Source organism: Humulus lupulus, chromosome 1, assembly GCF_963169125.1.
Source record: "Humulus lupulus chromosome 1, drHumLupu1.1, whole genome shotgun sequence".
Classification (NCBI taxonomy): Eukaryota; Viridiplantae; Streptophyta; class Magnoliopsida; order Rosales; family Cannabaceae; genus Humulus; species Humulus lupulus.
The window spans coordinates 309890531-309962619 of record NC_084793.1 but is presented as its reverse complement, the minus strand read 5'-3'; the positions used below and the strand labels follow the sequence as shown (position 1 = coordinate 309962619).

The window sequence follows — 72089 nt, the reverse complement described above, 5'->3', positions numbered from 1 at the left end:
ATTCTATAGAGTGTTTGAGCATTTGATTGTGGTTTGTTTAAGACTCTAAATCTTAATTTCTAGTATTATGTTATGATTTATTAGTTTTAATTATTAGTGCTTGATATTTTAAAGCAATTTAGAAATTCTGTCATAATAGAACATTCGAGGCTTACGCCTTGACTTACCATAACAAAACACATTGTTAATTAAAATCTCGACATTGTTGACAACATTGCAAACAAAAATAAAATCAAATGACTATTTAATAAGCATTTTGGATGGAAATGATCCGTCTATTTTTCTATATCCTACAATTCAATCTATGTTGATTATATTACCTTAACAAAAAAAAAACTATTTAATCTTGTTAGACAACCAAATGCCATCTCTCCATCATGCAACACAATCCTATGGAACATTGGCCTCTAACATCCTTTAAACATTCTACCTCAATCCTATGATCATTAGCCTATCTCCCTTTAAATCCTAACTCCACTATAAAATCTACAATAATAAGAATGTCAACCAACACTCTCCATGAACCACACAACACATCTACTCTTATCCAAAAAATAAATCAAAACCACATCAACAATCAATGTAAAGGAACCTTTGCCACTCCCTACTGTTTTTATCTCCTTGTCTCATAATGTCGTACAACATACTTTGTTTTATGTTCCAATGATGCAAAGACTCATATAAATCAATAGTGGTGTGATTGTAATTATAGAAATCAAAATGCAAACAAATGTATATTTTGTTCTCTTTTATATCCTCAAATTGGCCACGTAGATTTTAAGCCACAATATTCATAAGGCCAACTTTGGAGGATCCAACATCCAAAGATCAATCCATATCACAGTTGTGGTTCTAGGTGCAAAAGACTCAACCTTGTGACAATATTGATAGACTAAACATAAGAGAGAATATTTCTCAAGCCAGAGCAACATGCAAATTATATCACACATTTTCAGATAGCATTTAAATGCAAAGATCATATCATTATCAACAAACCAAAGCAAAAACATGACTCCAATCTCTTCGAAAACATAAGAGACCAATATGACTGAATAAAGCTAGAGATGGTACATACAAATAAGCAAGTATGAGAAAGAAAAAAAAATCTTACTTGTTCTGGAGTATGAAATATTTCAATGAATGGATACTCTGTTTTCTGCCGTGAAATGCAGAAACCGGGATATTTTGGACATTCAACCTGAAAATGTGTTGAAATGATCATAAAAATAAATTTCACAATCAAAACTTTTACTCCGCCTTTTGACAATGTGTAAAACATACATCACACAATTACAACTTACACGTATAAATTTTACATGGGGATAGAACTCAGATGCAGCTTCCTCCAGTACCTTGTCCAAATGTCTAGTAAGATTACATCTACAATATCCAGAAGTAATTTGATATTGAGAAACAATTAAATTGAAAATGGGAGAAACACATCAAAACCAAATCCAAATGACCTGATGGTAAAAGCAGCAACCACTGGATAACCTTCATGAAGAAGATGAACAAAATCTCGTTCTGAAGTAAAATCAATAACTCGTGATGGCCCAAGATCCTTTGGATAACCAGTATAATACCTTTAATCACAGACAATTTTGTAAAGAGTTGTGAGAGAAACACACATCAACTTGATTTAAAGAACAATAAGGAAACTATCTGTCTACATCTGCATCCCATCATATCTATCCATATGTTAAATCTGAAATCTGAGTCGGCACAAAATACAGTAAAACAGATTATTTTTATGCATGTTAGTCAGAGAGATCTTCATAGCATTTCCACTGTATCAAAACTTGATTCAAGTGCATTTACAAAAGAAATATAGCATCCTCAATTTGTTTTTTTGTTTTTTTTTTCTTTTGTTGACAAATGGACGGCAGATTTGAACTCTGGAGGTTTTGTGAAGAGAAAAAAAAAAAAGCCTCAGCAGTGGAGGTAGGTAAGCTTGGGAATGCAACAGTGTCCTAACTTAACTTCTGAATAGAAAAGAAGCTAAATTCTTTGTAAGACATATTTTAGGTGTACTCAAACAAAAGCTATATATTATTGGCAGAAATAATGGTTCCTTATTATGAAGGATGATACACATACTTGGATGTTGCACGGAGATGATTGATCATTCGCTCATAAAACAACGGTTCCCCCATTTCATATAGCTATGCAACAAACTCAGTTTTCAGAATCCTGCGCAAAAAACCCACATGTTATAAATCATTGAACCCCACGTTAGTAGGCATGTAGTGCTAATTCCAAAAGTAGGAAAAACACACACACATACATATTACACCAATCTTTAATCTTAGACAAACATCTTTCTCTCAAGCTAGGGATGTAAATGGGGCACAAACAACCCACCCTGACTTGCGAAGGCTTTGCCCATCCCGTCCCGCCCCGAAAAGCTTTAGGAGTGGGGTGGATCGATTTTCCAAAATACAGTTCTAGCTTCTAGAGAACCTTTTGCTTCTCATGTAACAGCTCAGGATTATGTTTCACTAAGAAAAAAGTTGATTTTATCGCTTTCTAAAATGTCCAGGGTGTTGGAAAGGTGGTTCAGCAAACTTCCCAATGGGAAATTTCAAGGTATATGCTTAATAGAATACCCTATTTCATTTATATAATAAATTTAAAAGACATCTTAAATATATGTTATTTTGTATAATTTTGACAATAATGCCCATTTCATTAAACTTCCCTCTCTCTATCTCTCTTAAACAATATCTTTCTCATATAATTTAAGCCTCAAAAGTTGCAGATAGTGCTAATCATGAGGTAATGATATTAGAGTGTGTAATGCTAAGATGGACAATTCTTTAAAACCAGAAACATTGAAACAAAGTTGGGTCATGTAACTCATAAGAAAAGAATCACTAAAATTGAACATGTATAGCATAAGAAAGACAAGAAGACCAAATTCAAACCATAGGCCAATATGTGACTGCAAATGGCTAGGGCCATGTGGTCTAAAACTTGGAAAACAAGAAGAATATGTATACAGATTATACTTTCGTATACCAACACATGAGGAATGAGGAATAATGTTATGATGTTATCCCTCAAACAGGGAAGAGAAACTTCTCATTGTGGCATTCATCTCTATCATTTATTGCTTGTTCTAATATATGTTTTTCTATTCTATGATATTTAACATAAACTATATATATGTCATATTGTAGTACAATCGATCTTGAGTTTACTTAGTTTTGATCCAAAAAAAAACAAAAAACAAAAGAGAGGGAGGTCAATATAGAGTTATTTAAATGTAACTGTTCTAGCATGTGATTTACACATTCAATCTCTATTTATCTTTCCAATTCTCATTTTCTCTCATAAAAAATAGTCTTAAGTTCTATAACAGATACAGAAAAAAGGAACAATACCTAATAAATGTGATGAATCTTACAAACTCAGTAGCGTACACATCAACTGCCAGTTCTAAGACGGCAACCTTTCCCCTCTTTCTGCCCAATTTAAAACAGAGATGCATTAGGTAAACCCACCAGAAAATCAATGAACAAAAAAGTTATCATTGCCTCACAGAAGCAAAGTGCAATAAAAATCAATCAGTATTGAAAGTTTCAGAAAAATGCAGGTTCTCACTGCCTCATACGGACAAATTTGGACAATGGTGAATTGTGGAACTTTATTAGGTTCCATTCAAGCTTAAAAAAACTTTATAAGCAGAAAAATACAGAGATGATCTATCTCTATATATATATTTCAGCGAAATGGCCTCAAGAAATGTTCTTGATCTATCTGCATATACAACATTATTGTTCTTGAAACTCCTTACCAGAAAATTGCTACACAGAGAATTAAATAAATCCTAACAACTAGCAAATCACATCACAAGTTATCATTTACCATAGAAAAGAAGAGCTGATGATATTCCGCAACTATATATGTATATATATATATATAGAGCATGAGAGGAAAACGAATTGCTTCACATATATGTATATATGTATATATATATATAATATAACTTAACACTCACCAAGAGAGCTTGAGAGACGGCAGACACAGAGGGGAGGAGTGCAGCATGATTTTGTCTGGACTGGAATGGAAGAGATGAACTTTGAAGATTGAACAGAGAGAGAGAGAGACAGTGAGTGTGAAATGAAATGAATTAATTTAGGGTGATACACGGTTAGGCTGGGCTGGGCTGGGCTGGGCTGGGTTGGCCCAAAGAAGTTGAAGCCCGTGGCTTTTCTTAAGGAGTTACCTCTCTCAAGTCAGCAGGGACAAATTGCCTGATATAGGTTCTGAATATGAAGGGTAAGGAAATTTACAAAAATATTCTAATATGAATTATGAGAAGAATTTCTTAATAAAAAATTTGTAATTAGTGCCACTTCAGGCTAGCTCATGTGTGAGTGGTGTATGTAGGGTTCAAGTTTCTGTAAATGTATCTTATCATACACAAAATAAAAATTTGTAATATAGGTGACAAAAGGCTTCCTTGTATATGTAACCAAATCTCTATCAAAATTGAGTGAGAATGTTGAACATTCTATGTTCACATTTTTTATTTAGGGAAACTGTATTTGGCATTGAGGTGAATTATTTTATCTTGAATGTGCAGTTGGTTAGGCAATTGCAAGGCCAGGAGGAAAACCCTTTTGGAGATGACACAGCAACTTCACCAAAGAAAATATTTCAGCTTTTAAATCAGGTACATATTTGTAAAATGGGAAAACAGTATGTCAATATCATTTAGTAATTTTTGTATTGCTTTACGAGATGGGGGTGGATACCTTTACTTTCTCATGTATCTGTATGATGTTGGTAAAGTCTTTACAGTTTGGCAATGTTTTAAAGTTTCTGTATTTATTATATACAAATTCGATATCCATCTGTTTCAGACCATTGAGGCTCTATCAATCATTCCAGCACCAGAACTGGCTTTAAGGTTGTACTTGCAATCTGCTGAGGTAAATGGAAACGTTTAGTCTAATTTACATTTGAATTCCTAGCTGATAGTATTAGTTTAACCTCCCATATTTCGTTAATTAGGCTGCAAATGACTGTGAGCTAGAACCTGTTGTGTATGAATTTTTCACCCAAGCGTATATTTTGTAGGGGTGAGCATCGGTCGGTTTGGGCGGTCTTTTCACAACAAAAAATTCAGAATTCGGTTTTCGGTTCGGATTGGTGCAATCCAAAAACCAACAGAACCAAACCAGTTTAAAAAAAAACCGACCATTTTGGACCGCGGTTTGGTCGGTTAAACCGACCAAACCGAATTGATTATTTTTTTTTTTTTTGTGAAAGTTTTAGTTAAAAAATTAAAATTTTTGGATTGTTAGAATCCATTTTTGTGTGTTTTTAAAACATAAATATATAGAATATAATTACATTTACAAGTACCCTAAGTTTTTTTTTTATTATTTTTATTAAAAAATTTAATAATTAATAATTATATAATATTATATTATTATTTTATTATGTTCGGTCGATTTTGGTTTTATTGGTCGGTTCACCCAAAATTTCCAAACTGACCGAACAGTGGCGGTTTGCACCGTCGGCGGTTTTTTCAGTTTTCGATTTAAATGATTTTAGTTTTTTCGGTGTTCGGTAGGTCGGTGCACACGGTTTTTTCGGTTTTTTAGATTTTATGCTCAGCCCTAATATTTTGTATGAAGAGGAAATCTCGGTAAAGTGTTTTTGCAACCCAGAAATCTACTTCCATTTCCTTTTGTTTGTTGTACGGAAGGTTTTATTTTTTTATTTTTTTATTTATTATTATTATTATTTTGCATTTGTGCTGTTTGGTAATTATTAAAAAAAGTTTTTTATTTAATTAATTAAAAATTTGAGAATTAATTTTAAAATAGTATTTGGTAACTCTATTTTTATTTTTTATTTTTTAAAATTTTAAACAAAATTTATTAAATTTTGAAAATAGAAAATTTTCACTTTCAAATTTTTTTAAAATTATTTTCAACTTTTAGTTTTTTTTTCTTTGTCTTCTTCAAATCACCACCTTATTTTATATTGCTAAACAAAACATAAAAATAAAAATTATCAAGCGCATTTATTATTTTTTATTTTTAAAAACAAAAATAGTTATCAAACATATTTTTATTTGTTAAAAATAAAAAACAAAAATAAAAATAATATTTTTATGTTTAAAAAATTCAAAAACACGAATAACCGCATTACATTTAATAATCGGGACCCTTCAAAGGATGCACGTCTTTGGTGTTGAGAACAGGGATACTTCAACACACAAGGCTACAGGGGTAACTACTGAGATTTATAGAACATGAAAAGAATTGTTTGGGAAACTACAAGAAAAGAAAAGGAAATTACCAAAAACAAAAGGGCATTATTCTGTTTGGAAAGCAGATTTTCCTTCTCACAGCTTATTTGCTTGTTTTGTTTAATGAAATTTTCTTTCAAAAAAAAAAAAGAACAAAAAAAACTACGTGAAAAGGAAATTACTAAAATTCGTATTTACCAAAAATAAATCAAATAACCGAATATAAACCATAGTTAATTACCATTTAATAATTATAATTATAATATTCTATAAAAGCAACCATATTCAATCTGACCAATTAATTATGGTTTAATACTAACTGAATTAAAAATTTTAACAAATAATATTAAATATCCATTAGAAATATCTTAGTTTATACGATTTTAAATTAAATGTTATTGAATTGTATATGGAAAACGGAAAATTCAGTTACTAATATATATATTTACTTGATGGTCTTTTAAACATGTATATTTTTCAATAGTTTTAATTTAATTTTGTCATTGTTTTACCCAAATTTAAATTTAAAGTTTTCATCTTACGATTAAGCTTTGCAAGCTTTATTGTTGTTCTTGTTATCACAACCACAGTAATACGAAAACTCCAACAAAAAGATTACATGATGTATAATTTGGAGACCATTCTATATTCTCTTGAGGTATCAAATTCCATATTCTATTACTTTTTTTTCTTTCAGATATTCGAATATATATATTTATATTGAAGTGAAAAAACCTACTGAATTGCTTATCAATCCCAGGAATTCGATACCTATAATTGGGAGGAACTCGATAAATGGGAGGTATAATTTTTTAAGTTTTCTTATTTATACTGGGTTATATATATGTGTGTGATTTAATGGTTGGTTTTGAATGATTAATAATAGGGTTTTCATGTTGTTGATGATTTGGATATTGTCCCAAATGAGAATGGTACGATCAGACCAGGATATGAAACTACATCACTGGCAAAAGATGCAGCAATGTTTGCAATGGAAGAACACAACAAAGATAGGCTTGAGATTGAGGCCATTGAGCTCAAGAAAATTGTGAAAGCCAATGGGATCATGTTGGTGCAAGGATTTTGGATTTTTCTAACATTGGAAGCAACAGATGGGACTTTTTATGAAGCCAAAGTTTATCTAAGTCCTCCCAACCACCATGTTAGAATGTGGAAAGTGATGCATGGTAAGAAGTATGAGGTTCCATCTCAAAACCAATTGGTAATGAGTGGAGTAACTCATACTCTTATAAATGGTATGATGATCCCACATACTTTCTATGTGGGATTCTATTCTCTAACATCCCCCCTCAAGATGGTGGCTATTTTTGCTCACCAATCTTGGACGGCTCGATCGCAAGTGGCTCGTTGGCTCTTTTGGCTCTTTTTGGCTTACTATCCCCGAATCACAAAGGGCTCTTTTTTTGGCTCTCTTTTTTTTTTTTGGACCGGTTTTTGGATTTGGATCGGACATACTCGTTAGAGTTTTCTTTGGCTCTGATACCATGTTAGAATGTGGAAAGTGATGCATGGTAAGAAGTATGAGGTTCCATCTCAAAACCAATTGGTAATGAGTGGAGTAACTCATACTCTTATAAATGGTATGATGATCCCACATACTTTCTATGTGGGATTCTATTCTCTAACACACCAAACTCTTTCCAATAAATTGGATTTTTTGAGGCTTGCTAAGCACTATCCTATGTCAAGTGAGGACTGAATTTTATTGATTATGCTTTCAACATTTTAATTTCTAACCATTTACTCGTTGTTTTACAATCTAGCTAAGTCACCTCAAAAGTGTCCAGAACATGACATATTGCCATTGGTGCAAATCCCACGTAAAGTGTTGGAGCACCCTCGGGTGCTCTTTAGCATTTATCTTTGTGATAGAAACTAGGGTGTTGGATCCCACATAAGGTGTTGGAGCGCCCTCGGGTGCTCTTTAGCATTTCTCTTTACGATCATAACTCGGAAACTAATCATAATTGATCTATTCTCCGTCGTTCTATGCAGGCAAAAACACCATAGATCCCATTGGGGCAATAACCAAGTTTCCTTGGGAACTGGTTGATCAAATACTTTGCAGACTGCCCGGGAAGGATTTGCTGCGTTGCAGGTCGGTATGCAAGGAGTTGTGCTCTCGAATCGACAGCCTTAATATCATGCACAATCACCTCAACTCTAACGTAGGCCTCTTTTTCATCATGGACGACGCTAATGGTTCAAACTCCTCCTTATACTCACACAGATTCCAGTGGCTCCCCCTTCCAACTTCAAACTTGTTGCCTCTATTTGAAGACGCAAAGACCATGTTTCGAGGCTATTCTGCTATTGCTACCTGTAATGGCTTGCTTGTTATGAAGAAGATGCTTGTCTACAAATTAGTAGTTATTTGGAACCCCTCCATTCCAAGCTCTTACCTCAAAGTTTCCTATACTTTTGACTATAACCGTACCACAACTGTAATTGGATTTGGGCACGACCCTGTTAATGACGACTATAAGTTGTTAACATCCACTGAGTGGGCGGCCAGAATTAAAAGTCCACCTAAATATCTTTGTGGTTTTGCATATTGTCATGTGTACCGTTTCCACATTTTCAGTGTAAAAACCAAGACTTGGAGAGAACTTGGAACAGGCTTTCAAGACAATTTTGGTTATTATCGGTTTGGTCATGCACTTGTTTGCAATGCTTTGTATTGGGTTGTGACCCCAATACTCGAAGAAAAGTGTTCGAGCAAGAAGGCAGATCAGTTTATCTTATTCAAGTTTGATCTTGTGACTGAACAACACCATAAGATTTTGTTGCCAAGTTCGGAACAGAGACCTTCACACCACACACCGGTGGATTTAGGAGGGTGTCTTTGCCTGGTTTCCTGGTACACAGTTACAGACATTTGCTATAAAAACAATTATTATGCTTATACTTATCACATATGGAAAATGACTAGTGGTACTAGTTGGGTGAAGTTGTTCTCAGTGGTACCACCTAATGGGATCGATTATTACAGTTTGGTTCCTCTGACATATTATAAGACTAGCGATCAGGTTCTCTTATTTGTAAACAAAGAGAAACTTGTTCTGTATGACATGAAAACAAAGATTCTAAAAGATTTGACCATTTCGGGTATCCCAGAAGAATTCAAAAAATGCTTGTGTGTCAACAGAAGCATTGTTCGAGTTGATTGATGATGCCATTAGTACAAACGAAATATGATTATAGGTCATTTATTATTTAGGATTTTTACTTCATATCTGAATTTTTTTATGTAAGATTAATGAATATCACTTCAGATGGTCTCGTAGCCTAACTTTCTTATCTATATATAATTTTTTTGTCTCTTAGTCTCTAATGAGTTGTTTGAATTGTGGAGCTAAATGAATTTGTTATTAGTTTGGTACATGTAGATGTAACATGATCAGTGTGATTTTTTTGCTTTTTAATTGAACTTGTCTTGAGTGAGCTTGAGGAGCGTAGGCCAGTTGACATGTTGTTTTGTTCATTTTTGTATTCTGTTAAATTCAATTTTGAATCTCAGATTTTTTAACAGACCCATTATCAGATTTTGTGAGCCACTTGGTCACCCCAAACACTAGCCCCACAAACTGACCATCATTTGAACAAGAATAAACAAATGACTAAAACTAACAACTCTGCTGCCTGCATGCCAAAATGGCTTGAAAAATGAAGAAGTTGACCAAGTTCCAATTCTTGTAATGATTTTTAGGACTTTTAATTAATTGTGCTCACAATAATAAAAAAAGAAAACCAAAAAAGGTGACTTACAGTAGCTGTAGTGATAGGAATGACTGTGTTCAAGAGAGTTAATTTCTAATACTATAAGATCAAGATGGTCATAACGATGATGATGATGATGATGATGATGATCAAGAAGGTGGTCTCTAAAGTTGTATAGCCAATCAAGTAGATTAGATAGGTGGTTTGGTTGATACCTGAGGAGCAAGTGGCTACGATGAGGCCTTTAAGATGAGGTTTGGGCATTATAATCTTCACTACCATCCATCCAAGTATACAAGAACAAGAGAACAACATTAATAATAAGCCATACAATTCAATAGACCATGACTCCATGATGAGCAAGTGGCTATGATGAGGCCTTTGAGATGAGGTTTGGGGCTTATAATCTTCACCAAGATGCCTCCCACTATAAAGGTAAGGAATTAATATATAGAGGGACATAAATCACCTGCAACCAACAATCTCAATCTCAACTCAATCAAAAAATAATAATTACGAGTTTCTCTATTATATGTATTGAGATCGATTATTATTCAAGACTAACATGCATAGTACTACGAAATAAGATCCTCAATTGTAAGGGTCTGAAGTCAACTAGACTGAACAGATTGATTATAACTTTGTTTTGGTTAATACAAATGAAAAAACAGAGATGGTATTCAATTAAATGGATCCCTAGCTATTTGAATCAACCTACCATTCTTAATGTGGTGAGATTTCCTTTTCATGTTCATGGTGAGTACTTTTATGTGAGCTTTTAAATTGTTTATCAAAGGAGAACCGAAGGGTGCATGAGAATAATGTTTACTGCATGAAGACATGGATATTTACTGAGTTTTGGCTTACCTGCCTAAACAATAATATTTTATAATAGGTAGTATAATAATTTTACATTTAAACTTTATATTCATTCTTATCATTTTTCCTCTCAAGATGAAAATTATTTTCCTCTCCATCCTTTTTATACTCTCCCGATCGCCATCTTTCTAAGTCTCCTTCCTTTTCTTCCATACGTAGCCTTAATTTGCTTCAATTTCAAACGACTTGCCGTTTAACATTACCTAGACGAATGTTTGCCTACAGCTACGATAAAACATTATATATATATATAAATAGATATACGTCTGTTTATGTACACACATACTTACATGTACCACTAAACTACTTGATCTCCATGATAAATTGCTTAAAAAGTGAGTTATTTCAGATCGACCAATTTACACAAGTAAAAGTGCCTACATTTTACCAATCTTCTATTTCATCCTCAGAAACTACACTTTCTTGATCATCCAAACTCATCATATCAATTCTCTGGTCTAGACTTTCATGTGTATCACTCCCAAGCCATTTGAACACAGGTGTGTATTCTGTGGCTATAACCGAAAAATCCGATGAACTCATTCCGCAACAAGTATCATATCTCCGTTTTACCATCTCTTTCTGCAATAATAAAGAAAGAATGAATCAACATAAACAAAAGTCATTAGTTACAGCTGACCTAAGCATACCACAAAGCAATATAGGCAAATTAAAACTAAAGCATACCTTGTTGGACAATGATAATTGCTCAACCTGCCAGAGCTTTGGCCGCCGAATAGCATGCCACCTGCAGACTCGCAAAAGTGCGTGATTAAACTCGGTTTTATTAGTTTCGTCTGCAATGCAGTACTCGATCAACTGTAAAAAAAATAGTACCTGGAAGGCACTGGATGATGATTTCCAAATAGGACCCCACGAACAGCAACTGAAGCTGCAGCTGATTGCAGAACATTCTCCGCCTCATTGCGTCTGGCAAGCATTCCACGAAAAGTACCTAGAAGCAAATCAACATCTCCTAAATACGAAGCCACGGTCCATGCATCATCAATTGCATCATCGCTCAGGAAATCTAGAACTGCATACAGAAATTGCATGCAAAAATTGAGTCACCATAGTTTGACATGACAAGAGACTAAAACTACCACAAGACACACCAATTTATTCCATCATGTGTGTAAATATTTATGTGCCCATATGAGTGTAAGAAGCCGTGGTAAAAACTATTCTAGAACTAGAAGCAACAGTGTAAGTGTTGAATCACCATTTTCATTAAGAAAGTCGGCAATAGGCCTAGCTTGCCCGTGAGCTTGACAGAGAATCTTTTCTGGAGCATCCAATTTTAGTGGTAATCTAGCCAATCTCTCTTGTACAGAAAACTCATCTCCAACTACAAAACAAGAAGATGGTTTAGAAATTGATTACAAGCCCGGAAGACAGGAATTACATAGCCATAACATACCCAATTCCACGACATTTTCAGTTTCTCTTTTGTTATGCAGAAACTTTCCCAATGCATGAAATAGAGAAAGTGTCTCATCTCTGCCAAATTCTAGAGAAAATCCCTCATCCATGATATTTATCTCATTAAGTTTTTCTCTCGAGCTTGTAGGATGGTTTGGTGAAGATAATGGACGCATTAGACTTGGTTTCACACAGAAAAACTGTAAAGAAGTAATTGCATGTCTGATGTCGCCTCCACTTGCTTTTGCTATGAGATCAATCTGGTCCACAGACACTTTACACTGCTCTAGTCTGCATATTCTCGAAAGAATCTTCTTGGTTGAATTATGTGTAATAGGATTGAAAGCAACCTTCAGATTTCCAAAATAGTTCGTGTAAGCACTCAGTAAGAATCAATAAATAATGGTGCTGTACGAAAAAGAAAATGATATTGTGGAAGGAAGTAACCTTACAAGCCCCAGCATTTTCAAGAGATAATTGAAGTTCTTCCAGGTATTGTGTTGTGTGGTCTCCTGAATCAGCTTCGCCATAATTGGTGACTAATATGGCAGTAGGTATCTGAATTGAACGCACAAGAAGATAGAGACTGTTTCTAAGTCTTCCAAAAGCTACTTTACCATTTGTGACAGGAAGATCATCGATTAAGAGAATGACTGATTCTTTTGACTCCATATTATCAGTTGGAGGTATCAATCCATACTTCCTTACTCTCTCCACAAAGTATTCAAACTCATCCAATTTTGACATGTAACGCAACCCTGGCAGTTGTCCAAATTAAAAAATATCCAGAAATTTGTATAAGCATCAACTTCCTACATATTTCATGTGAAGTTTCCTATTCAAGTTGTCAGTTAAATAAACTTTCTTTAAATACCTGTACTGGAGTTATGTAGATGTTCTTGCCAAATTATTGGTGTAGGCGTGTTCCACTCACACAATCTGGCTCCAAAGTGACATGCTATCGCATGAACAGTTGCCTATAATATGAGAAAAAAAACAGGGCAGGACTGAGCATCAACAGAGCGAGTACAAGTTTGGCTTTAGTACATAATGTAACCGGACCTTCACAACGAGTCTAGCCAAGCCTTCTACAGCCAAAAACTTCATATTTCATAATTTTAAGCATAGTACAAGTACTTTACCAAGACAAAGTTGCTTATCAATTTGATAAGCAAAATTCAAATGTTACCTAAGTAACTTTGTCATAACAAAAAACAGAGCAACCACGAATCAAGATGTGAAAACATATATCTAATAAAAAATTTGACAAGAACCAAAATTTACTTTAAAGTGTCACCGCTTAATTGCAATAAACATGAATATTGAAAATGAAACATGTTCACTTGCCGATTTTCCTACTCCAGCTTGTCCAGTGATGACAATAACCTTACTATTGTTTTCATCCTGTGAATAATGAAGAAAAAACTCAGAAAATAGGTGACTTTCGTACAAAAAGTATTAAAAAAAGGTTCCAAACTGGAGCTAATACAAGCTAGTCTTCTACACAATGCCAAACTGAATTAAGAAAGTCATAACCTTCAAAATAATAATGAGAACAAAGTTACTTCTAAAAAGGTTATGTTTGATATAAGTACCTTTGAAGAACCTAATCTTTCTTCAAACCACAATTTTACTTCTTCAATCTGCAATTACAATGACAAAAATTAGCTGATCAATATGCAGGTACAACTCTTTAAGGAATAAGCCAATTAAGCCCACCTTCCTTTTATGAACAGCTAACTCTTCAAGGGAATGAGGTTTGTATTTATCTACCCATAACTCTTTCTGGTTGCTTTCTCCAGAACCTGTGTCAAAATTTCCATTTTCATTCGGCTATAAGAAAAATAAAAGATGAACGAGACAGAAGCTTAAACAGTAACCAAATATTAAACCAAAATATAACAGTTATAATTCAAGCCCGAAGTCAGAGTTGTAGAAACCTGCAGCCCCCGGGCAAATAATAGCAAAATAGAACATTGTCCACTTTAACGACCGAAAAAACTTAAATGAAAAAAGTCAGCACAAAAAGCAGAGAAATTCCAAACAAAAGCATACCATCAGATACCTTGAACCCAGTAGGAGTGTCATCAAAATCTTCACAAAACCCTTTGATCTGCAATACGTGAGTGAGATAAACTTATTAGATTTTCCCCACCAAAATGACTATTAGACGGAAAAAAGAAAATGAGATTCAAATAAGACCCATGTTATCTCCCTATTGACGACGATCATAAATGTACAGTAACTTATCTAATGAAGACATAGTAAAGACGACATCACAACTCATAGTAAGAAATGAATTTCACCACTGTTTGCATAGAACATATACAACAACAACATCAAGAATCAACCATTTCGCTTGTATATTCATTTATCAAAAACCAAAATGAGCATTTGCACATACATATACCACAATGCACCCAAAATCAAAATACCTCAGCCCAATTACTAGTATCTTTAAACAGGAAAGCGCTAGAATCCGAAAGACGAGGCTTCTTCGATCGTGCAGGGTTTGCACGAGGAACCGTGGAGCTCAATTTGGAGTTGGACCTGGTACGCGGCGGACGACTCGAGCTCGTTGAACGATCACGTTCGTCATCCGATGACAGAACCACAACCGTGTTCCTCTTCTTCCCCATGCCTGTAATAATCGGACAAACCCTAATTCCTGTATGGTCAGGTACGGAGGGAGGAAGCTAAAGAGCTCGGAAGTCCGGCATGGTTGTGGATTCGGAAGAAACCTAAAGGTGGGAAGTTAAAGGCGTTGAGATGGAAGAAGCTTTTGAAAATCAAATGGAAACCCTAAAAAATGAGGAGATTCGATTCAGAATGTGAGAGATTGAGAAGCAAAAATGGTGGGTTTGGGAGGTTGCAGAGGTTTAGAGAGAGAAGGATTTGGCGGGGTTTTGTTTTGGGGCTTACGGGAGAAGCCATTCAGAGTATTGATTGTGTGTATACGCAGCACACCGTAATTCTGTGTACCTACAAACAATTACAACGGTTTGCTTGCTTCCTCTCCTCTCCTATCCTCTTATTTAAATTCTTTATTTATTTATTTATTAAAAACTGGCATTTGCATTGATATTACCCAATTTTTTTTTTCAAAATTTATACTTTAATATCCAAATTTTTTTTGCGGTAACGATACATAAATTTATAATTTCGATGCATCCGTTAATACTCACCGTTAAGTACTCACGTAACACATTTTTATTAGTCTAATTGGTGGCAATAATACCCAAATCTTTTCAAAAATTACACTTTAATACTTTTTTTTTGCTATATACCTAAATCTATAATTTGTGTGTAACGTTAGTACTCACCGTTATTAATTGCCGGATAAGTAACTACGTGGGACATATGGATTTTGAAATAATTTTAGACTAAATTATTTAAAATTTTTAAATATTATAAAAATTATTTTAAATTTTAAAAAATATAAAAGATTATTAAAAACTAATTAATAATATGGATTTTGGACTTTGAGATGATCTTGAATTTCAATTTTAATTTGGATTGTTTCAAATTTGTAAATTTTAGTATTTTATTAATTAGTTTCTAATATTAATCTTTTAGATTCTTTAACATTTGAAATGATTTTTATAATATTTAAAGAATTTAGAGATATTGGCGGCTATAATACTTAAATTATTTATAAAGTTACACTTTAATACCTAAATTTACGTGTATATAAATGTGTCACGTGGATACTTAACGTGCAATTAATAGTGAGTACTAACAGTTGCACAAAAAATGTAGATTTATGTATTATTACTGTCAAAAAAAAATTATGGTATTAAAGTGTAACTTTTGAAAAATTTTAGGTATTATCGCCGCCAATATCCCTTACTTTAATACCCAAATTTTGAGCAGTCTATTTTTTAAAATACATCATTAAAATCTTACTCTCACTATTTTACATTAAAATTTTATAATATACTATATATTTCATCATTTAAATATTATATCCTTAAATATTTTTATTAATTAAAATAATAAAAATCTAATAAATTTGGAAAGAGAAGGAAAATAGAGTGAATTAAAAAAATAGAAAAAAAAATGTTTAAAGGAGCTCTTAAGAATCAACAAATCTAGAGAAGAAAATAAAAAATATAAAGAAACTTTATTTTAGAGAATTGGTTTAAAAGGAGCTATTGGAGGGTAATTGTAACATTTAGGTACCAAAAGTTAATTTTCTATTAGTTAGATCCCAACATTTTTAAATCGTATTATTTAAGTCCATAAATACTATTTTTTTTTAAATACATAAAAAAATACAAAATAAATGGTGAATCATTCTTAAAATATTTAGACTTTTAATTTATAACAATAACAAATATGTGAGAAAAACATATTTTCATGACATTTTAAAAATATTTAATAATTTTATAAATTAAATTAATGTTTCATTAAAAAAAATATTCTAACTTACATTATTGTTTTACAATTAATATTAATAATTATATTATCTCGATTATCTTGATATTATCAAATTTTTATTATGTTTATTTCATACATTTAAAAAAAATTAATAGTGTATATAAAGTTATTTATGTATATATATATATATATGATTAGTTAGAAGTTGCATTATAGAATAAATTTACAAAATAAAAATAATATGTACATGATAAATATTGATAATCTCGTGATAGTTCAGTTATTAATATTAAAAAAGATAGTTAATGACTTTTTTGATAAAAAAATAATTTAATTTGTAAAACTATTAAATATTTTTCAAAATGTCATGAAAATATATTTTTTCCATGTCATGTTTGCTATTGTCATAAATTAAGTGGTCTAATTTATTAAGATTGATTTACCATTTTTTATATTTTATTTATGTATTCTTGAAAGAAAAATATCACCTGGAATCTAAACGATACGATTTGAAAATTTTTGGAACCTAACTGATACAAAATCAATTTTCGGTACCTAAATATTACAAAGTATAAAAAATAAGGGTTGAAGCTGAAAAAAAAAACACTTTCTTTGTAATTTTTTCCTTTTAGAATAGCTATTGGGATGCTCTAAGACCAATTTAAACTTTAAAAAACTAATGAAACAGTAACTTAAGAAATCTTGGCACTCACACGCCACTTTCTTTAAAGGAGCTGCTTTTTTTTTAAATTTGAAGAATTGTAACAAAATAGTCATACATTAGCTCTTTTAAACTCATGATCTAAAATAGAGCTTCTCTATAGATTTTTTTAGAGCTCCCTAAACAATTTTTTTTATTTTTTATTCACTTTTCTTTCTTTATCTCTCCAAACTTATTATATTTTTATTCTTTTTTATTATTTAATTAAAAAATATATCTAAAGATATAATATTTAAATGATAAGTCAATAACAGCATAAACGTATTGAACGCAGAGCCGAAATGATTAGATCTAATCACCATAAGTATTAAATGCTTGACCAACCCCAAGGTTGAAGAAAACTAAAGGCGCTTGTTTGGTCTAAAGGCTAGTTACTCATAGTCAGGGCCAAAAGGCTCAGGTAACTGAAACGTCATGTAGCTTAGGGAGTAGATCCCTAGAGATAGACTTATTAGTCATCTATTCAGGGAGCGGATCCCCAGAGATAGACTTATTAGTCATCTATTCAGGGAGCGGATCCCCAGAAGTAGACTTATTAGTCATCTATTTAGGGAGAAGATCCTCAGAGATAGACTTGTTAGTCATCTATTCAAGGAGTAGATCCCTAGAGATTGACTTGACAGTCATCCCTAGTGTCCGTTTGGAGTAGGCCCCATCGAGCTGGCATCGAGCACCACCGAGCAACCATTAGTTGGGGCCTTCAAAATCAAGATTTTCATGAAAAACGACTTGGTTCGATGGTGCTCGATACAATTCTTGCAAGTACATAATTTTTCACTCAAGTGTCCATTTGGGGTATTTTTTTTATTTTGTGTATTTTTTCAAGATCTACACATTTAACATGCTTATATGCACACTTAAGAAGTTTAAAACTTGAAAACATACCAAAACATGTCTTTAACATGAGGTATGTTTGCATTTTTGTATTTTTTGTTATAATTAATACACAATGAGCATTAAATAAACAATAATCAATGTCAAATCATGCTCATGAATTTCCATGATCAAACATTTTATTTAGGGCATTAATATAATAATATACGTACCTCCAATTATCGCATTGATCTCTAATAATCACGTTGATTACACTTCTTTAATCTACACATATAGAGAAAAGGAGAGCTTGGGAGTAATGAACACTACTCTATCATTCTCTCTACACCATAGCCACACTCATTCCACCTTAATCATCAATCAAGAGCACAACCCTTTATATATAGAATTATGGGCCAATTGGGCTTACATGCCCAATGTGAGAGAATTAGTTGTCTTGGCCCAATGGAATGACCAAAGACGTTTTAGAGCGTGTCCATGGGCTCCGAGCATGTTAGTACGTTATGTTCATCCCATTATGGCCCGATGGTAATATCATGCATTACCGATTATATAGTTATCATTACATGCTAATACCGACATTGTGTGAGCAACACTTAATTATGTTAGTTCATATAAAATATTATAACATTCTCCCACTTGGACTACATAATTACACCAATATGTGCTCACTAAGCAACAGTATCAATACACAGAAATCTCAAGAAACAATAATGTCTATAAACTAATTATGCACCATATTGTATCGACAGGACACAAATATAATACATAATGAGACATCTGAGATTCATAAAACATGATGATAACTACTGATCTGGATCCACTCGAACATAGCACCGAGACTAAGCCACTGGCTTTCATCAACAAGTGTGTACACACAACATCAAAGAGTTATCCAGAATATGCATATATTCAACAACCAATAGCAATCCTTAACATGTCGATCATACATGAAAACAATGACTCCTACTGATCAGATACATCTTTGGCTCCCAACAATCCAAACAAGAAATGACTTCTTAGTACATACATTCAGGTAACTCGTGTCAGTGTAGTCATTAGCATGTTGTTTGTAAGTGCGTGTTATGATACTAATAGAGGACTCCACAACTTTCTCACTACATATGGAACGTCATCATCATTAATGGAGCAATATTACTCCCCAAGTTCCGAGAGATAGATATCATTGCGATATTTATCACATAAGTTCAGGAAGTTCACAATAGAGTCAACTACTCTTAACACTGAAACGGAATATCGCAATTGTAATGTACAATCAATGTCCTCGTAACACGCCACACACTCTACCTTCACATACGAGGATGTTGTCAATGTCCATGCAACACCTAATCACATATAACTTCCCTTACCATTATACTCACTTTGTATGAGAGAGGAAGTTGCAGGTGTTCATATGACATTTAATTACAAAATAGCTCCTCCTAGAATCATGAATGCTTATAAATGGATTTAATCATCCATGCAGCCTTTCCAATCGATATCACTAAAACCAACTACTATATGTCACAATGTTGGTTTGTCGATTGCTAACACATCCTTGGTACCATAAGGATGACAACTCAAGTACCAATCCAGCATGCCTGTAACAGATATCACGATAGGAATGTGTATACTTGAGTAAGCCCTAGGCTGCCTTCAATAAGCATATATGTGAGATAATCTCAAACTTGATCTCTCGTCATTACTAATATCATGGACTTTAGGCCGTTCATAACACATCACAGTTTAGAATATTTAAAGACTCTCAATGAAATCGAAACATTAATCACTACAATAGTTAGTCAATGCAAACTATGAGACAATTCAGTCTACCGTTGATCTCATCACGAAGAATCTAAATTTTTAGACAATACAAGGTTTATCAAGAATTCTTCATCTGACAGATATTATCAAATAACGGCTTAATTTGTCTCCAAAATAGATCAAAATCATAAGATATGAGCAATGTACTATATCAAGTGACAATATAAACATATCATTGCTCCCACTGATCTCTCATATAGTGTTGACTAACGATAATGTTTCGAATTGACTATTTTGAGAATTACAGTAATCATTATCTTGATGTCCTACCTCAAAATGGATTTAATGCATTGAACTCGGGTGTCCTTTAAACAAGAATTTAGTTCTTGCATCCTTATATATTGATTTCCAAATAGTCACCACTTTACAACTCAATAATAGTAATGAACAAATTCATTGTTATAGTGGAGACTAGCTATAGGCTTTAATTCACCTTACTTTAACCATCAAACAACTTATTCTTAAAATGAACCACCATCAAGAAAATCTCCCAATTATTATGGGATTAAGCCTAAACTTTCACGCTTGATCATAGCTTGGAAATCATGAAATAACCATATCAATTCTCCAAATAAGGATTAAGAACTACCAATGACTATCGATTAGAAATTTAGAGGTATATGTAATTAAACTTATCCCGTGTATGGAATCACAAGTTTATCAAACTGTCTCGATCCTTTATCTTTATTTGTCCGCATATGGAGTTTCTTACAATAATCTGGCCAATTGTAGGTCATCAATAATAACAGCGGAAGCAACAAAATGAGGGATAAATCCAATTATTCCCTAAATAAAATTTTAACCCTTGTCTAATGCCAGCTTAAAACTCCAACATAGATAACTTTATATACTTATCAAAAATAATAGCTAGAAGAGCCATACATATTAAACTTGATATTCTCAATAAAACACTTAAATGTTCATCTTCTCTCATATGATTAAAATCCAAGATTGTCAAATGCAATGTCCTATATTGCCTCATAATATTAGAACTTCTGAAATAGCCTTAGATGTAAATTCTTATTCAATCACAACATTCATGAGGCTATTCAGAATAAAACGATATGATCCATTGAGTCTTAGTATCTTGAGTGTTGCTGCGATAGACTTATCTCACATTGTCTCTTTCGAAAAACAACTAACATGGTTGTGAATATGGAATTATGTTTGTGATTATATTAGTCCATACAATATTCAAATATCTCTCCCACTTGGACCAATATAATCAACAAACACCATATTAATCTCCAGCATGTAATAGGCAATCAAATAAATTATGTATGATATCATATCGATAGGATATGTACACTACACATAATTTGGCCTGAGAGACATTCAAATATAATAACAACCATCAAATGGAGTACAACAATTAAGACTATCTACCAGTCTTGTTGTGTCCTTGTCACTTCGAGAAACAATACACATAAAAAAGTGACTGCATATCATTATGCATGCATGGTTTAATCCCTTAGGTGATTTCCACTATAAAGCTTTCTAAAACATAAAAGCTTTCAAACTTTGATGAGTCAAAACTTTGAGAAGACTGTGCTCAAGATAATAATGCATGAGAGATCTTAACAAAAGAGTGATAAATACTCGATATCTCTCAAAATTTGTATGCATTATAGATTAATCATTGTGGACAATTGGGTTGTAAAACTATTATCAATAATTATGATAGTCATTAGCGATGAATATGTGTACTGAGATTGAATAAGTCAAAAAACTTATATCATTTATTCTTTCCATTTCTCATCCAAAATTGTAACTAAGTTATCAAAGTCACTATACTGAAAACTTTGTTCAGACTTAAATCAATCCAAAATTGTTGCCTAAATATAGCTTAACTATCCTCAATTTTACTAGCAACAACGATATGATATCGAGTACATATGCATTAACCCATTATCTTGAATTCACTATATTTACAGACATTCACAATTAACACAATCATCTCTTCGGAATAGACAATGACAATCATACATCCATTGTAATATTGATCCAAAACTTGTCAACTTATGATCTATGCCTTATCTTGATCCTTAAGCATAAAAGTATTGTAATAATTGATTCATTAGTTCCACCGAAACTATTTCAAGGCACAAAACCAACGTACTAGTCTCCTGAACTCATCATTGTGTAGCAAACGTAGGAATATCACTTTAGATTAGGGGTGCACACAGGACCCGCAAAACCCGAAAACCCGCCCGACCCGAATCCGGAGAACCCGTTTTTTCGAAAAACCCGACAAAATCGGGTCTAACCCGACCCGAACCCGAAAAAATCGGGTCGGGTTCGGATTTATGAATTGTGTGCTGTCGGGTTCGGGTGTAACCTGAAACCCGACTGAGATTTAAAAAAAAAAATTAATAAATAAATAAATTCTGTAAAAATTTATAAGCACTAAAATAACTAACCCGACCCCTTTTTTTTGGTCTTCTTCTCCTTCGTTTCATTCAAGCGGCAGCTCCCTCTTGGTTCAAGCTTCAGCACGGCAGCCCAGCCTCGGAGCCTCCCTCTTGGTTCAATCTTCAGCACGGCAACAAGCAGGAGATAAGAAGAGAGCCCAGCCGAGTGGAGTGCCTGCCAGTGCCACTGCCCAGACGAGAGCCCGGAGCCTCCCTCTCACCCTCAGCTCTCACGCGGCAGCACCACGAGATCGGACGGCCACCACCAGCGGTGCGACACGCCTCACCTCACCTCGCCTCGCCTCGCCTCGCCTCGCCAGCAACAGTCGGGTCGGGTTCGGACTCCAGTAAGCACGGCTATATAATATATATATTTACATTTAGTGTATATATATATATATATGTTAGGCAGTTTTGTTTTGGTATATTTATAAATTTAACGGCTATGTTTGCTGAAATAAGGCAAGTCTTGTATGTATGTACACAAAAGTCAGAGATTTTGGGTTCATTTTGAAATTTTTGTTTCCGAATGCAATTTTTGTTATACAATTTTTTAGTTAAACTTTTGTCAGGGCAATGAACATATGATGCATGCAATGCAAAAAAAAATGGCATTTTTGAAAAAAAATGGTATTTTTGCAAATCTGGACTTTTCGGCCCAAAATCAGAAATGGCCCAGCAAACCCGAAATTACACCCGAACCCGAACCCGAGTGAACCCGAACCCGAGCGAACCCGAACCCGAAAAACCCGAAAATTTCGGATCGGTTTCGGTACCATTTTTCTTAACCCGAAACCCGCAAAACCCGAACCCGATGAGCCCGAAACCCGAAAATCCGACCCGTGTGCACCCCTACTTTAGATGCCCAAGAAAAATTCCGAAGTGATTCCACCCTCATAAAATTTGTCAATAGGGATTGATCGACACATATATACCTTACTAAAACCAACTGACACCCATCGCAATACTCCCACTGAGCATGCAGTAACTTGGCATCTTTGAATTCAAATGATTTCAAGATTTAACAATTTCGAGGCCTAGTCCAATTTTCTAATGAGAGATCGATATGACAAGACATATTATACTCCCATCTGATAACTAAGCGGTAGAGGTTTTAGGATTGCTTAATACTAAAAAATATATATATATATCTTAGAGCAGTGCCACTATGTGAAAACAAGGATTATGCAATCTGCTCGTTTTCTTAGCTTTCTCAATGATCTATCAACGGAAATGATCATGTCATGTTAGAGTCGTTCAAACAAAACATATGACTCTTACGCAGGTAAGGACAACTACTTTAAATATCATAACCAAATTCAGCTAATCCACTACCGATAGGGTAGAAAAGATTGTGTGGTTCATGACATCTAATGTGTTTCCTTCACCATCTAAGCATCCTACTTTACAGTAAAATCATTGACATGATGACTAAATTGCATGTATGGATCTTATTTTTTAATTGTGATTGATACGGGAGAAAAGTATTTAACATGAATCACAATTTTCGACAATTGACATGTGAAAACTTACGACAGGTAAGCACAACACATTCAATGAAAAAATTTAATCTCATAATTATCTAATAAGGCCGATTGCGCATTTTTGTATTTCTAGCAAATTTTATTACCAAAAATATTAATTAAATATTGACAATAATTTTTATAATAAATGCACAAACCATGACCAATATCTTATTACACGTTTTCCATAGTATATTGATGGACCCAAAATGGGTATGTTTAAAAATTTATACTCGCAAGCGCACGAATCGTATTCATAGAATATTTTTCGTGTAAGCACGAGATCGAACCCAAAGGAGTTGTCTAAAATAAAAAAAGAAAACTATTTTAAATCAAAAGTAATAAATTCTAACCTAGTTCCAAAGATTGATGAGTTTTAATATTATGAACATAAAATAAAATATTGAAAAATAAAACTACTTAAGAGAATGAAAATAAACCAATAATAATTTGACAATAAGTGTTAAAAGAAAAGATTATTAAGATACTAGAATCCACAAAATGTAAGTTTAATAATATTTATTAGTATATTGATTCCCAAGTTTTAGTGATAGTTAAAATAATTTAAACTATCATTTTCCAAAAATATTTATAATTTTAAGCACAAATTTCTTATAAAAAGATAGGATTTTTCTTCACTTTTCAAAATTATAATTTCAAAGCATTTAATGTAAATCAATCTAATGAAATAACAAATAAATCAATGAACATTATTTATAAAGCAAAACATAATATTTTTGTTCTAAGCATGGATGTGTACAATTTAATGACACATCTTACACAAAGAATATTATGTTTATGCACTAATGAAGAACAAAGTGTAAATATGTTCTAACAATCTAAAATACAAGATATTTAAGATGAAAGAAATATATGAAGAAGAAAAATCCATAGACTTTGTTGCATTACAAAGGAAATCAACATACAACATAAATATTACCTAGTTACAAGTTGCTGCATCATGATCTTAATAATCTTATGAAAAATATTAGAAGCACATAACTATAGTAGAAATTACAAAATAAAAGACATACATACTTGCAAAATGCTCTTGAAAAACCCAAATGGAAGAGAGAATGGTAGAGAGAAAATGAGAGAAAAAGATGGTAACCAAAACATTAAGCACCTCAAAAATGGTCTTCAAAACCCTTATTTATAGCCAAAATGAGGTTATTAAAATAATCAATTTAAATTAAGTAAATTGATTAAGTTAATAATAATATGGTAAATAGGGGTAAATTATAGGAGTGATGATGATTTTGGGTGAAAAATGTGTAAAAAAGTGGGTAAAAAGGTGGCATTTTTGTCATAGGGGACACAAGAGCAAGTTGATGGGCTCAAGGGAATGGTGTACGGTACACTAGGCGGCTGAGCAGGAAATGGGTGGCATGGGCCTGGAAGATGGCTTGGGCCGAATGGGCTGAAGTGGTGCATGGCTGAATGGTGAAGGAGGCAAGCCCACGGTTTTGGGCTGGGTTGAAGGCAAGGCCCAAGGTGGCTTCTGGCTTGCCGAAGGAATGAAGCTGATTGCTTCATCAAGAGGCTGCGACAGGTGGCGTTGAAAGGCTGAGCCGACTGCCTAAATGCATTGTTGTTGCTGGCAGTTTGGTGCAGGCATGAGCTTCATGGCTGGGAGGAGAAATGCTGAGAGAAAGGCTGAGGTGGACAGGTGGCGCCTTGGGGAGCTGTTGAAGGCAGAGGGAGTTGGGCCAGGCGTGGGCCTGGAGTTGGGCTGGCTATGGCATATTTCAAAAATGCCATTTTCCATCTCTTTTTCAGCAAAAATGCCACTCTTTATCTTCATTTTGCTTGCTTTTTAAGAGCAAAAATATACAAAAATCCCTAACAAAAGAAACATAAATTAAATCAAATTCAAATATTTTCAATTATAAAATAAATCATATTAGTTCATTGAAAATATTAATTAAAACTTAATTTAATTGAACATTTAATTTCACTAAAACAACATTTTTTATACCTCAAACTAAACCACATTAATTCAAATAATTAACTACAATATTTTACAACAAAATAGCTATAAAAACACACAAAATTATATAAAATCAAAATAAGACTAATAAATTTAAAATTACTTAAAAACTTAATAAGTTAATTAAAAACTCAAGAACTAAGCCATAATTAGCATATAAAATATGGTAAAATAACTCTATTTTGTAGAGTTATCATATATGCCCCGAAAGAATTCATAATAATAACAACAATGAAATTCACAAAAAATTATCAAAATCACGAAAGACATATATATAACAAAATTATGGAATGATAAACAAATAAAAAATGGCCTTCTATGAGATTAAATTAATTAACGATAAATTTATCACAATTCTCACAATTTTATGAATAACAAAATTGACATGCTTAGACTCACGATAGGTGAGTACATAAGCACTCAATTAATTATTCATTAACATAATTATATTATCAAAAATGTCAATCATCTATCAAATAATTTTTATGGCATGAATATAATTATGTCTTCATCCAATGAAATAAATCAAAAATAAAATTGTGAGAGAAAAAAAAATTAATTCAAATTAATTATGTGATTATGCGTCAATTAACAATTTAAATTGACCAAACCCAAAATATAATCAAACCCAAAATATAATCACACAATCAAATGAGAAAAATTAAAATGAGCAAAATGGTGAAAATTTGGTCCAAAATGGAATCTTCGCGCGCCCCCACGCGCCCAAAAAAGTTTATTTATTTATTTTTTTTTTGCTGAAAAATGCCCAAAAACACTACATGTAGTTTGTAAGAAAACGACATAAATCATAAAAAACGACAGCACTTCGGAAAATGACAAAAAACCAAAAACGACACTAAATCAGAAAAACGACGACACGTCGTTTTGAGGTTGTCTTCAACCTCCAGTGGGTCTGTTCGACCCGTTTCGAACCCAAATTCTGACCCCGTTGGATTTTAGCCACCAAAACTCCGATTTTGATGTCGTTTGAGGGGTTTTTCTCCATTTTTCATGCTCTTTTTATTTCCAGTACCCATTCAAACTTATAAACATCTGAAACCCGTAGATCTAATAGCCATTTTCGGCCATTAACAAGCTTTGAAAAAGCTTGGAGTTTTTGGTGTTTTCAACGTAAACGAAACGGAAAATACAATCTAAAATATTGATAAACTCAATACTCATCCTCCAATCTGATTTTATCTACCAATAATATATAAAATCGATTTTTTTTTTATGAAAATCAGATTTGAAAAAAAAAATCATTCTAATAAGCCCTAAAATCAAATAACCTGGCTCTGATACCAATTGTTATAATTAATACACAATGTGCATTGAATAAACAATGATCAATATCAAATCATGCTCATGAATTTCCATGATCAAACATTTTATTTAGGGCATTAATATAATAATATACGTACCTCCAATTATCGCATTGATCTCTAATAATCATGTTGATTACACTTCTTTGATCTGCACATATAGAGAAAATGAGAGCTTGGGAGTAATGAACACTACTCTATCATTATCTCTACACCATAGCCACACTCATTCCACCTTAATCATCAATCAAGAGCACAATCCTTTATATATAGAATTATGGGCCAATTGGGCTTACATGCCCAATGTGAGAGAATTAGTTGTCTTGGCCCAATGGGCTGACCAAAGACGTTTTAGAGCGTGTCCATGGGCCCCAAGCATGTTCGTACGTTATGTTCATCCCATTATGGCCCGATGGTAATATCATGCATTACCGATTATATAGTTATCATTACATGCTAATACCGACACTGTGTGAGCAACACTTAATTATGTTAGTCCATATAAAATATTCGAACATTCTCCCACTTGGACTACATAATTACACCAATATGTGCTCACTAAGCAACAATATCAATACACAGAAATCTCAAGAAACAATAATGTCTATAAACTAATTATGCACCATATTGTATCGACAGGACACAAATATAATACATAATGAGACATCTGAGATTCATAAAACATGATGATAACTACTGATCTGGATCCACTCGAACATAGCACCGAGACTAAGCCACTGGCTTGCATCAACAAGTGTGTACACACAACATCAAAGAGTAATCCAGAATATGCATATATTCAACAACCAATAGCAATCCTTAACATGTCGATCATACATGAAAAACAATGACTCCCACTGATCAAATACATCTTTGGCTCCCAACAATCCAAACAAGAAATGACTTCTTAGTACATACGTTCAGGTAACTCGTGTCAGTGTAGTCATTAGCATGTTGTTTGTAAGTGCGTGTTATGATACTAATAGAGGACTCCACAACTTTCTCACTACATATGGAACGTCATCATCATTAATGGAGCAATATTACTCCCCAAGTTCCGAGAGATAGATATCATTGCGATATTTATCACATAAGTTCAGTAAGTTCACAATAGAGTCAACTACTCTTAACACTGAAACGGAATATCACAATTGTAATGTACAATCAATGTCCTCGTAACACGCTACACACTCTACCTTCACATACGAGGATGTTGTCAATGTCCATGCAACACCTAATCACATATAACTTCCCTTACCATTATACTCACTTTGTATGAGAGAGGAAGTTGTAGGTGTTCATATGACATTTAATTACAAAATAGCTCCTCCTATAATCATGAATGCTTATAAGTGGATTTTATCATCCATGCAGCTTTTCCAATCGCTATCACTAAAACCAACTACTATATGTCACAATGTTGGTTTGTCGATTGCTAACATATCCTTGGTACCATAAGGATGACAACTCAAGTACCAATCCAGCATGCCTGTAACAGATATCACGATAGGAATGTGTATACTTGAGTAAGCCCTAGGCTGCCTTCAATAAGCATATATGTGAGATAATCTCAAACTTGATCTCTCATCATTACTAATATCATGGACTTTAGGCCGTTCATAACACATCACAGTTTAAACTATTTAAAGATTCTCAATGAAATCGAAACATTAATCACTACAATAGTTAGTCAATGCAAACTATGAGACAATTCAGTCTACCGTTGATCTCATCACGAAGAATCTAAATTTTTAGACCATACAAGGTTTATCAAGAATTCTTCATCTGACAGATATTATCAAATAACAGCTCAATTTGTCTCCAAAATAGATCAAAATCATAAGATATGAGCAACATTTTTTAGTCCATATAAAATATTATAAGTATGTTAGTCCATATAAAATATTCTAACATTTTTTTCAAGTGTTACACTTAATAAATGTGCATATGAGTATGTCAAACGTGTAGAGCTTAAAAATATCAAACATAAAAAAATAACCCAAAACGGACACTCAAGTGAAAAATTATGTCTCTTGAAAGAATCGGATCGAGCATTATCGAGCAAAGTCGATTTTATGGAGATTTCATAGTTTTAGATCTAAAAAAAAATACAAAATTCATGTCCAGATCAATTCGAAATGCAATATTTAGTGTCTTAAGTGAATGAAATATTATTATATTTGAGAAACAATTAATTACTCATAATTTATACTCAAAGAATCATCAAAATATATGTTTCTCTGGGTATATTGTGTTTATCTCTACAATATGGCTGAAGTTATGTAGGTTTTTCTAGTGTTGATGGCATCGTCGCTAATGTGGGTGGTGGTGTTGTGAGGTGAGAGAGAGTGAAACAGGAGAGAAGGAAGAGAGAAGAGACAAAAATATGGAAAATTGTAGAATATTTTGAGTAGAATGCCAAAATTATTATTATTTTAAAATCTTTAATATATCTACTATTTTTTTTTTTAAATTAGCATCCTCTACAATGGATAGAACTTTAAATTTCCAATGAATAAAGGAAATTTTTGTGAGTTATTTTGAAAAAAATATAGCAGTCCTCTTAATAATAGCAATGGTTGACTTACCAACCCAACTGGTCAAAATAGAGTAGCCCGGCCCCACCTTACGAACCGGACCAACCGGTTCGTCTCTCCGCCCACCCCAACTCACCTACCCACCACAACCTCTCTCTTCGTTTTCAGCTAAAGCCACCCCTAACCCAAAATGCTAAACCCATCCACCAACCAACCCAGGCACTCGTCGTCGTCGTCTTAGACTCTCCTCAGGCTCAGACCAACCATGGCCTCCACTGCCCACCATTTCTGCTCATCTCTCTCCGCCAAATCTTCCCTCTTCAACCCCAACTCCAACTCCTCCGACTTGCTTCTTCGTGTTCAGACCCCCAACGCCGTCTCGCTTCGCTCCTCCTTTGTTTCCCCGAGTTCGATTGAGTTGACTCGAGGCGTGAACTCGGCTTTGGCCGCCACCCGCGTCAAGTCCAGGTCCAGGATATGTGCCAGCTCCGTGCAGGTTATGGATCAGTCTTTGGGTTCAACGGGCTCCAAAGTCCCTACCATTGTCGAGGTTGATTTGGGTAATCGGAGCTATCCGATTTATATTGGTTCCGGCCTTCTTGACCAACCTGAGCTTCTTCAGAGGTTTGTGCTTTTCTCATTCAATGTTTGTTATCAAAATTTCAACCTTTTGGATTCTGATTTCTGTTTCACCGTGAAAATTGCCCTATTTCAGTAGAAATACATGTTAATGGTGGTCTTGGGGATTGTTATTTAGTTTAGTTACGGTTGAAATTTGCTTGAGTCAGAATGTTTTGAAGAATCATTTATCCATTAAGCAAAAAACTTTGATTGAACTGATTTGTTTGGAGCAGGAATGGCATATAAACTATAGATAGGACTTTCTGTTTGGACTAGTATTTCTTGCTTTCTTATTTCATATTTGTTATAGCTTTAATTTTTGGATCATAGGCATGTTCATGGGAAGAAGGTTCTTGTAGTCACAAACACAACGGTTGGACCATTGTACTTGGACAAAGTTGTCGATGCCTTGACAAGAGGAAACCCAAATGTCATTGTAGAAAGTGTGATTTTACCGGATGGTGAACAGTATAAGAACATGGTAGGTTTTCTATTTGGCTTTAAATTTTATCTTTCTTTTGGCGCTGTGGTAGTTGTACATGTAGCATGAGTAACCTTGTACTTGGTTTTATAGGAAACTCTCATGAAAGTCTTTGACAAGGCTATTGAGACGCAATTGGACCGAAAATGTACATTTGTTGCTCTTGGAGGTGGTGTAATTGGTGATATGTGTGGCTATGCTGCTGCTTCTTTCCTTCGTGGTGTTAATTTCATTCAGATTCCAACTACTGTAATGGCGCAGGTTTGTCACTGATCAAAGTATTTTATTGATTTGTTTTTGTTTTTTTTTAATTATGCTACTCTGTTCATATGTTTGTGCCTCAACAACTCTTCTTGGCTTTTAATAGGTTGATTCTTCGGTTGGGGGAAAAACTGGGATAAACCATCCTTTAGGGAAGAACTTAATTGGCGCATTTTACCAACCTCAATGTGTACTCATAGACACAGACACCCTAAACACATTGCCGGAAAGGGAATTGGCATCGGGCCTTGCAGAGGTCATTAAGTATGGCCTGATTAGGGATGCAGAGTTTTTTGAGTGGCAGGAGAAGAACATGAAGGCATTGCTGGCTAGGTAGAAAATTATCTGAAAAGAAAATTAACTAGGTTTTTTTGAAGTTCTATATTAGTTGTTGAAAGCTTTTTATTGTTGCTGGAACATTTGAAATAGAACTCTACATGGGTGACGAACACTCTTTCTGTGCTGAAGCTCACACGTATGTTTTCTTGATGAATCTAATTTATAATATCTGCTTTGGTTCATTGCAGGGATCCAACTGCAATGACTTATGCTATCAAGCGTTCATGTGAAAACAAGGCTGAGGTTGTGTCCCAGGACGAGAAGGAAAGTGGACTGAGGGCAACATTGAATCTGGGTCATACATTTGGCCATGTGAGTACTATACTCCATCAGTCCTTTTTTTTTTCAACTTGCATAACTTTTAATTCATTTTTTTTGCCTTTCCCATCTGAGTCCTGGATTTCTGCAGTTTATTTTGTTCGTAAGACCTTGTATCATGGTATATCTCATATAGGCTAATAGTTTATGAATTTCATGATGGTTCGTGAGAGCAATCTATATACACTTGCTCATACATGAGTCTATAAGAGAAGCAGAGCAAGAAATGAAACGAGAGAGAATTTGTGATTTGTGTGAATTGTGCTTCAGATCAATGTGATCAAGAAGCTGAGACTTTCCTCTATATATATAAGATGAAGATGATATTACAAATGAGTAAGTCGGTTACGTAACTAACCGATGACATCAGCATAACAGAAAAACAAATACAGCTGAAATGAGCTCAATAGCTCTAACAGAGTCAAATAGCAGAAGGGAATGAATATCTGAAACGTGTGATCATTTATAATATTATCACAACAAGTCGTGGTTTAAAATGAAAGAATGAATGAATGAATTTCCTAAGCTGTTAGCCAAACTTATTAATCCACAGAACCTTGATAATCTCATTGAAGCCTGACATGTGTATTTGTGCTTCCATTTGTATGCATGTAATGCAATATCTTATGCATTCAATTTGTGTCTTTTGTGTCATGAGCTCTCTTTTGTCCTTATGTTATGACCTGTCTTATGTAGGCAATAGAAACTGGGATGGGCTATGGAGAGTGGCTCCATGGGGAAGCAGTTGCAGCCGGCACGGTAATCAATACTCAATAAACATCTCACCATTCCCCTATTTACAATTTACCTAAATCCCATGTACAATTATGCTGAAAAAAACTTTGTTGCCTCTTCTCTTAGGTTATGGCTGTCGACATGTCGTACAGACTCGGATGGATAGACGAGTCACTTGTAAAGCGAGTTCGTAACATTCTAGAACAAGCTAAATTACCTATTGCCCCTCCTGAAATCATGACTGTGGAAATGTTCAAGTCTGTAATGGCGGTAAGAGATTTGTTCCGGTCCTTGTTCGGCCTTGTTTTAACCATACACAAATAGATCTTCACAATTTTTTTTCTTTTCGGTATGGCAGGTTGACAAGAAGGTAGCTGATGGACTTCTAAGACTCATTCTTCTAAAAGGTCCTCTAGGCAACTGTGTTTTCACAGGTGATTATGATAGAAAAGCACTCAATGAAACACTCCATGCGTTTACCAAGTCATGAACCAAATTATGTAACTAACTAGTTACGAACTTTTGAGTCCCTTTTTAATTTTCTTCATAATTTATATTTGTAATGATTTGTAAGAGCCTTTTACCATGTTGTAATTTTAGACATTGTGGGCATGGATTAAATTAATAAATAAATCAATAAAAAAAATTCCCATTTTGTAATATGTAATCTTGTTTTGGAAATAAAGATAAGGTCAATGTTGCTCCAAAATTGTCGTTCAGCCATGTTTGTGGCTATAATAACTATTGGCTTTCCTTTTTTATTTTATTTAGAAATATATTTTTGAAAAAAAAGAATATATTAACTCTCTTACTTACAGGCTCCCTACTTTCTCTCAATCTCAACTGAATTATTAATGTTTGAACAAGTCCTCTTCACGTGATTTAGAAAAAGAAATTTAAAATGAGATGGAGAAAGTGAATAAATGAATGAACTTAATTATAATTTAGAAGTTTTTATTTATTTATTTTTATTTAAAAAATGGTTCTACCAACTTGCAACATATTCTTGTGTAATATTGAAAAATGAAGCATATATTTCATATCAACTTTCTCATTAGGCAAATCACTCTTAGCTTTTTTATATAGGTTTATGAGTGTATTAGTTAAAATAGTTTAATCAAAATGTAAATTATAAAGATAGAATAGGATGTAATATAGCTATTAGTTAACAACTACTTTTATTTATATTAGTGAAAGATAAGTATATTTCTCCTAACTTATTATTATTGTTATTATATATAAATAAAATCCATGGATTGGCTTAGGTAAACCCTTTTTATATCATCCAAAAAACTACTCCATCCACAATTCCTCACCTAATATTGGTTTCTCCCAAAAAGATTGTATCCATAAAAACACAAATAATAATAATAATAATAATAATAAAGGTTTATAGCATATTGCTTGCTTTAAGAGAATTTTTCATTTTACAATTATGTCATTGAGAAATTTTTTTAGGCAATCAAATCCCAAAGTTTAAAAAAAAAAGTAAATAAGTAATTTTAGCTCATTTTTTTTAACAAATTTCTAAGTTTTATAAAGATAATTTTGACATTTTTTTAAAATATTATATACTACAACAAATTTTTACACATTATGTTATACAAAAAAATTCAAAAACAAAAAAAGTTGTGGAAAAATAAGCAACAAGAACTTAATTAATGCTATTTATAGAATTTAAGAACTTAATTGTTAAATTTATTTTCTTAAGGACTGAATCGACAAAAAGAATGAAACTATAAGGCATTTATGCTAAAATCAATAATAATAATAATAATAATAATAAAAACCACAACCTAATAAAAGGCTAAAATCTGTCCCCAAAAAATGCAGTTAATAAAAAAAAAAATGTTGATATGGGACACGTAAGCACGCACGTCCATTTCATGATGGGAACCGTTTAAAAGCAAAACATTTTTGTTTTATTATTTTTTTTTTTGAGAAAATGTTTTATTATTTTTTTTTAAGAATAAAAATTGAAAAAATAAAAAAAAGGGAAAAACGACAACCTTTTTAGGAGGATTTGTTGGCGAAAATTGGTTCGCTCAACGAACGCTTCAACGGCATTATTTCCCGGCCAAAATTTCTTTCTCTCTCTACTTTCTTTGATCTCTCTCTCTCTCTTTCTCAAACAAAATTCTCTAATCCATTTTCCCTAAACGTTTTTGGGGCAAAACACACTCACCCAAACTCTAATTTTCTCTCAATTTCTTTGTGTTTTTTCGCTCAATTTTTTCTTCGTCTCTCTTTTCCTCCAATTTTTGTTATTTTTTTCAATTGTCCATTTGGAGAGCTAGGGTTAGGGTTCGGGAGTTTGAATTTTCGGTTTCTGGCTAATGGATCGTACGGATGCCTAATTGAAAAGGACCGGACAGGGAGGAGGAAGAAGATCGAGCCCTCAGGCGGAGATCTGAGGCTTTGGTTTCTTTTTCTCTTTTTTTAGAAATTTGAATTGGAAAATGAGCGCTTCGAGGTTCATAAAGTGCGTCACTGTTGGGGATGGAGCTGTGGGAAAGACATGTCTTCTAATCTCCTACACCAGTAATACTTTCCCCACGGTTAGTTTCCACATTTGATTTTTTTAATTTTTTTTTTTAATTTCTCTGATAATTTTTCCACGTATTTTTGAGTTTGAATTGTAATGGGAAAGAATGCTCGAGAAAATTCAACCCCTTTTAATCGTTTTCTTTATTCTTTCCTGGGTTTTCTTTTCTTTTTTTCCTTTCTTTTTTTGGCTGTTTAATTTTCTCTCCTTAATTGCGAGAAATAAACTAAAGCTTCTAACGCGTTTTTGGTCCCCTTTCTAAAATTGTCTGGTTTTAGTTGTTTATCTGATATGCCATTGCATATCATTTTGTCCAATGACCGAAATTTAGGTTGTGGTTTTGTAACCCTTGAGACTGTTTTTAATTGTATTAATGTGCTGCTAGTTGGTGAGATTATGGGTTTTCAATCCCCTGCTCTTAAATTTCCAAAAAAACTAGGGTGGTTTCCGTTTGGATTCGTAAGTTCTGGAAGAGGAATTCTGGGTTTGTTCTACAATTGAAATCATATTCATTTCGTACTCTGGTGGAAAACAGGATTACGTGCCAACTGTTTTCGACAATTTCAGTGCAAATGTGGTTGTGAATGGAAGCACTGTTAACTTGGGATTATGGGATACAGCCGGTAACTATGCATGATTACAATTTAATTTATGCAGTTGTGTTGTACAGATTTTCTTTTATGGGTCTGAATTTGTTTCTGTGGAACAGGACAGGAGGACTATAACAGGTTACGACCCTTGAGTTATCGTGGGGCAGATGTTTTTATACTGGCATTCTCTCTCATTAGCAAAGCTAGCTATGAAAATGTTTCCAAGAAGGTTGAGGCTTTGTTTTCATATGGGCAGTTACGATTTATTAAAATATTAATTTGGAGTTGGTAATCCCATTAATGCGCTGATGTCTCCCATCACATTTTTTATGTTTCTTCTCCAGTGGATTCCAGAATTGAAGCATTATGCACCCGGTGTCCCAATTATTCTTGTTGGAACAAAGCTTGGTATATTTTTCTTCTTTCTATTGGTTATCATTTTGATAAATTATATAAATATATATATGTAATGTTAAGAGTGTAGTTCATAACCAGGTGTTTTTATTTTTAGTATGAAATTTGGTTACAGGTTGATTGAGTTATATGTATTCTTTTCTCATGATAAGGTTCATTTTCATTTCATAGTCAGGATTGTTTATTAAGTACCATATTGTTTAGATGATGGAACTTCTGGTAATAGCATGAACAAGAATGAACCTTTTTTCATTTTTTCCCTTTCCTTTTGATTTTGACGAGCTAGACCTTCGGGATGATAAGCAGTTCTTTATAGACCATCCTGGTGCCGTGCCAATTACTACAGCTCAGGTGAAAATTCACTCCTTACATGCTCTAATGGATTACATAATTTCACTTTTTTTTTACCTCCTTTACATTGACCTTTGTATCACATTTAGGGGGAGGAACTGCGAAAGCTTATTGGAGCACCTGCTTATATTGAATGCAGTTCAAAGACACAGCAGGTACGTAGTAGCATCACTTGCTCAGTAAACTTAGCTTTTCCCTTCTGATGAAATTGGCTTTTTTTTCTTAACAAACTCGCCTCGCATACTCAGAATGTGAAAGCAGTCTTTGATGCGGCCATAAGAGTTGTCCTTCAACCGCCGAAGCAGAAGAAAAAGAAAAGCAAAGCACAAAAGGCTTGCTCCATATTGTGATTGGAGAGAATAGGTGTAAAGAGACAAAAACAGTCTTCCATTCTGCCTGTAACCCCCCCCATTTCCTCACCCCCCCTTTTTTTTTTACATTTTACTTATTATTCAGAAGAAGTAGGAGTTCATGAATGGTATTGTCCACTTGTACAATCTGGTCATGAAACTCTGTTGAAGAAGAAGAAGAAGAAAGAAGAAGAAGCATCAGGTGATAAATGGTGTTTTTGTTTTTCTTGGAATTGTTGTGGTCCTCTATTGTCGAGTTGCATGGTTGCCGACCTTATATATTAACTCCAGGTTTTGATTGTTTTTATTGTATTAATGTAATAGACTGGAATATATCCCAGTTAGGAAAACAACCTTGCTTTTCTACGGATTCAGTTATATTATTAATTTGTATCGTGCTTTAAAAGGCTTGGCAATTTCTATGGCTTTATTTTATTATTTTGTTCGTTACTACTACTGTAATTGTCTCTATAGTCTATACCATAGTGGTATTTTGGATTTAACTTGGCTTAAATTACAACAGTTGAATGTTTCTTTTGGAAATTTCTTGATCACATAAAAAAAAAGGTTGTTATGAACAGATTATGTAGGTCAGGTGTCTAAACAATGCAAATACACATGAGAAACCCTCCAACTTGTATCAAATCACCATTCTTTTTATAATAGATATATGCATAAATGGCGTGGCGTACTATATTTTGTATGTTTTATAAATCTTTAAATATTGAATAGACGTACTTTTAAGGTTCTTTCCAATATACGCATATCTTAATCACTCGAGTTCAGTACTAATTTGAATGACTTTTTTTTTATGACCATATTATTATGGCATGCAGGGTAGCTTTTTATTTTTTATTTTTTTATATTTGCGACGAAAATAATTAAGTTTTGCAAATTATAACACTTAAATATTTAATTCTTTCTTTTTGTAGTTAAAATACTTTCCTCACCGTTATCTATCAGGTTAGCGCTTATTGTGTTTTTAAATTGTACGAAAAATTCAATTATAAGCTAGTATTAAAGGACATTTAATTTGTCAAATATGAATGATAATTAACTGTAGATTTGATTTTGTTTTTGGTAAATATTGCTTATTATTATTAACTTCCATAAATGACATGCATGACACGCTTATACTCAATATATATATATATTTATATGATATGAATTTCCATAATGAAATGAATGGTAAAATTAAATGGCTTATATTTGATTTTCTTTGTGGCACTAACAATTATTCATATCATAATCAATTATTATATATATATTATTAATTTTATTTTTAGTAGTTTCCTCATTATTATTATTATTATTATATAAAAACGTTTGGAGGCAGAACCGGCTACATACTATCATCATCTTCTTTTCTCTTTCAAAATAAGAAAACTCTCTCTTCAACAGTTGATTGATATCAGTGGGTATAGGGCTATTCGCAATTTCTTATTGTTAGATTAATCAATTCGTTCATCTATATTCATTATCATTTCTCTTGCTAGGGCTTAATTAGCATCTTTTAATTAATTTGTTCACAGAGATAATATAAGTCTTCTATGGATCTGGGAACCAATTCAAAGCCAATGCGCTATTCTCGAGAGGTATTATATATGTTCTCTTCTTATTTTTAATTTCTTCTTTTATTGGTTAGATCGAAATTAATTAATTGCTTAATTGATTGTGATATATACTAATTAACATCTCTTGATCGATCGGTCTGGGTCTTGTGAATCAGGAATTTGCAAAACTGCGAAATCCACAATATTTTTATAGCAATACTTATCAGAACGATCCTATATATATTGAGAGTGAAATGAAAAACAAACTATTCTGGGAGCAAGTCGGGAAGTGGGAGGTATAATATTATGATATAATATTTTTACTAGTTTTTAATAACTTTTAATAATTAATGTATATAATAATGCTTGCTTTTATTGCTTTTGGTACATATATATCATTAGGGTTTCCATGTTGATGATTTTGATATTCCACTTGAACACACTGAGGTTATTATTGTACCATCAACAACCATATCATCAGGTGTGAAAGATGCAGCAAAATTTGCTCTGGAAGAGTACAACAAAGATAAGGTTAGTTAGTGTGTGTGTACATGTATAGTGTGTTTGTTCATCACTTGGCTAGAATTTTGGTAATAATAATATATATATATATATATATATATTGTCTTTGTCTCAGCTCGAGGCTATCAAGCTCAAGAGGATTGTGAAATGGAATAAAATGATTGTGAATGGAATGTGGTATTTTATGACATTGGAAGCAACAAATGGGTGTTTTTACGAAGCCAAAGTTTACCTAAGTCCTTCCTACCACGAAACACTTTCCAATATATTGGAAATTTTCAGGCTTGCTAAATTCTATCCCATGACTACTCATGACTCATGACAAGGACAAGGACAAGGACAAGGACAAGGACAAGGACAAGGACAAGGACAAGGGAATTTGTTAGTTTTTAGTTAATTGGAAAGGACTATATATATATATGGTACTCTTTTTTTCTTCTTAAGATACGAATTATAATAAGAATGTTTCATTTCATTTGTTTGAGATCATCGTTTACTGGCCTTAATTGTGTAGAACTAGATAATAGAAATTACAACAATTTACAGTATTATTCATTACATTTATATTTAATATTACATTAATATATTTACATTATTTTAATATACAATTTGCATCACTTTTTTTTTTTAAAATAATGTTTTATTTCCTGAACTTCCTTTATTAATTGAGAATATTAAAAAAAGTTTTTCTTTTTTAAACCACTAACTCCTCCATTTCTCATATCTCGTGCTAATAACGTACACAAATAAAAAATCAATTAAATATGGGTGAAATTTTCATACAGTTTTAGAACATTTAATTTTAATTCATATAGATAATATGCAAAACATTTAATTTAAAAGCATACATTCTATATTAAAAAAAACAAATCACTATGTGTAATTCTTATAGCTAGGTTTTATATCATTTTGCATCTTTGTTTTGTTCCATGAATTTTTTTTGACTAATTATTTTTTGGATCTATATTTTCTAAAATTATTCAAATTTTCTAATTATATTCAGTGAGTTAAATTAATAATTTCTCGACCTTTAATTTTTTTTCTTTTTTTATATATTACTTACATCTAACTTTTTCTTTTGTATTTTTTTATTGATTGTTTTTGTTGCACCCAAATTTTGAGCTATATTCTCACATCTTACAATAATATTTATAATTCAAGAAAAATTCTAGTTAATATAAGCTTGAGAGTTTGGTGAGAGCAGTATTAGGTTTGGGATGCGATCATGACCACAGATTCATATTATTCTCTAGTAAAAATGAGTATGGTAAGAAAAATATGGATAAGATAATAGTTAAATTGAGTAGCTATTAACATGTGTGGCCACTAAAAATGTTTTTTCTTATTATTATTATTATTATTATTATAGTGGTATGTTGGATTAATTGATAATAATTTCTTACGTACGTACTAAGTCAAAATTTTTGAACTGTGTATATTATTATTATTATTATTATTATTATTCGAGCTTTGACTTTTCAATACCCAAATCACATATCAATAAAGTCCACGTAACTGAAGATTGAAAAAAATCCTGATTGGTGACTCCATATCCTTCATCCCTTAATATGATATTTTTACTTACTTTATAAAATATATAGATATATATATATATATATAAATATATATATACATACAAAGTTTAAGCTATATGAATATTGTCTGATGATCATGGATCCATCAAATCATATATACTGAAAATGATACTATAATTCATCTAATTAGTTACGTACATTTGAAGTCTTCTAAAATCATGCATTCCATACTCCTAAACAAAGAAAAGAAACCATCTTTTTCAACACTGCAACAAAAGGAGATTTTGCGGCGAATATGCATATAATGATAGAATTTTAACAGCGAAAAAAATACTAGGCATGTATTGTTTTGGTGCGAGTAAATAAAAATTTATTTGTGACGATTATTTTTGCTGCAAAAAAGTTAAATAATCATGAAAAATATAGGTGAAAAGTTAAATAATCATTTATTTGAAATTGTTTACTTGGCCTTAATTGTAGCTTTACTGGTCTAATAGTAATTTCCATTATGTGCATGCATTATTTGATGTCACAGATAATCAAGAGCCAGCAATTAGTATCTAAAACTAATTACTATGATATCATTAGTACAATGAAAAGAGCGAGCAAATTAAGATGAATATATTTGTGGAATAAACAAATTAAACATCTCAATTACAGAGCAAAAAGTTTGAGATTGAAGACATCCTTAATGAATGATATGACAAAAGATAAGCAAAAAATGTAATCATTGTACATTATGAAGTACTGTTATCGGATTTTTCTTTAATAATAGTAGTCTTCCAAATCCTCTTCTACCCTACAAATTCCCCCAAGAATTTTGACAAATATATAATTCCAGTAACCATGTCCAGATTTGAGTCCTACACTATATCTCCTGCATACATATATAAAAAATAAAAAGTTAGATTATTTTAAGGGAATTTACTCATTTGGTACCCTATGTTTTTACAAAGTATTATTTTGGTACCCTCTGTTTTCAATAATGCTCATATAGTACCCTGTATTTTAAAATTATACATATTTGATACCCTAGATTCAGATTTGATAGATAAAATTTTGTCAATATGATCAAACTGTCATCAGTTAAATGTAATTAAATAATTAAATTTAAATTTAGAACTTACATAATTGACATCAGTTTGATTAAATTAATAAAATTTTATTAATTAAATTTGAGTTTATGGTACTAAATATGTACTATTTTAAAATACATGGTACCATATGAGCATTATTGAAAACAGAGGATACTAAAATGATATTTTGCAAAAACACATGTACCAAATTATTACCTTTATTTTAAACATGCCCTTAATTAATATAATATAATATATAGTCATGATGAATCCTAAATCCTCCTGCTAGTCAGCAAGAGGAAACATTTTATCTATATCTCTTCTATATAAAAAAAAATGCGTGGATAACGGAGAATTTTTGTTTTAAATGTGTTTTATTTTTTTTCGTTAACTTTAACAGAATATTTTTATATTTAACAATAATGTAAGCAAGAATATTTTTTTTTTATGAAACATTAATTTAATTTATAAAAATATTAAATATTTTTAAAAATATCATGAAAATATTTTTTTTCTCACATGTTTGTTATTGTCACAAATTAAAAGTCTAAATATTTTAAGAATGATTCACCATTTATTTAGTATTTTTTATGTATTTTAAAAGAAAAATAAAATAAAATAAAACTAGTATCTAGGGACCTAAATGATACGATTTGAAAATATTGGGGACCTAACTGATAGAAAATTAATTTTTAGGACCTAAGTGTTACAATTACCACCCATTACCTCCTTTAAACCAATTTTCTAAAATAATTTTTTTTTTTTGTTCTAAAATAATTTTTTTATATATTCTTTATTTTCTTTTTTATATTTATAGATTCTTAAGAGCTCCTTTAAATATTTTTTTTCAATTTTTTTTATTCACTTTCTTTTCTTTCTCTTTTGAAATTTATTAGATTTTCATTATTTTAATCAATAAAATATTTAAGGATATAATATTTAAATTAGATAAAGTAAGATTTGAGTGATGTATTTTAAAAAATAGACCACTCAAAATTTAGGTATTAAATTAAAAAGGAATGTGCCACCTTTTAATAAATAAATAAAAAATGAATTTAAATAAGATGTAGGAGAGGAACTGAGGAAGCAAGCAAGCAAACCGTTGTAATTGTTTGTTGGTACACAGAATTACGGTGTGCTGCGTATACACACAATCAATACTCTGAATGGCTTCTCCCGTAAGCCCCAAAACAAAACCCCGCCAAATCCTTCTCTCTCCAAACCTCTGCAACCTCCCAAACCCACCATTTTTGCTTCTCAATCTCTCACATTCTGAATCGAATCTTCTCATTTTTTAGGGTTTCCATTCGATTTTCAAAAGCTTCTTCCATGTCAACGCCTTTAACTTCCCACCTTTAGGTTTCTTCCGAATCCACAACCATGGCGGACTTCCGAGCTCTTTAGCTCCCTCCCTCCCTCCGTACCTGACCATACAGGAATTAGGGTTTGTTTGATTACTACAGGCATGGGGAAGAAGAGGAACACGGTTGTGGTTCTTTCATCGGATGACGAACGTGATCGTTCATCGAACTCGAGTCGTCCGCCGCGTACCAGGTCCAACTCCAAATTGAGCTCCACGGTTCCTCGTGCAAACCCTGCACGATCGAAGAAGCCTCGTCTTTCGGATTCTAGCGCTTTCCTGTTTAAAGATACTAGTAATTGGGCTGACGTATTTTGATTTTGGGTGCATTATGGTATGTGTATGTGCAAATGCTCATTTTGGTTTTTGATAAATGAATATACAAGCAAAATGGTTGATTTTTTGTTGTTGTTGTTGTATATGTTCTATACAAACAGTGGTGAAGTTCATTTCTTACTATGAGTTGTGAGAGTTGTGATGTCGTCTTTACTATGTCTTCATTAGATAAGTTACTGTACATTCATGCTCGTCGTCAGTAGGGAGATAACATGGGTCTTATTTGAATCTCATTTTCTTTTTTCCGTCTAATAGTCATTTTGGTGGGGAAAATCTAATAAGTTTATCGCACTCACGTATTGCAGATCAAAGGGTTTTGTGAAGATTTTAATGACGCTCCTACTGGGTTCAAGGTATCTGACTGATGGTATGCTTTTGATTGGAATTTCTCTGCTTTTTGTGGTGACTTTTTTCATTTATGTTTTTTCGGTCGTTAAAGTGGACGATGTTCTATTTTGCTATTATTTGCCCGGGGGCTGCAGGTTTCTACAACTGACTTCGGGCTTGAATTATAACTGTTATATTTTGGTTTAATATTTGGTTACTGTTTAAGCTTCTGTCTCGTTCATCTTTTATTTTTCTTATAGCCGAATGAAAATGGAAATTTAACACAGGTTCTGGAGAAAGCAACCAGAAAGAGTTATGGGTAGATAAATACAAACCCCATTCCCTTGAAGAGCTAGCTGTTCATAAAAGGAAGGTGGGCTTAATTGGCTTATTCCTTAAAGAGTTGTACCTGCATATTGATCAGCTAATTTTTGTCACTGTAATTGCAGATTGAAGAAGTAAAATTGTGGTTTGAAGAAAGATTAGGTTCTTCAAAGGTACTTATATCAAACATAACCTTATAGAAGTAACTTTGTTCTCATTATTATTTTGAAGGTTCTTATGACTGTCTTAATTCAGTTTGGCATTGTGTAGAAGACTAGCTTGTATTAGCTCCAGTTTGGAACCTTTTTTTAATACTTTTTGTACGAAATTCACCTATTTTCTGAGCATTTTCTTCATTATTCACAGGATGAAAACAATAGTAAGGTTATCGTCATCACTGGACAAGCTGGAGTTGGAAAATTGGCAAGTGTACATGTTTCATTTTCACTGGACAAGCTGGAGTTGGAGTTAGATATATGTTTTCACATCTTGATGGTGGCTCCTGTTTTTTGTTATGACAAAGTTACTTAGGTAACATTTGAATTTTGCTTATCAAATTGATAAGCAACTTTTCTCTTGGTAAAGTACTTGTACTATGCTTAAAATTATGAAATATGAAGTTTTTTGCTGTAGAAGGCTAGGCTAGACTTGTTGTGAAGGTCCTGTTACGTTATGCACTAAAGCCAAACTTATACTCGCTCTGTTGATGCTCATTCCTGCCCTGTTTTTTTCTCATATTATAGGCAACTGTTCATGCGATAGCATGTCACTTTGGAGCCAGATTGTGTGAATGGAACACGCCTGCGCCAATAATTTGGCAAGAACATCTACATAACTCCAGTACAGGTATTTAAAGAAAGTTTATTTAAGTGACAACTTGAATAGGAAACTTCACATGAAATATGTAGGAAGTTGATGCTTATACAAATTTCTGGATATTTTTTAATTTGGTCAACTTCCAGGGTTGCGTTACATGTCAAAATTGGATGAGTTTGAATACTTTGTGGAGAGAGTAAGGAAGTAAGGATTGATACCTCCAACTGAGAATATGGAGTCAAAAGAATCAGTCATTCTCTTAATCGATGATCTTCCCGTCACAAATGGTAAAGTAGCTTTTGGAAGACTTAGAAACAGTCTCTATCTTCTTGTGCGTTCAATTCAGATACCTACTGCCATATTAGTCACCAATTATGGCGAAGCTGATTCAGGAGACCACACAACACAATACCTGGAAGAACTTCAATTATCTCTTGAAAATGCTGGGGCTTGTAAGGTTACTTCCTTCCACAATATCATTTTCTTTTTCACACAGCGCCATTATTTATTGATTCTTACTGAGTGCTTACACGAACTATTCTGGAAATCTGAAGATTGCTTTCAATCCTATTACACATAATTCAACCAAGAAGATTCTTTCTAAAATATGCAGACTAGAGCAGTGTAAAGTTTCTGTGGACCAGATTGATCTCATAGCAAAAGCAAGTGGAGGCGACATCAGACATGCAATTACTTCTTGGATCGATGGTGGTGAAGATTATAAGCCCCAAACCTCATCTCAAAGGCCTCATCATAGCCACTTGCTCATCATGGAGTCATGGTCTATTGAATTGTATGGCTTATTATTATTGTTCTTCTCTTGTTCTTATATACTTGGATGGATGGTAGTGAATATCACAAGGCCCAAACCTCATCTTAAAGGCCTCATCAGCCACTTGCTCCTCAGGTATCAACCAAACCACCTATCTAATCTACTTGATTGGCTATACAACTTTAGAGACCACCTTCTTGATCATCATCATCATCAGTATGACCATCTTGATCTTATAGTATTAGAAATCAACTCTCTTGAACACAGTCATTCCTATCACTACAACTACTGTAAGTCACCTTTTTTGGTTTTCTTTTTTTATTATTGTGAGCACAATTTATTAAAAGTCCTAACAATCATTACATGAATTGGAACACACAACATTATGGAGTTATTGGCACCCCCAACCATAGCTGTGGTGAGTCATTTTTCAAGCCATTTTGGCATGAAGGCAGCAGAGTTGTTAGTTTTAGTCATTTGTTTATTCTTGTTCAAATGATGGTCAGTTTGTGGGGCTAGTGTTTAGGGTGACCAAGTGGCTCAAAAATCTGATAATGGGTCAATAATCGGAGATTCAAAATTGAATTTAACAGAATACAAAAATGAACAAAACAACATGTCAACATGTCAAAAAATGTGTAGATAACGGAACTTTTTTGTTTTAACGATGTTTCATTTTTTTCCGTTAACTCACTACAAGAAAAAAATACTTTCAATAAGACTGAAAAAGTATTATCAAATATATACCATAACACTTTTTGATGTGTTAAGGAAATCAGTGTTATAGTAGGTTAGGCTTTGTTTTCGTATGGGCAGTTACGATTTATTAAAATATTCATTTGGAGTTGGTAATCCCATTAATGCGCTGATGTCTCCCATCACATTTTTTATGTTTCTTCTCCAGTGGATTCCAGAATTCACTACAAGAAAAAACATTTACGATAACTCTCAAAAAGTGTTATCAAATGCAATTTATAACACTTTAGCAAGTGTTAAGTCTGCCCATGTTATTAAAAACAACATTATCAAGAGCAAGGATTATAAACAACATTATCAAGAGGTGTAAAATTCAATCAAGACCCAAATTCTATGTCGCAGCAAAACAAAATGAACCGAATTCTAAGATGCAAACCACATACTTGATATATATTATTTATAACATAGAATTCAAGTCATCTTAAAATATGACTGAAACATGTTTCATGCAGGTAAAAGTGTCATTTAGCCAATACCTTGAACATCTCTTCTGGATCATCATTAGTGAGCATCTGAATAAGTCGAGCAACAGAATTTTGCTCCTCATTGAAATCATCTTCATCAATCTATAGATGAACCAAAAATATAAATTCATATCCATTTATTACACTAAATAGCAACAGATCATAAGGTTATGCAGCATATTTTATAAAGTCAAGAAAATGACTAGGGCAGATTACAAATAAAAAATCATAAGGTTATGCAGCATATTCATTGTTGACTATTCAGTCAAATGTCCCAATACAACACGTCTGACAAAAGATACAAAGTAGCTATTGATGATAGGAGACAAAAGGAACTTTGTCAATATGAAACTACACCACACCACACCCATCCTTGACAAGGTTTACATATTTGATAGCAACTTATAGTAGCTTCGAGGCTACCCAAGATCCTACCTAGGTTAACATATAAATACCCACATCTAATTTTAAACTTCAAGGCTACACAAGATTTTACCTTCCCTTCCCAATGGCATTGCTCAATTTGGAAAAAGCTTCTACTTGCAAGAACTCAGGCAACACTTCTGAACTTGAAGCAGCATAATTTGAAAGCCTTTCCGTCAACTGGGATAGCACTGTCTTGATATCAAGAGATGGCTGGGAGACATTAAGTTACACAAGTCAATACCAAAATGTAAATCAAATACATAGGAAAGTTGGTCCCATAATTCTTTATAACATAATAGACTTTACTGTGCATAGTTTCGGTATAAAGGCAGTATCATGTACCATTCAACGCTTAACATTCAAATAATTGTCTCTTTGTTCAATATAGACTTCATGCATGCATATACATTTACAGAAACTTGAACCCTACACCACTCACACATTCACTCATCCACCCAACCACTTGAGCTAGCCTGAAGTGGCACCAATTACAAATTTTTTATTAAGAAATTCTTCTCATAATTCATATTAGTTTCTGTTTATGTTTGATAAGACTGATTAAAAAAAGCTTAGTTAAACCAAAGAACCAGGCATCTAGATTCATAAATGTAACTTTAAATATGCCAAAGTAACAAACAAATTGGAGGCAATTTCTCAGCTGTAGACTTTTTTGTCAAAGAAAAACAAACAAACAACAAGGACCAAGGGCCAAGGGTGAGTGAATTGAAAGTCCCCAATATGCTTATGAATAAGAGTAAGAATCTTCAATTTTAAAAAAGCGTTTGCAAAAGATATACTGCAAATTAAAGGGGAAAAAATACCTAGAATTAATCAAAATGGAAATAATGTCACCTACCTGATAAGCTGGGGGCAGGCACCCAACAATACATCAAGAGTTTGTAAGTGATACTCATCAGGGAATACTTGAATTATGCAATCCATCAGATAGAATTGTGCAATCTCATCTTTACAATTGACAACCTGTCAAAGTGGCAGTTTACAGTAACTGTAAGCATCCAAAATGGAATTAAAAAAAGACAATAATAAAACTGAATAGAATAGGTTAACCTGCTCAACTCAAGGACTCTAGGAAGAACAGATTCTTTGTACATCTCGAGATCAATTCCCTCTATCTGGCTGAGGGCATGCAAGTTCTTCCCAACCTATAAAAGTAAAGAGGAACAAGAGACAATCCTTCTGTGTTAGTAAATTGCCTTCTTCGAGACAAGGCCAATCTCCCAGCAACTAAAATGCTCATTTCATTCAAGATAATAAACCAGCAATTACAATTACAATTACAATTATTCTACTTATATGTCTATGCAATTGACACAAGTTCTCAGCAATTGGTTACAAACATCTCACTCACTCTCAGTGACCCAGCTTCAGCACGTAGTCCCTCAGCCAACCGGGTCTCACTCGTCCACGCCTGCTCCGAGCCGTCCCTGCCTCTACTCGGTCGAGTGCAGCTCCTTCTCCCCTGTTCGGCTTACTATTTTCTTCCAGCACCTCTTGCCGAGCCACTCCCTTTTCTTCCAGGCAGCTGGGCTGCCTTTTCTTTTGTTCCTGGGCTGCCTCCAAGTTGAGTTGTATTGGGCCTATTGTCTGGGCCTCTCTAACATTCTGTAAGTGGACGCCCAACATGTAGAGAGTACAGTACAATTGCAGCAAAACCAACCAGCTATACAAGATCACGTAGCTTGCTCCGCTCTTTCTCCCGTTTCTCCTTTTCCCGGGCAGGTCCCTGCAGACCAGAAAGCCCGATAGCAACCCTCAACTCAGGATCAGCTAAGAGTATGAATGATTCACAAGCACTACAACACCTGCATGACCAGAAATCATGCCCTCATGATAAATTTACCTTCAAGACATGCAAGCATTGTGGTACCTATGCATGTCCAAACATGAGAGCACCATAATAGTATCAACCAACCTGATGTTGCATCCGCACCCAAAGTTTGTTCATCTCCGTGAAATTTTGAAGTACAAACTCCACAGCATCCACAACGGTGTCTGCATCACTACAGAAGTCAAGGCAGAGATCAGGTCAGGTCAGGTTGGTTTGCTCCGTATAATATTTTTGTAAAGTATCTACTAGCAGAATTACGGGAAAGAGCTAAATTTCCTTACCCTTCATATTCAGAACCTATACCAGGCAATTTGTCCCTGCTGACTTGAGAGAGGTAACTCCTTAAGAAAAGCCCGCCCGCGTACAGGATGCTGGATTCCCCGGCACATTTCCACGAGATCTTTAAGAACAATTTAAACGGATCCTTGGCAGGAGCTTCCTTAGATCTGATATAAACGGATCCAACTGTGCTGTACAGAGGAAACTCTAAACCCTAAGATGGGTAAAATCTTAATGCTACAACTGAAAGTTTAAGGTCGCATGGGGGCAATCAGAATCGGGCAACAATTTAAGAGAACTACTCGATTACCAAAATTACACTAAAAATAACTTAAAACTAAAATAAAGAAACCAAGGAAAGAACTATTTTATACACAACACATCCTTTATGACTGATTATAGAACACAGAATTACACACAATGAATACTCTGAATGGCTTCTCTCGTAAGCCAGCCAGCCAGCCAGCCACAACACAAAACCCCGCCAAATCCTTCTCTCTCTCCAAACCTCTGCAACCTCCCAAACCCACCATTTTTGCTTCTCAATCTCTCACATTCTGAATCTAATCTCCTCATTTTTTAGGGTTTCCATTTGATTTTCAAAAGCTTCTTCCATCTCAACGCCTTTAACTTCCCATATCTTTAGGTTGCTGCAGAATCCACAACCTTGCCGGTAGGTCATAAATATTATGCATCTAAATACATATTATGCATTTAAATAAGTTTCCTTTTTTTATTTATTTATTTATATATATATCATAAATGGAAACTAATTAAATACAACGGTCATATAAGAACTTCATCCGAAATCATTAATCTCCTTTTTTTTGTAATGGAAACTAAATAGAACAAACGGTCACATATAATACTTCTACTTCTATGCCAGCCAGGTGAATATATATATATATATATACATATGTATATATATCATAAATGGAAACTAATTAAATAAAACGGTCATATAAGTATACTTCTAAGCCAAGCAAGTAAATGAAACTCGTATATATATATATATACACACATATGTATCTACATTCACACCACGAAGTGAAGATAAGCTTCATCACTCATCATGGATGGTGAAGATAACCCCAGAGGCAGACCCAGTAAGCTTCTCGATCATCCCCATTTTTCTTTCTTTCTTTCTCTCTCGTGATATTATATATATATATGTTCTATCGATACCTATATATATATATATACACTACTGTTTTCTTCTTTCTTTCTCTCTCGTGATGTTATCTCTGATACCTATATATATATATACACTACGTACTGTTTTTTTTCTCTCTCGTGATGTTATATATATATATATGTTCTATCGATACCTATATATATATATATATACACTACTGTTTTCTTCTTTCTTTTTCTCTCGTGATGTTATCTCTGATACCTATATATATATATATATATATATACACTACTTTCTTTCTTTCTCTCTCTCGTGATGTGATATATATATGTTCTATCTTCTACATGCTCTCTGATACATATATATATATACACTACTATTTGCTTTCTATATATATGTTCTATTTTTATCTCTGTGGTACACCAAAACCTATATATATATATATATTATGCATGCATATATGCAGCCACGAAGCTAGAATTTATACATTAACAATTAATATATTTCAAATATTCATATACAATTTTTCTTGTTTTTTCTATCAGCCTATATCGAAAATATAGATCCTAGTATCTATAATTCTTTGGGACCTGTACCAGCTCAAGGGCCAGCAGGTAAGGATCATAATATCTTTATACACACCCATTATTATTATTATTATTATTATTATTATTATTATTATTATTATATGCTATATATATATATATATATATGCAGTGTGCTAGATTTTGTTTGGAACTAAATTGTATAAATATATATATATATTTTGAGATTCCAGTGTCCACTGTAATAATACCATTTTCTTTTTATTATTATTATTATTATTTTATAAAATGTCAACTATATATATATGTATGCATGTTTGAAGTGTCTACTTCATTTAATTAATTTGTTTCTATATATAGAATTTAATTAATTATACAACTAATGGTTTTTTGAAAACTCGTGATGTTTTGCATGATATTACACTGCTGTTGTTCATATCCAATTTATATATTTATAGCAAGTAATATTCTTAATAAAAATTAAGAAATAAATTTCAACCTAGCTAATAGCAATTTGTTTTTTTTTTTTATTAGACGCAGTGGAAATAGATCATAGCATCTACGATTATTTGAGTCCCATACGAGATCAAGAAAACACTCGTAAGTATTATAATATTTTCCTTTTTTTTTTTTAATTATTCTATATATACCTCTTATTTATTCTATTTTTTTTTTATTCTAGCCTTTGCAACAGTAGCTTGCATTGAGGCACTTGTGGCTCAACACTACAAAATTAGAGTAAGATTATCCATACAATTTTTGGTGGATAATTGTTATAAGCCGATAATGGAAAATGCTGAGAATGAAGATGAGAATAAAGATAAGGGTGCTCCATTCGAAAGAGTAGTAAAATTTATCAAAGAAAATGGGATATGCTATGAAGCAGATTATCCATATGTGGGAGCTCGACGAGAAGGTTTTGTACCTCCAAATCATGTAAGTAATATATTTTCATTTTGTTTATAATATATATATAGAGAGAGAGAGAGGGAGAGAGAGGAATGTGTCGTAATTTATAGTTATATATATAAATTTTTGTTTTTACAGGAAGGAATGGATAAAATGTTTCCACTTGCTGAGTATAAGGAAATGCACGAAGAAGGTGACATCCAGAAATGGCTGAAGAGGGCTCCGATGTTAGGAGGATTTGACATTGATGACAATATGACATGTGGCTCCGCTAATTGGGTAAGAGAATATTTTGTTAATTTTAATTTTAATGTTATATTATTAAGTGTTTTAAAATAATCTAACTTTTTTATTTTTTTATATCTGAATGTAGAGGATATACTGTAGGGACACAAATCTGAAGTTTATAAAGCACTGCATGGTATTGGTAGGGTGTGGACGTGGCTACTGGATTTGTCAAAATTCTTGGGGGCATGAGTACGGTAGAAGAGGATTTGGAAGACTATTAAGGTGCAAAGAGAGAAATCCGATAAAGGCTTGTGCATTGCAGTTGCGGGCACTCAATCAATTATGCCGAGGAGGGAAACATGACTTCATAATGTCCCAACTTCATCACAATGATTACATAATAATTTAGTTAATTATTGTTCTTATTTTGTTGGCATTCAGATTTATTTGGGTTTATATTAGGTCAAAAATTCTCATAACAATATTGCTTATTTTTGGTCCTATCATTTTTTGATACTTCAATCTCAAACTTTTTTGTTCTGCAATTCAGATGTTCAAATATATTGATCTTAATTTGCTATTTTGCCTTTTTTTTTTTGCTCGTGTTATTTGATCTTTTCATTTTAATTATATGATAGTTTTACATACTATTTGCTCCTGATTTGAAATATCAAATAATGCATGCACATATAATATAATGGAAACTGCTCTGTCTAAACTCAATTATATATGCTAAGAATGATGAGACTAAATCCCATTTGTTTTTCAATTCAACAAAACTTCTAACACAATTAAGGCCAAGCAACAATCTATAATAGGTGACAAATTAAATGTCCTTTAATACTAGCTTAATTGAAATTTTCATACAATTTAATAACACAATATTTGATTTAAAATCCTCTCTCTATATGTAATGCAGAATCATACATTAATTCTATAATAGGTGATATATATTTTAAAAAAAACATTTACATCCTAACACATATATAACAAAATAATATCAACTTTATTAGTTATTTTTTTATATACCGAGATATTAATATTAAATAACATAAATAACCAATATTATTAATTAATTTATTTTCTAATTAATCATACCAATTATAATTAAAAAAAGAAACTGTGAAATCTTAGAAAGGGATAAATGATTAGTTTTTATTTTATTATTATTATTATTATTATTATTATTATTATTATATTTTTAACATGATTAGTAGCGTTTGATGTAACTTTTTAGTGTATATCCAATAGTTTTTATTACACACTATTTTTTTTATTATTATTTAGTATTCAAATTACACGATTGAGATTGAGAATATATATACTATATGGTATCTTTATACCAAAACTTTTATTATTCCACTAACTAGTATCCAACAATACTATTTATTTAGGAAACCAACACTTTCAATTGATTCCAGTTTTTATTTGGCAAGTTATATATATATATATATATGTTTTTTACTTTAAAATCTTGAGAAATTATGGAGTAAAAAAAATAATGTTTGGTAGGACATTTTATTTTGCATTCTTTATTTTGTGGTATTTATAAGTTTATATTGTCAATTTTTTCTAATAATCAGTGGCGGTTTTGTGGACATGAGTGTAATGCTCTGAATTCTCCGATGTGTTTAATGGCGGGATTAGTAGGCTGGGAGGGCCATAACTGTTTATTATGCCATTAAACTAGTTTATGCTTGTTATTGTGAATTATATTATAATATAATGTTAAATACATGCATGTGGGTCCACATTTTATTACACGGGTATTTTGGTAATTTGGCCCGCTGAGGGCATATTTGTGTATTTTGGGCCATGTTGTGATTAATTAATATAGCCACATAATAAGGTGGATTTGTTCAAGCTATTCGGCATGAGACGACCTTGGAATATTGATTAGCGGTTTAGTCATAACAGGTTTAAGTCCAGTGCTCGGGTTGAGTCTCGGGGTGTTTATAATGATTAGAACGTGACCGGTAATTAGTGGGTAACGGGATAAGAATATTTGGTATTTGGGAATATTGAGATTAGCGGGAATTGGAGAACGTTAATTACAATTAACGGGATAGGTTGGAAAGGACAATTTTGCCCTTGGGGAGACTTTAGAAACTTTTAATGACCTAGGGGCATTAAGCTCATTTGGCTTGGGTTATATTTGACTTTGGTTGGCTGAAGAATATACAGAACAAAACAGAGTAACTCAAAACCTCTCCCGTACATCACCTTCCCTCTACCTCCCTTTGAAGTTTTTGGTCCCAAATTGAAGAATCAAGCTAGGAAATCAAAGCTTGGGGGTTATAGACTTAGTTCATCTATTGAGGAGGATTCAAACCAGCTTGAGGTAAGAAATTGGCCATGAATTTTAAGCTATACTCTGTTTTTGGTTTAAGTTTTCAGCTTATGATTTTCTTGAGGATAGTTTGAATTAATGGAAGTTTTGATTGGTGTTTAACTTGGTTTTTGATGAGGGTGTGATATAGATGAAATTTAGGGGTTGAATTGGATGTTTGGGTGATGTTTGGGATTGATTTGAAGGGTTGGTTTCAAGGAAAAACGAAGGGGAGGAAATCTGGTTTCTTGTTGTTTTGCATAAAGAGTCGCGACACGACTATGGTGAGTCGTGGCCTGTGTTGATTTATGGGGAAGATCCGCCTCTGTCTGAGGGGCGAGCCGCGGCGCGGCTAGGGAGGGTCGCGGCCCATAGAGGCATTTTTGGCCAGAAATGAATTTTTGACTTGGGGATTCAAGTCTTAGGCCTCGGGATCGATCCTACTACCCGATTTAGTAGTATTCGATGTCTCGGAGGCTAGGTTTTGGTTTGGGAACCTTTGTTATTCATTTTATTGATGGAATCCCATATTTGGTTATGACCAGGTCACCGCTAAAGGACTTAAAGTCAGGTCGTTCTTATATTAATTCTCGCTCGAACTAGAGGTAAGAAAATGGAGTAAGAAAACAGTGTAAGAATACAACTGCACCCTGTATATGTATATGACATGCGTGATTGTTATTGAGGCATGTTGGTTGATAAATGTGGACATGGATTGCATATTATATGCTAGTGAATATTGTTTACCTGTGTATAGCACTGACTAGTCAGGGATACTGACCTAAGAGTCAGAACCGGCATAAGCGTCCTGAACGCAGGGCCGAATGAAGATTAGATCTAATCGATATCAGCATTGAATGACTCTATGGCATTAATGCTGGACCGACCCTAAGGTCGATGAAATTTATAAGCGCTTTTGCTAGTCTAAGACTAGTTACTCAGAGCCAGGGCATATGGCCCCGGGGACTATCTGTCACATGGCTAAGGAACGCTGTTCCATAGTTATGACTCTAGAGTCATGAGGAGGGTTATGTTGGTGACTATTCACCATGCACCTATCCTATCTAAGCTAGTGAAAGGATCACTTATCTATTAAGCCCGGTGACCCTATCGTCACAAGGTTAAAGGAAGTTGTACCCACTATTTTGTGACTTTTGTGACTGTCACCTATCTGGTTGGACTGCTAGTTCTGAATGATTATTATGATCATTGTTGATATTATATCATGTTATATTGTGTTTTATTGCTGGGCCTTGGCTCATGGGTGCTATGTGGTGCAAGTAAAGGGAAAGAAAAGCTCACCCAGTCGTGAGTGGAGAGCTTAGGTGGTGATGTGTACATATGCGGCCGCTTGACCACCACGGCCAAGGCATTCTCAGAGGAACTAAGGGGTTTACCCTATTTTTGCCGCTTAGATCGGCGGGATTTGAAACAGTAATGACCATTTTGTACTGAGAACAACTTGTAAATGTTTTGATTAGCTCTGCAGAGCAGTTTATAATGAAAAATATCATTTCCTTTTTATTGGTTTTCTAACTTAACCTGATAATCACACTTAGAGCACGTTTTTAACCAAAGGACTCGGGTAGCGGGTCAAATTTCCGGTTCACCGTTCACGGTAACTGCTCCGGGGTAACCGGGGCGTTACAATGAGGGGCCAAGAGCAAAAAGATTTTAAATATTATATTAAAAAAATAATTTTCAAATAATTTTTTTAATGTAAAATAATCTTCTTCTCTTTTTCAAAATAAAAAAACTCTTTCTTCATGTCATTGTGATATCAGTGGGTATATATATAGGATTTTAAATCAATTATTGTGTTATTAAATTGTACGAAAAATTCAATTATAAGCTAGTATTAAAGGACATTTAATTTGTCAAATATGAATGGTAATTAACTATATATTTGATTTTGTTTTTGGTAAATATTGCTTATTATTATTAATTTCCATAAATGACATGCATGACACGCTTATACTCAATATCTAGTATATATATATAAAACAGGAACAAGTTTGTTGAAGAAAAACAGGAACAAGTTTATTAATTATTATATATAATAATATAATTAATTATGGGATTATTATGAAATTATTGGCACCATCCGTACCACAATGGGCTGGGTTATTCATTATTTTATTTGCTGTTTCTGCTCCTGTAATTCTTCATTTTTGAATTCAGAAGGCCTGTTGTATCCTGGGGGATTACTTTGTAAATCCTTAAGGACAGTGTCTTGTTTGCACGCCTCAGGTGTTATCATTTTATTGTTATAATTTTTCTAACAATCTTAAGGATTTATGGATCCCAATGCTACTATTGCTGCTACTATTGATAATACCTCAGGTTCTCTTCCTATTGGTGGTACTCCTTCTGTCACTGCTGCCATCAATGGAGATATATCTTCTGGTATTGGAGCAATCAATCTATCTGCTCCTTCCTCTTCTGTTGCTGCTGTTCCATTCTCCAAGCCCTTCCCTGACATTTCTAAAATAGAAATGTTTGATGGTCAATTTTTTAAGAGATGGCAAGAAAGAGTCTTTTCACTCCTTGATATACATGCTGTTGCTTGGGCACTTTCTGAAGAGAAAATAGACACCAATTCTGATGCTTGGACTCATGCCAATAAGGTATGTAGACACACAATTTTAAGTACTCTTTCTAATGATTTGTTTGATGTCTACTGCTCTTACAAGGAAGCCAAGGAGATATGGAACTCTATGATTGCAAAGTATACCGCTGAAGATGCTGGAAAACAAAAGTTTGTAGTTGGTAATCTTGATCGTTGGAGGATGGAGGATAACAAAGACATCAAGGTTCAGATTAATGAATACCACAAACTTAATGAAGATCTCAAGGCAGAAAACATTATCCTACCAGAAATTTTTTTGACTGGACTATTGATTGAGAAGCTTCCTGAATCCTGGAAAGAATATAAGAGTCACCTAAAGCACAAGCACAAGCAGTTGTCCCTTGCAGATTTGATTACTCACATCATTATTGAAGATACTAATCGCAAGGAACTCCAAGCTACCAAAGCAAGAGAAATGGCAGCAAAGGCAAATTTGGTGCAAACTCAAAACAAAAATAAAAGGTATGCCAACAAACCCAATCATTCAAATAACTCTGATTACAAGCTTAAAGCTAATAACACCACTTCCTTTAAGAAAAAAGGGAGTTGTTTTGTTTGTGGAAAGCCAGGTCATCATGCACCTCAATGTAGGAAAAGGGTGAGAAATGACAATCCTCCTAAACCAAATGCAAATTTGGTGGAAGGAGATGATACTATTGCTGCGATCATTTCTCAAGCTTATCTTGTGGCCAATGTGAAAGAATGGGTGGTAGACTCTGGTGCTACTAGACATATTTGTGCTAACAAAGATGTCTTTTCCTCCTATAAACCAGTAGGGGATGGAGAAGAACATGTGTATCTTGGTGATTCTCGAACTGCTCAAGTTCTTGGTAAAGGAAAAGTTGTTCTTAAACTCACATCTGTCAAGACTTTGGCTCTCAATGATGTACTTCATGTTCCTAATATAAGAGCAAATTTAATTTCTGTGGCTCTATTAGGAAAAGTTGGAGTTAAGGTGTCATTTGAATATGACAAGATTGTAATGACCAAAAATAATATATTTGTGGGGAAAGGCTATTGTAATCAGGGTCTTTTTGTATTGAATGTTTCTGATGTTATTAATGAGAATGCATCTTCTTCTGCCTACTTGGTTGATTCTATTGATTTATGGCATGCTAGACTAGGACATGTTAGTGTTAGTTATATAAATAAAATGCAATCTCTTGGTCTAATTTCTGGAGTTAATAATTTTAGTCTAAATAAATGTGAAATTTGTGCTGAAGCTAAATTAACTAAGAAGTCTTGTAAATCTGTTCAAAGAGAATCTGAATTGTTAAGTTTAATTCACACTGATTTGGGAGATTTAAAGCAAACTATGACAAGAGGTGGGAAAAAATATTATGTGACTTTTATAGATGACTTTTCTAGATATGCTAAGGTATATTTACTTAGAAACAAAGATGAAGCTTTTAATATGTTTTTATCTTATAAAGCTGAAGTAGAAAATCAATTAAATAAAAAGATTAAGAGAGTTAGATCTGATCGTGGAGGTGAATATATTTTGATAAATGATTTTTGTGAAAAAGAAGGAATAATACATGAAGTAACTCCTCCATATTCACCTGAATCAAATGGAGTTGCAGAACGAAAAAATAGAACTTTAAAAGAAATGATGAATGCAATGCTTATTAGTTCTTGTGCACCTAATAATCTTTGGGGTGAAGCTATTTTGTCTGCTTGTCACTTACAAAATAGGATTCCATATAAGAAAACAGGTAAGTCTCCTTATGAGCTATGGAAGGGATACAAACCTAACTTGAAATATTTAAAAGTGTGGGGGTGTCTCGCTAAGGTTTTGTTACCTGATCCTAAGAAAAGAAAGCTAGGTTCTAAAACTTCTGATTGCATGTTTATTGGTTATGCTATTCATAGTGTTGCTTATAGATTCCTTGTTGTGAAAAGTGATGTGCTTGATTGTAATACTGTTATTGAAACAAAGAATGCTGAATTTTTTGAAAATATTTTTCCTATGAAAACTAATTCAGTTTCTCATGTGCCTACTGAAAATAATTTTGAAAATTCTTTTGAAGAGCTTAGGAAAAGTAAAAGGCAAAGGAAAGAAACTTATTTTGGAAATGATTTTTATACTTATCTTATTGAAAGTGATCCTTTAACTTATTTTGAAGCTATTTCTTCATCTGATTCTTCATTTTAGAATGCAGCAATTAACACTGAAATTGATTCCATTATTAAAAATAAAACTTGGATTTTGGTTGACTTACCTCCTGGAGCTAAACCTATTGGTTGTAAATGGATTTTCAAAAGAAAGTATAATCCTGATGGATCTATTGATAAATATAAAGCTAGATTGGTTGCAAAAGGTTTTACTCAAAAAGAAAATGTTGACTATTTTGACACTTTTGCTCCTGTTGCTAGAATTGCTTCAATTCGAGTTTTAATTGCTTTAGCTTCTGTCCATAAACTTTTGATTCATCAAATGGATGTTAAAACTGCTTTCTTAAATGGTGATTTAGAAGAAGAAATTTATATGGTTCAACCTGAAGGATGTGTTGTTTATGGTCAAGAGAATAAAGTGTGCAAATTATTAAAATCTTTATATGGCCTAAAACAAGCTCCTAAACAATGGTATGAAAAATTGGATCAAGTGTTAAAATGTGATGGTTTTTCTTCTGTAGAGGTTGATAAATGCATATACACTAAAGTTGTTGATAACAAGTGTGTAATAATTAGTCTGTATGTGGATGATATGCTTATTTTTGGTACTAATATTGACATTATACTCAATACCAAAGCTTTCCTTGCTTCCAAGTTTGATATGAAAGATATGGGTGAGGCAAGTGTGATATTGGGTGTTAAAATCATAAGGAAGGGTGATAGTATAATGCTATCACAAGAACATTACGTTGAGAAACTTCTTAAGAAGTTTGGACATTTTGATGTCACACCTGTGAGTACCCCTTATGATGCTAATACTCAATTAAAGAAAAACTTGGGAGAGCCTATTGCTCAATCTGAATATGCACAAATTATTGGGAGTTTGATGCATTTAATGAATTTCTCTCGACCTGACATAGCTTATGCGGTATGCAGATTGAGTAGATATACACACAATCCCAATCGTGATCATTGGACTGCAATAGTCAGACTGATGAAATATTTGAGAGGAACCATGAATTATGGTATCCTGTATAGTGGATTTCCCGCTGTATTAGAAGGCTACAGTGATGCTAACTGGATCTCAGATTCAGATGAGACAAAATCCACTAGTGGTTACATATTCACTCTAAGTGGAGGTGCAGTTTCTTGGAAATCAACCAAACAAACTATTATTGCAAAATCCACTATGGAGTCTGAATTTGTAGCTCTAAAGTTGGCTGGAAATGAGGCTGAGTGGTTGAGAAACTTCTTAGCAAATATTCCATTGGGCATAAAACCAACACCTTCTGTGTCTTTGCACTGTGATTGCCAAGCAGCAATTGCTATTGCAAAGAATAAAACCTTTAATGGTAAGAATAGACATATTCGTCTAAGACATGAAGTGATCAAGCAGCTGCTAAAAGATGGAACTATATCCATTGATTATGTGAAGTCAGAAGTGAATTTGGCCGATCCTCTGACTAAACCATTGGGTAGAAAATTAATTAATGAAACATCGAAGGGAATGGGACTTAAGCCTATTTAAGATATTAGCAGTGATAGTAACCCAACCTTTTTGATTGGAGATCCCATGAATAAGGTTCATATGGGTAACAACAAGTTGCTTGCTAATACTGCTAGCACTAATTTTGTCCCTTCCTAATGTGTGAGAAGTGCTAGACTGCATAATTGTGAGGATGAGCTACTGTGCTCTTAATGAATTTCATATCCATTATGGGTGGTGTATTAAATGCAGTATACACTTGATGAAATCACCTATATGAGTGTGGAGTGGGGCCGCTCCTATGAGATTGTGGCATAATTTCTAGAGCACTCATGAATTACCAGGCACGCGCACGGCCTATTTGCGCAGCACCGCGTCAAACAGCAGAATTGTGGGAGTGTAATGTGATTGATAAGATTATAATTTATATCAAAGAGTATTGGTTCATAGAAGCTAAATGTTTCACCAATATTCTATTTATTATATCTTATCTTTCTAGAACTGGTTCATAGTCCAAAAGACACCAGATTCAAAGCATATGCACTTATGTTTTTAACCCAGCAAAATTATTTATTTATTTAGTTTTAAATTCCTTTTGAAATAGGGGATTGTTGTAAATTATGTATATAATATATATATATATAATTTATATTCCAAAAGGAATCATACACGTATGAAAGAAGTGGTGGGTTATTGACTTAGTTTTATTTTTAGTAAATGCTTTCCTAATTTTTTGCAACTATTCCCTTTTTACTTGTCACTAAATATTGTTCCTATTTTTATGCAACTACTCATTTTTATTCTCCAGAGTAACGTTAAGAGTAACGTTAATGCTCTGTTTTATATATATATATAGTAGCTGATATATAGATAGAAAAATACTCATATATACAGATACGATATATAAAACATATTTTGGTTGGGTTATTCATTATTTTATTTGCTGTTTCGGCTCCTGTAATTCTTCATTTTTGAATTCAGAAGGCATGTTGTATCCTGGGGGATTACTTTGTAAATCCTTAAGGACAGTGTCTTGTTTGCACGCCTCAGGTGTTATCATTTTATTGTTATAATTTTTCTAACATAAAACAGGAACAAGTTTGTTGAAGAAAAACAGGAACAAGTTTATTAATTATTATATATAATAATATAATTAATTATGGGATTATTATGAAATTATTGGCACCATCCGTACCACAATGGGATGTTGGTCAATCATAAATATCTAGGGTATTACACCAGTTCGTGGCTTTCGTATGCATAGAACTAATGAGCCAATCTAATTTGTTCTAAGTTGAAATCTAGTATATATATATATATATATATATATATGATATGAATTTCCATAATGAAATGAATGGTAAAATTAAATGGCTTATATTTGATTTTCTTAGTGGCACTAACAATTATTCATATCATAATCAATTATTATTATTATATATATTATTAATTTTATTTTTAGCAGTTTCCTCGTTATTATTATTATTATTATTATATATAAACGTTTGGAGGCAGAACCGGCCACACACTATCATCGTCTTCTTCTCTCTTTCAAAATAAGAAAACTCTCTCTTCAACAGTTGATTGATATCAGTAGGTATAGGGCTATTCACAAATTCTTATTGTTAGATTAATCAATTCGTTCATCTATATTCATTATCATTTCTCTTGCTAGGGCTTAATTAGCATCTTTTAATTAATTTGTTCACAGAGATAATATAAGTCTTCTATGGATCTGGGAACCAATTCAAAGCCAATGCGCTATTCTCGAGAGGTATTATATATGTTCTCTTATTATTTTTAATTTCTTCTTTTCTTGGTTAGATCGAAATTAATTAATTAATTAATTGCTTAATTGATTGTGGTATATACTAATTAACATCTCTTGATCGATCGGTCTGGGTCTTGTGAATCAGGAATTTGCAAAACTGCAAAATCCACAATATTTTTATTGCAATACTTATAAGAACGATCCTATATATATTGAGAGTGAAATGAAAAACAAACTATACATGGAGCAAGTCATGAAGTGGGAGGTATAATATGATATAATATTTTTAGTAGTTTTTAATAACTTTTAATTCATTGGTTGTTGTATATTAATTAATTGTTCTTAATAATTAATGTATATAATGCTTGCTTTTGCTTTTGGTATATATATATATCATTAGGGTTTCCATGTTGATGATTTTGATATTCCATTTGAACACACGGAGGTTCTTATTGTACCATCAACAAACAAATCATCAGGTGTGAAAGATGCAGCAAAATTTGCTGTGGAAGAGTACAACAAAGATAAGGTTAGTTGGTGTGTGTGTGTACAACATGTATAGTGTGTTTGTTCATCACTTGGCTAGAATTTTGGTAATAATATATATATTTATTGTCTTTGTCTCAGCTTGAGGCTATCAAGCTCAAGAGGATTGTGAAATGGAATTATAATCAAATGATTGTGAAAGGAATGTGGTATTTTATGACATTGGAAGCAACAAATGGGTGTTTTTACGAAGCCAAAGTTTACCTAAGTCCTTGGGACGACGAAACACTTTCCAATATATTGGAAATTTTCAGGCTTGCTAAATTCTATCCTATGACTACTCATGACTCATGACAAGGACAAGGACAAGGGAATTAGTTTTTAAGTTAATTAGAAAGAACTATATATGTACATATATATATATATATGGTACTCTTTTTTTCTTCTTAAGATACGAATTATAATAAGAATGTTTCATTTTATTTGTTTGAGATCATCGTTTACTGGCCTTAATTGTGTAGAACAAGATAGTAGAAATTACAACAATTTACAATATTATTCATTACATTTATATTTAATATTTACATTATTTTAATATACAATTTGCATCACTTTAAAAAAAAAAATGTTTTATTTACTGAACTTGTTAGAATATTATTTATTTGGTATATAAAATCAACTAATTGATTTAATATATTAAAGTCAATATTTAATTTATTGACAAAATATTTTAATTAATGGTCAACATTGTTTGTTACCTGATTTTGTTGTTACCCGATTTTTCATATCCCAACTGATTGAGGAAATATCTCAATCTGTGGCAGAGACTCTGATGGTAAGTCTCACTCTATAAATATAGAGTACCGGTCCCCAAGCTCGCTGCTCATTCTGACTTTCAGTAACTCCATCTAAAAGAGTTAGTGAGAGCTTGGAAGCCCGTGTACTCGTTCTAACTTCTGTTCTTTTTCTTTTCTAGATCTAAAGCTAGATCGAGGTTATCAATAGCAATGACTGGAGGTATACAATATTCGATTCTTTTTGTATATGTTCATTCTATATATTAATTCCGCCTACATGTATATAGGATTGATCATATGCCCACTTTCATATTAATTCTAACATTTGGTATCAGTCGTCAGTCTACATCTCTGCCTTGCTAATTTTATCTGCATATATATTTATTTGATTTATATATGTCTTCATATTCATATTCATATATATATATATACATATATCTACGTTTTTTTTTGTTGGCCTACATTTAACAAAATTTCTTTTGGTAATTTTATTGTTTTTGTATTATTTTGTGTTTACATATATGTTATATCTAACATATTTTGGCAATATAAACAAATTATACACATATATTTTTTTATGATTTATAGATGTGCCTATGTCTTCATCTATACACATATATTATATATTCGTGTATATAGTTTTATATATTGTTTGAGGGCCATATTCATAATTTTTTATTTTTTTTTTATTTTGATAGAGAGTTTTAATGTCTCATATTTTTTGATTTTTTGTTTCAAAACTAATTTTCCACATAAGTACCATTAGAAATCCTTCAGATTATTTTTTCTAATGATCTATGTTTCCAAATCAAGTTTTGAGAATCCAAAATCAGTTTTGCAACCTTCATGTACCCGGTTATGGCCAAAAATAATTTTGATATTAAAGTTCGATTTTTTGTTGTTGTTTAATCAATCTAACGTCATGAATCTCTTTAGACATGAATTTCGAACCAATTTGGACAATAAATTTTATCTTGCCAATTTAATTAAAACATATAATTTTGGTAAATTATATATTTGGAAATTAATTAAAATGTGCACTTACTTGATTTTGGTGTATGGTATATTTCTTTTATTCATGCAATATTAAATAATTGTGCTATTTTAATAATGTAATAAATTTTTACAATTAAGTTTGTGCAATTATTTTATTAATTCACGAAATCAGTAAATGATGTTATTGTCTTATTAAGCATGATTTTTTCTGCCATTAAGTATATATATGGAATTATTGTATTTTCGTACATATAATTAATTATACTAATTTGTATGATTATTTTGTTCTTATTCATGCAAAATTTATTTTGAGTATAATTATCTTTAATTTTATATGTATGCCTTTATAATTTTAAATACATTATATATATTCCATTATTGTGCTAGATATATTTAGATTATATTCAAAACATTAAGATAGGTTGAATAATATTTAGCGCATTAATCTTCATAATTTATTCATAAAATATTCATAAAACATTTAGGGTGAACAAAATTATGAATAATTCATAAACAATTTTGTGGTTGACATAAGAACGCATGAAACTGAGACAAATGCTCAAATCTAGAACGGTTTTTAATGATCTTCGGACGACCACACTAGGAGCACTACTCTCTGTGATTGCCTATTATGTTATAACGAAATTGTTCTTAGGTCTTCCTAGAGCCTAAAACATAATGTCTAGTGAACCATATAATTTTACATAATTAGGGAGTAGCCACAGCATCTTTAATTATATAAAATTATATATTAATTTGAAAGGATCACATAATGGACAAAATTGTGATTGATTATATAAATATAACAATTTTACCCCACAAGGATTTTATTATATTTATATAATCAATTAGGATAATATATTAAATTAATTTTCTTAATTTACCCACAGAAGTTATGATAATTAATTTAATAGTTTTATCATAAAGTTTAATAAAGATAGAAGTATCAAACCTTACTTTATCCCAAATAATTCGTTTGAATAATCTATCATCCTTTACATCCAATTTTATTAAATTAAAAATTTAGCCCACAGGCAATTTTTGTTTAATAAAATTTCAATCTTCAGCATGTTATACATTGGTAAAACATGACTTCATTAAGCCTCAATCTTCTAAATCTAAGTTTGTAATCCTATTCATGCAGCTTCTTCATCATCCTTTAATTTCGCTGAAATCCTTACCGAAATTCCTGAGCTTAGGGGTGATAATTTCAAAATCTGGAAGGAACGAGTTCTTCTTCATTTAGGCTGCGCCGACATGGACTACGCAATAAGGAAGGACGAACCTGCTGCAATCACTGCGACTAGCACTGCTGCTCAGATCGCACTATATGAGAAATGGGAGCGGTCCAATCGCCTCAGCATCATGTTCATCATGTCCAAGATCCCTCTGGGAATGCGTGGATCGGTGGAGCAACCTGAGAAAGTCAAAGACTTGATCAAACTGATCGATGAGCAGTTCGACACTTCGGACAAACCACTTTACAACAACCTCATCCACCAGTTCTCATCCCCAAAACTCACTGGTGTCAAAGGAGTTAGAGAACATATTTCAAAGATGAGGGACATTTCTGCTCAACTGAAGAAACTCGATGTAGTCATTCCTGAAACCTTCTTGGTCCACTACATCCTTAACCATCTTCCACCTCAATATGGGCCTTTCAAAATTTCCTACAACACACATAAGGACAAATGGAGTATCAATGAACTGATAACCATGTGTGCTCAAGAAGAAGCAAGGCTCCTGCAGGAACAAGGTGAAAGTGCTCACATGGCCACCCAAGGCAAGAAACGCAAACCATCCAAGAAGGACAAGGGGAAAAATAAAGTGTCTCCCCAAGGCGATATAAAGAAGGATTCCATCAAATGTTTCTTCTGCAAAAAGAAGGGACATGCGAAAAAGGAATGCGCCAAGTTCAAGAAATGGATGGACGACAAAGGTAATCCAATTTCATTCGTATGTTATGAATCTAATATGGCTAATGTTAATATTAACACATGGTGGATTGATTCTGGATCGACAATTCACATTTCAAATTCCTTGTAGGGTTTACAAAACCTAAGGAAGCCAGTGGGAAGTGAGCAAAGCATCTTATCCGGAAACAAGATGGGCTCACATGTGGAGGCTATAGGAACGTGTCATTTAGTTTTAAGTAGCGGTTTTGTTTTAAAGTTAGAAAAGACATTTTATGTACCAAGTTTCTCTAGAAACTTGATTTCCGTTTCAAGACTTGTACCTTTTGGTTTTTCCTTTACATTTTCTGCAAATCTTTTAATTTATATAATAAATCTGAATGTGTTGGAAATAGTATTTTGTCTGATGGTCTTTACTGCCTTAATTTACAAAACAATACCGCTTATAATACTGTGCACGTTCACGCTGGCAATAAAAGATGTGTTATGAATGAGAATTCCTCTACATTATGGCACCGGAGATTGGGACATATCTCTATTGATAGAATTAGAAGGTTAGTAAATGATGGGGTACTCAATACCTTAGATTTTACTGATTTTGATACTTGTGTGGATTGCATTAAGGGAAAGCATACCTCCAAGTCTAAGAAAAGTGGTGTCCATAGGAGTTCTGACCTATTAGAAATCATACATACTGATATATGTAGTCCAGACATGGACTCATATGGTCAGAAATACTTCATCTCTTTCATAGATGATTACTCACGCTACATGTATATCTACTTACTTCATAACAAAAGCGAAGCGTTAGATGTCTTTAAGATATTTAAAACTGAAGTAGAGAAACAATGCAACAAGCAAATTAAGATAGTGAGATCAGATAGAGATGGAGAATATTATGATAGATACACTGAAGATGGACAAGCACCTGGTGGCCATTTACATTATTTTAATATACAATTTGCATCACTTTTAAAAAAAAATAATGTTTTATTTCCTGAACTTCCTTTATTAATTGAGAATATTAAAGAAAGTTATCCTTTTTGAAACCACTAACTCCCTCTATTTCTCATATCTCGTGCTAATTACGTACACATCGAAAACCAAATTAATTATGGGTGAAATTTTCATACAGTTTTAGAACATTTGATTTAAAAGCATACATTCTATATTAAAAAAACAAATCTCTGTGTGTAACTCTTATAGCTAGGTTTTGTATCATTTTGCATCTTTGTTTTGTCCCATGAATTTTTTGGACTATTTATTTTGACCAATTACTTTTTGGAGCTATATTTTCTAAAATTATTCAAATCCCTTAAGATTGGTAAAAAATCTGAATATACAACAGTGATTGGTAGATTTTGTATGATATATCAGCAACATGAAACAAATTGTCTATTATATTAAATTTTAATTTGCCAATAAATTTAGTTAAATGAAATTTAAAATTAGTATATTAATTAAATTTATAATAATTGTTCATTCTTATAACATTACATTTTTATTTTATCAAAGTTACATTATTTTTAATTAATTAAGCTTTTTTATTATAGCTAAGTCATATTGTCCAGCAATATCATCTCCAACATTTTTCATCTTAGTAGTATAAGTTTTGACTGAAATTAATATATGGTGTCTTATAAATTTCCCCTTGATCTCCACTTTGTTGAAACATGATGTCATTAATAGATCAGTGCATGCTAAAACATCAAACAACAAAGATATTGCAACATAAAATGCTTATAAAATTTTTACTAGCCACTCTTCTCAGGCTCCTACATCACTCTCTCATCTTTCTCATTCTCTTTCTAAAATGATAAATTTATATTCAATAATAAGAGTCCACTCTCTCTCCTATTTCTTCTCTCTCTTCACACGCATAACTCTCTTTCTCCTATTTCTTCTCTCTTTCACACGCATACTCTGTTTTATGGTGCTATAAATCATCATCATCATCATCATCTTTTCCAATGTTTCTCTTTTCATTTCATCAACCATAGTTGTTTTATGATCCAATTTTTTCATAGTTTTTTATTTCCTCCTCAGATATATTTTTCGTTGGTAAAATTATATATGTTGTATCTATATAAATAGATGTTGTAACAGAAAAAGATAGATATATGTTGCGGATTTTTACTACTGCGCAAGTATACGCAATCGAATAAACAAGTAATAGTAGTGGAAATATATTATCGTTCCGTTAGGGAATTGATCTAATAATTACCAATAGCAAACTTTTATTTATATTTGACTAATGACAATTAACAATGAACAATAAACTAAGAAAGCACAATTTAATTAACGAAATTTAATATAAGCGAAAGATTAGAGTATTCTAATTTCATCAACCTTCAATTCTATTCAATCAATAATACAACTAATATGTTTCTTTGATCTATGGTTATAGCAAGTTTACTAATGACAATTCTATTCTTTCTCAAGATATAAAATATTCAATTTACCTGTGAATTCTCTACATGTCTGTGATAAATTCTACACATAAACCGCATTAAGAACAAAAACCTAATTGCTACACAAACCAATTTGATACTTTCGTTCTAAATTGAAATCTATGTCTATTGTCTAAAGCTATTCCAATTCTCACTTTTCTGATATTGAATTAAAACCAATAATCATGCAACAGATGGCCAATCAATTACAAGCATTAAACATAAGAGCAATAGATAACCATAAATTCAAAGATTCATAACAATTGCATTAAAGATGAATAGAATATCCAGTGACTACATTAAAATACTCTAAATAAAAATTTAGTTCATGATATTAAACTTCATCACACAATCTAAAATTCAAAAGCATAAATAAACACAAACAAAATAAACGTGGATTCTTCTCTGTTTCTTTCCCTTTGCCGTCAAAATGCTTCCCCTTCTGTCCTTTTCGATCTTCCTTTTATTCTTTTTACAAAAATCCCAAAAACCTACGAATTTCCATGAAAATTTCCAAAAATGCCCTCGTGCCGATATATCGCCTATGATGCTGCGATATATCGCCTGTTGGATGTTCTCGATAAAAACACAAGTTTCTGATGTCGTTTCTGCAAAGCCAAAATTTGAAATTCCTCCTTATGCCGATATATCGCCCAAGACAGGCGATATATCGCCTGTACCATATTTCCACATATTGGCCAATTTTCGGCTACTAAAACCAACATTTATCCAAATTCTCGAACAAATCAGAATTATAACGACAAACTGCACAAGTTCACCAAACAGATTAAATAGAAACTTTCTCTTGAGAAAAACAACCAAATCAATCTGAAAATGTTATCAATAAGCGTATATTTTGTACACTTAACAATATATATATAAATTAGTCTAATTACCTAACCAAACATACCCACCATTTTACTCATTAATCAGTATTTTTATCTTATCATTTTTTGTTGTTGCATATCTATATATATCCTCATTTCTTGTTGTTATATGATGGACTGTAAGTCTTTATATGTTCAAATAGCCATATATATATTTATATTATGCTATCTCTTTCAAATATCAGTCTCCGCCAAAACTCTTGTATAAAATACTTTAAGGGCAGTTGCTGCATAATTCTAGATTTAACATATATATATAAACACAAAAACCCACATTTAACATATATAAATAAAAATCTCACAATATATATATATACATAAAACATGACAGATTTTAGAGATACTTTATGTTGATAATGGCAGAAGAGAGGTAGAGGGGAGTGGAGTGGAGTGGAGCAGAGAAAAAGAGAAAAATGGCTTTAGTTTTTAGGATTTTGGAGGAGAACTTTCACAAAATGGAGAAAACGATATTTTCTCGTTTTTCATTTTGCATTGTAAAGTCTGGATATTGATTTGGATTCAATTTTACAAAATAACTTACCAATCACTTATTTTGATGGGACCCACAAACTTTAAATTTTCAAAACTATCAAATGAAACCCAAATTACATACCAATCACACCCTTAATTTTTCATACAATTCAATTAATAATTTCTCGACCTTTAATTTTTTTTCTTTTTTTATATATTACATACATCTAACTTTTTCTTTTGTACTTTTTTATTGATTGTTTTTGTTGCATCCAAAATTTGAGCTATATTCTCACATCTTACAATAATATTTATAATTCAAGAAAAATTCTAGTTAATATAAGCTTGAGAGTTTGGTGAGAGCAGTATCAGGTTTGGGATGCGATCACGACGACAGATTCATATTATTCTCGAGTAAAAATGAGTATGTTAAGAAAAATATGAATAAGATAATAATTAAATTGAGTAACTATTAAAATGTGTGGCCACTAAAAAGGTTTTTTCTTATTATTATTATTATTATAGTGGTATGTTGGATTAATTGAGAATAATTTCTTACGTACTAAGTCAAATTCTTGAACCGTGTATATTATTATTATTATTTTTATTCGAGTTTTGACTTTTCAATACCCAAATGCATGACCTCATGCATGCATGCAAGCACATATCAATAAAGTCCACGTAGCTGAAGAATGAAAAGAATCCTGATTAGTGATTCTATATCCTTCAACCCTTAATATGATCTGTTTACTTACTTTATAAAATATATAGATATATATATACATACAAAGTTTAAGCTATATGAAATGAGCGTAGAAAATCAAGAGTTCATAAAATATTGTCTGATGATCATGGATCCATCAAATTATTTATATTTAAAATGATACTATAATTCATCTAATTAGTTACTAGTTACGTACATATGAAGTCTTCTAAAACTATGCATTCCATACTCCTAAACAAAGAAAAGAAACCACCTTTTTCAACACTACAAGAAAAAGTAGTTTTTGCGGCGACTATGCATATAATGATGGAATTTTAACAGCGAAAAAAATACTAGGCATGCATTGTTTTGGTGCGAGTAAATGAAAATTTATTTGCGACGATTATTTTTGCTGCAAAAAAGTTAAATAATAATTTGTTTGTGATTGTTTACTTGGCCTTAATTGTAGCTGTTATACCCAGATTTCGAGCCATGTTAAATGCGACCTCGAAAGTTGGATTCGCAACGAATGAACTCGTAAAGTTTGAAGTATGCTCCAGGACTAAATATCGAGCCTACAAGACTGAGACGACCTCGAATGTGGTGGCCTCGGAAGATTCACAATCTCGAAGTGTAGCTCCCGAGACGCATCTATCCTCAGGGATGACCTCGGATCAAGGGTTCCGAGCCTGACACACGTACGATCTCGAAGCCATGTGACCTCGGGAGATGTCATTAGCTCGAAAGCTGATGAGAAACCTGGTAGAGTAAGGGCTTGGAGATATATGATAATGACCTTGAATATCTACAAGTGTTGTCTATAAGGGACGTGTACTGCATTTATTATTGTAAATCCCATAAAATCATGGGATATTATTTGATTAGTTATACGCCCCCTGGTCTTCAGGGGACGTTTCCTTTTATATCGGATTACAGGCATTTAAAGCCATTTAATTTATTTACACAAAAAGAGTAACTACCCAAGAT

General features: G+C 32.7%; 6 protein-coding genes, 1 long non-coding RNA gene and 1 pseudogene across 20 annotated transcripts in view; 5 read left to right on the top strand and 3 right to left on the bottom strand.

The window, feature by feature from the left end:
• LOC133812876 (uncharacterized) overlaps positions 1-4157 on the bottom strand; it is a 9022-nt gene extending 4865 nt beyond the window's left edge. The window contains exons 1-6 of one of the 3 annotated variants that reach the window (XM_062246709.1): positions 4001-4157; positions 3384-3464; positions 2098-2190; positions 1464-1583; positions 1302-1380; positions 1112-1198 (exon numbers count right to left, since the gene is read on the bottom strand). In XM_062246709.1, coding sequence (XP_062102693.1) covers positions 1112-1198; positions 1302-1380; positions 1464-1583; positions 2098-2153 — 342 coding nt within the window. In that variant the 5' untranslated portion in view covers positions 2154-2190; positions 3384-3464; positions 4001-4157. Of the gene's footprint in view, positions 1-1111; positions 1199-1301; positions 1381-1463; positions 1584-2097; positions 2191-2284; positions 2539-3383; positions 3465-4000 lie in introns of those variants that run through there. The other 2 variants (XM_062246711.1, XM_062246710.1) reach the window with 2 other exon arrangements.
• Positions 4158-4492: 335 nt separating this feature from the next.
• LOC133782037 (vacuolar protein sorting-associated protein 35C-like) lies at positions 4493-5085 on the top strand. The gene is made up of 3 exons (XM_062221187.1): positions 4493-4678; positions 4869-4937; positions 5020-5085. The coding sequence occupies exons 1-3, from the start codon at positions 4505-4507 to the stop codon at positions 5083-5085; spliced, it is 309 nt and encodes a 102-aa protein (XP_062077171.1). The 5' UTR covers positions 4493-4504.
• Positions 5086-11044: 5959 nt separating this feature from the next.
• LOC133812865 (cell cycle checkpoint protein RAD17) lies at positions 11045-15238 on the bottom strand. 2 transcript variants are annotated; one of them, XM_062246690.1, is made up of 12 exons: positions 14746-15234; positions 14366-14423; positions 14030-14115; positions 13906-13953; positions 13658-13714; positions 13185-13287; positions 12758-13068; positions 12309-12660; positions 12111-12236; positions 11726-11924; positions 11576-11636; positions 11115-11470 (listed from the first exon to the last, which is right to left on the bottom strand). In XM_062246690.1, exons 1-12 carry the CDS (start codon positions 14947-14949, stop codon positions 11273-11275), a joined length of 1803 nt encoding a protein of 600 aa, XP_062102674.1. In that variant the 5' UTR covers positions 14950-15234; the 3' UTR covers positions 11115-11272. The 2 variants fall into 2 exon arrangements, with proteins under 2 accessions (XP_062102676.1, XP_062102674.1); XM_062246692.1 differs by lacking the exon at positions 11576-11636 and having other exon boundaries at positions 11045-11200; positions 14746-15238.
• A 14771-nt stretch (positions 15239-30009) lies between these two features.
• On the top strand, positions 30010-33269 carry LOC133812864 (3-dehydroquinate synthase, chloroplastic). The gene is made up of 8 exons (XM_062246689.1): positions 30010-30476; positions 30804-30954; positions 31048-31215; positions 31322-31548; positions 31743-31866; positions 32569-32631; positions 32734-32877; positions 32966-33269. The coding sequence occupies exons 1-8, from the start codon at positions 30118-30120 to the stop codon at positions 33095-33097; spliced, it is 1368 nt and encodes a 455-aa protein (XP_062102673.1). The 5' UTR covers positions 30010-30117; the 3' UTR covers positions 33098-33269.
• Positions 33270-34625: 1356 nt separating this feature from the next.
• Positions 34626-37263, top strand: LOC133812873 (rac-like GTP-binding protein RHO1). The gene is made up of 7 exons (XM_062246701.1): positions 34626-35165; positions 35688-35775; positions 35862-35971; positions 36087-36150; positions 36443-36507; positions 36597-36662; positions 36756-37263. Exons 1-7 carry the CDS (start codon positions 35067-35069, stop codon positions 36855-36857), a joined length of 594 nt encoding a protein of 197 aa, XP_062102685.1. The 5' UTR covers positions 34626-35066; the 3' UTR covers positions 36858-37263.
• Positions 37264-37411: 148 nt separating this feature from the next.
• LOC133812874 (multicystatin-like) lies at positions 37412-63376 on the top strand. 7 transcript variants are annotated; one of them, XM_062246706.1, is made up of 5 exons: positions 37412-37820; positions 38390-38452; positions 38587-38706; positions 38813-38941; positions 63027-63259. In XM_062246706.1, exons 2-5 carry the CDS (start codon positions 38408-38410, stop codon positions 63237-63239), a joined length of 507 nt encoding a protein of 168 aa, XP_062102690.1. In that variant the 5' UTR covers positions 37412-37820; positions 38390-38407; the 3' UTR covers positions 63240-63259. The 7 variants fall into 7 exon arrangements, with proteins under 7 accessions (XP_062102690.1, XP_062102689.1, XP_062102688.1 ...); XM_062246705.1 differs by lacking the exon at positions 37412-37820 and adding an exon at positions 37838-38271; XM_062246704.1 differs by lacking the exon at positions 37412-37820 and adding an exon at positions 37838-38275.
• Positions 42561-45916, top strand: LOC133812877 (cell cycle checkpoint protein RAD17-like; annotated as a pseudogene).
• LOC133812878 (uncharacterized) lies at positions 46049-49362 on the bottom strand. 5 transcript variants are annotated; one of them, XR_009884038.1, is made up of 8 exons: positions 49255-49361; positions 49058-49145; positions 48494-48947; positions 48193-48287; positions 47981-48105; positions 47195-47334; positions 46711-46800; positions 46049-46398 (listed from the first exon to the last, which is right to left on the bottom strand). It is a non-coding gene; the product is annotated as an uncharacterized LOC133812878 (long non-coding RNA). The 5 variants fall into 5 exon arrangements; XR_009884040.1 differs by lacking the exon at positions 46049-46398 and having other exon boundaries at positions 46504-46800; positions 48483-48947; positions 49255-49362; XR_009884037.1 differs by lacking the exon at positions 46049-46398 and having other exon boundaries at positions 46507-46800; positions 49255-49360.
• Positions 63377-72089: the final 8713 nt, after the last annotated feature.

Bases quoted from the DNA above. Each gene is read 5' to 3' on its own strand.
- LOC133782037 (XM_062221187.1), top strand. From the start codon at position 4,505: ATGTTGAACATTCTATGTTCACATTTTTTATTTAGGGAAACTGTATTT. The intron at 4,679-4,868 runs GTACATATTTGT...CATCTGTTTCAG, and splicing joins TATTTCAGCTTTTAAATCAG to ACCATTGAGGCTCTATCAAT. The intron at 4,938-5,019 runs GTAAATGGAAAC...TTCGTTAATTAG, and splicing joins TGTACTTGCAATCTGCTGAG to GCTGCAAATGACTGTGAGCT.
- LOC133812865 (XM_062246690.1), bottom strand. From the start codon at position 14,949: ATGGGGAAGAAGAGGAACACGGTTGTGGTTCTGTCATCGGATGACGAA. The intron at 13,954-14,029 runs GTGGGCTTAATT...TTGTAATTGCAG, and splicing joins TAGCTGTTCATAAAAGGAAG to ATTGAAGAAGTAAAATTGTG. The intron at 13,715-13,905 runs GTACTTATATCA...CATTATTCACAG, and splicing joins AAAGATTAGGTTCTTCAAAG to GATGAAAACAATAGTAAGGT.
- LOC133812864 (XM_062246689.1), top strand. From the start codon at position 30,118: ATGGCCTCCACTGCCCACCATTTCTGCTCATCTCTCTCCGCCAAATCT. The intron at 30,477-30,803 runs GTTTGTGCTTTT...TTTGGATCATAG, and splicing joins CAACCTGAGCTTCTTCAGAG to GCATGTTCATGGGAAGAAGG. The intron at 30,955-31,047 runs GTAGGTTTTCTA...TTGGTTTTATAG, and splicing joins GTGAACAGTATAAGAACATG to GAAACTCTCATGAAAGTCTT.
- LOC133812873 (XM_062246701.1), top strand. From the start codon at position 35,067: ATGAGCGCTTCGAGGTTCATAAAGTGCGTCACTGTTGGGGATGGAGCT. The intron at 35,972-36,086 runs GTTGAGGCTTTG...TTTCTTCTCCAG, and splicing joins ATGAAAATGTTTCCAAGAAG to TGGATTCCAGAATTGAAGCA. The intron at 36,663-36,755 runs GTACGTAGTAGC...TCGCATACTCAG, and splicing joins GCAGTTCAAAGACACAGCAG to AATGTGAAAGCAGTCTTTGA.
- LOC133812874 (XM_062246703.1), top strand. From the start codon at position 62,358: ATGGATCTGGGAACCAATTCAAAGCCAATGCGCTATTCTCGAGAG. The intron at 62,665-62,799 runs GTATAATATGAT...ATATATCATTAG, and splicing joins AGCAAGTCATGAAGTGGGAG to GGTTTCCATGTTGATGATTT. The intron at 62,929-63,026 runs GTTAGTTGGTGT...TCTTTGTCTCAG, and splicing joins AAGAGTACAACAAAGATAAG to CTTGAGGCTATCAAGCTCAA.